This window comes from Neoarius graeffei, chromosome 10, assembly GCF_027579695.1.
Source record: "Neoarius graeffei isolate fNeoGra1 chromosome 10, fNeoGra1.pri, whole genome shotgun sequence".
Taxonomy (NCBI): domain Eukaryota; kingdom Metazoa; phylum Chordata; class Actinopteri; order Siluriformes; family Ariidae; genus Neoarius; species Neoarius graeffei.
Window position 1 is genome coordinate 4,983,150 of NC_083578.1, and position 72,089 is coordinate 5,055,238.

The following is a 72,089-nucleotide window of genomic DNA, read 5'->3' on the forward strand; positions in this document are numbered from 1 at the left end:
TCCTGAGCGTTGTCCATTGTTCTCCAGGATTTGATAACTGTTGCTGTTGCAATACATGTCATGCATTAGGCGTGTGTGCGTAAAGTTATAGTAAACCGCCCCCCGCCTTTTTTTTTTGAGTCACCGGACCCACCCACCTCCTGCGTTCCGGGACCTCCCACTTCACAAATTAAGCACTGTATACAAGTGTTATGCGAGTAGCACTGGACTAACACTCAATCACATATCTCATAAATAATGTAGTAAACAACACATTTCCTGATTATTTAGCATTCTTTGCATGAGTTTCAAGCCATCAACTTATTTTTTTGATTATTCTTTTTTTTTTGCAAAAAAATGCACTTATGCTTGGTGCTAACTTGTTCCTGGATACACTATTGTTCTGCATTTGTGTAGCACTTTTACAACTATTTTTGGTAAAGGTAATTTGCGGGAGTATTTCCTTAAAACTGGCGCCCTCATGTCACGAAAATACGCTCGACAAATATTCACCCGACTGAAGCACCTCACTATATTGTGTCCCAGGATGTTCACAATACTTATGAACCACCTCCTTGTTTAAAGTAGTTCATGCCATAAACATATGCATGACATATCGGTGGGCCATGCCACCCACCCCAGGGGGGAGGGGCCAACCGCAGGGGATTAATGATACAGCTGATTACATCCAGCCTCATCCTCGAACTCACCATTCGCGTTGTTCTTGCATGGTGCAGCAGTATTCTTGTACAGCGGAAAAGTGTGCTTGCATAGTGCAGCAGTGTTCTTGAAGAGCACTAAAGTGTGCTTGCAGTAGGACGGATCGCCACATAGGGCCAAGCCTAAGCTGGAAATCATCGTTAGGCCTAGGGCCTACACTTCTTGAGGTAAGTAGACCCATTTACATCCATTTTAATTGTAAAGCAGATTAAAGTGAAATTCTCACCCTTAGGCCCTTAGAGGAATAGGTCAGGTGTTTATATCAGTTTGAATTAATTAATGATTTTTAAAAATTAATATCACTTTGAGTTACATTGGGGTTATGCCTTTGGCTTTGCTTTGAAGCATTTGCAAATATGATACTAGGTGGCTGAAATCAGTGATGACCAAGGACTAAAGGATGAGATAGACGATTTAATGTGCAACAAGTCTGGACAATCTTTTTTTTTTTTTCCAGAATACCCTAATACCTATTACTTTATTTTTATTATGGCATAAGTCATATGGTTATGGGACAGAAACAGCTGGGCCTGTGAGCCGAATTTACTGGCAGTACTGCCACCTCATGGCGTAATATCACAAGAGACCAGAGAACAGAGGCATAGGTTCAAATTTATTTTATTTAGTTACTATAATCAAATTAAATTTCATGCAAGTCTAAGGAAAACCAGATTCATACAAAAGTCAATGTGTTGTAGATTTTGTTCTGCACCCATTTAAGGCACTACTGACTCCAGAAATGCATCCAATCAGAGAGGAGCTTGCAAGCTTGTTCGAATCGAAAACAAAATGGCGATGGCATGCAAATGTCACATGTTTTATTCTCGGTGGTATTTCAAGGATTTTACATACTTAACAATGAGGCAATGATCTGCAACTAACCAAAATAAAGGTAATACAGATCTTAGAATAGTCCTAGAATTTGAGATGGGAAAACATAAGGTTGTATCAGCCTGTTAAATTTTCATTTTTGGGTAAATCCATTACCGAATGAAGACTTGGTAATTTAACTTTGATAATACAGGCGAGTGTAAAAAAAAGGTCTCATTCATCAATGTTTAATGTTATCAGACCTTATTTTTCATATATTCCTCGTTTAATGCACAAAAATGTTTCATTAGTGAAAAAAAACACATACAATGATGCACAGTTTCTTCAGCTCCCATACATTTATTCAAAATTCTTACGTGCAGATATCACGGGCAAGAGAAAGGGAGCTGCTTCCATGAGGGAATATCGGAAAAGAAGAGCGGAATCCTTACGTGCTTGTCAAAACACGGCCAATAGTCTTGGAGACAAAGATGATTCCTCAACATCGGATCATACTGAGAACTTTACCCATGGTGCTGATGTTAATGATGACGTGGAAACAAACTCTGTAATTCATGATGCTAATTATGATGGTCTGCAGGTAGAAAGTACTGATGAAGAAGATAATGAATCAGTACGGGTGGACTGTGGTAACGATGTTTACGAGATCAACTGGTTGGATGCCTTGAAGGATCCAGAGAATCAGAACATTTTGAAAGATGACTTATCTCAGTGGTCAATAGATGAGAAGATCCTGACATGTAGTCTGAGTGGACTACGGCTGTTTGACAGATTCTTATCTTAAGAAGTGCAACATTCATACAGTGGAAGTGGCGAACCCATTATTTTTGAATATTTCTATGTTCGGACTGAACACTAATGACAAGGAGCGTATATAACTTCAACAGGGATAATTATTTTCTTTCTACAGGTGATAGGGTGCCAGCCATACCCGATGTATTTGAGGATATAAACAAAGAAACAACAAGGAAGAGGGCCATAGATGCCAAACCAGAGAGCGTGTGCCGTTCAATGATAGATGATAATGACAGAGAAAAGGTGGTGGAACTCTCAGGCATGGAGGAAGCAGAGAGGCTCAAACAACTTGAGGGGGACATCTCATCCTCTGATTCAGAGACTGACCAGCCAACAAAAAGGCGCAAAATGAACAAAGGAGGAGATTGGGACAGACCTGCACTAAAGAAAACGACCAAGCAGACATGTGTCAGATGTCAGACGTCAGATGTGCCTATGAGGAAAGTCCCGACAAGCTATACCACTCCTCAGCCCAAACCCAGTAGTGTGGGTCCGACCCACACAACACCAAAGTCTGGGATGTCCAGGAGGATAGAATACAAAACAACAGTGAAGATGTCAGCATGGTCACAGGACCAAACACCACAAAGAGAGATGGATATTGCCAGTAAGTAAAAAAGAATGGTTAAATTAAGGTGTGATATAATATTTATTGTTTGTATATTACATTATATTTAATTTGTATCATACAGGTTTTGAATTTAAGAATTTTAACTTTGGATCTGGTCATTTCTGTTAGGACTGGGACTGTTTTGGCCTCTAGAGGCCGCTGTTATGTTTATCTTGTCATGTTTGTTTTGGCCTCTAGAGGCCGCCACTGTGTTTTGTGTGTGTCTTGATTGCCTGTTTCCTGCCCCGCCCTGTTCCTTAATTAGTTTGTGTATAAATACCCCTCTGTTTGTTCCCTTGTCATGGAGTCTTTATGCTATGTTGTCTAGTGCTAGTTTCCTCTGTCCCACGGTTCTTGCCTTTGCCCTTGTGTTTTTGATATTTTTGCTTTCTTTGGACTTTGTACTTTTTGATCTTCTGAGCGTTCAGCATTTTTGCCTTTCCTTTTGTTTTTGGACTTTGCACCTTTGGATATTTTTATTTTTGTTATCTTCTGAGCTTTTGGATTTTCTTTTTGTTTTTTCCATCGGATTGTAAATATTGTATATAGTGTAAATAAACTGTTTTTTGATACTCTACTTTCGCCTCATGCCTCTGCACTTGAGTCATCCCCCTGGTGGCCTAGTGGGGGTTTGCTGGATTATCACACCAGCGATCCGGGTTGGAATCCCAGCAAAACCCTAACAGAAAGACTCCATCATGACTGACTCAGCAGAGGCTTCTTCAACTGTCTACCCGGCTAACTTTCAGGGAATTATGGCTGCTTTAACACGCTTCGGAGCTACCATGGATGAACTCTTGCAAGCCAACGTGAGACCCTTACTTGCCACGAGGTACTGCTTCAGCAGATTGGGAAAACCCTGGCACAGCTGACTTCTCTACCCCCATCTCCGCTGCCTCCTTCACCTCGTGAACCCAGCCTTCCTGCACCACAGAGGTATGACGGCAAGCACAGTGAGTGCCGGGAGTTCCTTACCCAGTGCCAACTTACCTTTGAGCTCCAGCCTACCACCTACACTACAGATCGCCGCAAGATTGCCTTTGTGATAACCTTGTTAGCTGGTAAGGTGTGAGCCTGGGCCATAGCTATCTGGCAGAGACAGGGACCCGAGTGCTCTGATTTCCAGCTGTTTACGGAGGAGATGCTTCATGTCTTTGATCAAGCTGACATCAGTAAAGACGCAGCCAGAAAGCTCATGTCCATCCGGCAAGAAGGAAGCGTCGTGGACTACACCATCGCGTTCCGGACGCTCGCAGCAGTCAGCGGATGGAACGAAACAGCCCTGGTTTCAGCCTTTCACCATGGTTTGTCTGACCCCATCAAAGATGGCCTGGCCTCTATCGGATGCCCAAGTGACCTCGAAACTCTGATCTCACATTCTACTCATCTTGACAACAGGATTAGAGAGCGCTGCCGAGTCCTGAGCTTCCCCGGCCTCACTGCCTCGACCTGGAGCCCGTCTACCTCCTCCAGTGACTGTCCAGAGCCCATGCAAGTTGGCTGTACTCGTCTCTCCGCAGCTGAGAGGGAGTGCAGAAGGAGGGACAAGTGCTGCATCTACTGTGGCAAGCCTGGCCATTTCCGAGCATCATGTCCCGAGCTCTCGGGAAAAGGACCGCCCTGTCCAGCCGAGGGAGGGTTGTGACGGGGCCTACCCTCTCTCCTGAACTCCCTGGCCAAGGAGTCTACATCCCGGTCTCCATCTCCTGGGGTGAGTCTGTCCACTCTTGTCAGGCCTTGTTAGACTCCGGGGCGGCTGGAAACTTTATGGATGTCAACTTCGCCCAAAGTATCAATGTCCCGACTGCACCTCTTGAAGTCCCACTGTCCGTGTCTGCCCTGGATGGCCAAGCCTTAGGTGACGGAAGAGTCACCCAAGTAACTTCTCCAGTCTTCCTCCAGTTTCAAGGTCACAAGGAAGAAATATCCCTGCACCTTATTCCTTCACCAGAGTTCCCAGTTATTCTAGGTCTTCCCTGGCTTACCCGCCACAACCCTCGTATAGACTGGGTCACTAGCCAGGTTGTGGAGTGGGGTCCTGCTTGCTATGCCTCTTGTCTGCTCTCTAGCTCTCCTGTGTCTCCTGCCGAGCCTCCTGATCTCACCGAATTATCTCAAGTTCCCACAGAGTACTGGGATCTCAAGGAAGTTTTCAGCAAGAGCAGGGCCACCGTTCTTCCTCCGCACCGTGCCTACGACTGTGCCATCGACTTGCTCCCTGGGACTACCCCTCCTCGTGGCAGACTGTTTTCCCTCTCTCAGCCAGAACGCAAGGCCATGGAGGAGTACATCAAGGATGCCTTGGCCTCTGGGATCATTCGACCCTCCACCTCACCTGCTGGTGCCGGCTTCTTCTTTGTCGGCAAGAAAGATGGGGGGCTCTGGCCATGTATTGATTACAGGGGTCTGAACAAGATCACTGTACGCAACCGCTATCCCCTTCCGCTGATGTCCACAGCGTTCGATCTGCTCCAAGGCGCCAGTGTCTTCACCAAATTGGACTTACGGAACGCATACCACCTCATCCGTATCCGACAGGGAGATGAGTGGAAGACTGCCTTTAACACCCCGTCTGGGCATTACAAGTACCAGGTGATGCCCTTCGGACTCACCAACGCACCAGCTGTTTTTCAGGCCCTAATCAACGACGTCTTGAGGGACATGATTAACCAGTACATTTTTGTCTTCCTCGACGACATCCTAATCTTCTCCAAGACCGTGCAGGAGCACCGCCACCATGTCCGCCAGGTTCTCCAGAGGCTGCTACAGAACAATCTGTTCGCTAAGGCCCAGAAATGCGAATTTCATGTTCCCGAGGTCTCCTTTCTGGGTTTTATTGTACGGATGGGCCAACTCCAGATGGATCCAGCCAAGACCCTGGCCGTCCAGGACTGGCCCACCCCCAAGTCCGTCAAAGAGGTTCAGCGGTTCTTAGGATTTGCTAACTTCGACCGCAAGTTTATCAGGAACTTCAGTTCCGTAGCAGCGCCCATATCGGACCTCACCAAAGGGACAGGTGGATCGTATGTCTGGTCTCCTCAGGCGGAAAAGGCGTTCAAAGACCTCAAGCACCGCTTCTGCACGGCACCCATTCTGGTCCTCCCGGACCCTTCGCAACCCTTCATCGTCGAGGTGGATGCCTCGGACAGCGGTGTCGGCGCGGTCCTCTCTCAACGCTCGTAAGGAAGGTTGCACCCCTGCGCATACTTCTCCCACCGCCTGAGTTCTGCAGAGTGCCGGTATGACATGGGGGATCGAGAACTGCTAGCAGTTAAACTGGCCCTTGAGGAGTGGAGGCACTGGCTGGAGGGAGCGCAACATCCATTTTTGTTCTGGACAGACCACAAGAACCTGGAGTACCTCCAGCAAGCAAAGAGACTCAATCCATGACAGGCTAGGTGGGCCTTGTTTTTCAGTCGGTTTGACTTTACCCTATCATACCGCCCTGGCTCCAAAAACACCAAACCTGATGCGCTTTCCAGGCTGTTCGCTCCCACCAACAGGGAGAGCGAAGTTGGGCCTATTATCCCTGTGTCCCGGATTGTCGCCCCTGTCCACTGGGGTATTGAGGAGGCCGTCCGACGAGCCCAACGCCAGGACCCCGGTCCTGGGACGGGGCCACCGGGCCTCTTGTATGTCCCACATCAAGCCCGGGCCAAGGTTCTCCAGTGGGGTCACTCGTCCCCTCTCACCGGCCACCCGGGAGCTCGAAGGACCCTGGACTTCCTGAGAAGACGCTTCTGGTGTCCAAGCATGGAGAAGGAAGTGAGGTCATTCGTCCTTTCCTGCGAGGTGTGCACCAGAAGCAAGAACCCACGACAGCATCCCCAGGGCCTCCTGCATCCTCTGCCCATTCCCCGGCATCCCTGGTCTCACGTGGCAGTCGACTTCATCACGGGTCTCCCTGAGTCTCAAGGTAACACTGTCATTTTGGTCATAGTGGACAGATTCTCCAAGGCCTGCCACTTTATACCACTGTGCAAGCTCCCTTCTGCCCTTGAAACTGCTAAACTTATGTTCAATCACGTCTTCCGCGTCTTTGGTCTCCCACAGGATATCGTCTCTGACCGGGGGCCCCAGTTCTCCTCCCGAGTGTGGCACGGGTTTTGCAAGCTCATCGGAGCCACTGCCAGCCTCTCCTCTGGGTTCCACCCACAGTCCAATGGCCAGACGGAGAGCCTCAACCAGGACCAGGAAACCACCCTGCGAGGCCTGGCTATGGATAACCCGACTTCGTGGAGCACCTGGCTGCCATGGGCAGAGTACGCCCACAACACCCTGCAGTCATCGGCTACCAAGCTGTCGCCGTTCCAGTGCCAATTCGGGTTCCAGCCACCTCTCTTCCCGGACCAGGAGGAGGACGCGGGGGTGCCCTCGGTCAACCAATATGTGAGACGGTGTCGCAAGACCTGGAGCAAGGTCAGGAGGACCCTCATCCAGACCTCCAGAACCAACCAGACTCAGGCCAACCGCCATAGAAGACCTGCCCACGCTTTCCGCCCTGGGCAGCGGGTTTGGCTGTCCACCAAGGACCTTCCACTGTGGGTGGAGAACCGCAAGCTTGCTCCTCACTACATTGGCCCCTTCAAGGTGGTGCGCAGGGTGAACCCTGTCGCTTACCGGCTCCAGTTGCCCCGGACTCTGAGGATCAACCCCACATTCCATGTTTCCCTGTTGCGACCCGTACTGACGTCCACGTATGCCCCTGCCCCTAGAAACCCCCCCGCATCTTCCAGGGTCAGACTGTGTTCACTGTGCATCACCTGCTTGACTCCCGCCGGGTCCCCGGCGGGCTTCAATATCTGGTAGACTGGGAGGGCTATGGCCCTGAGGAACGCTGTTGGGTCCCTGCCCGGGATATTTTAGATAAAGGACTTTGTCGGGACTTCCATTCAGCCCACCCTGGGAAGGTCAGGAGACGCTCCTAGAGGGGGGGATCCTGTTAGGACTGGGACTGTTTTGGCCTCTAGAGGCCGCTGTTATGTTTATCTTGTCATGTTTGTTTTGGCCTCTAGAGGCCGCCACTGTGTTTTGTGTGTGTCTTGATTGCCTGTTTCCTGCCCCGCCCTGTTCCTTAATTAGTTTGTGTATAAATACCCCTCTGTTTGTTCCCTTGTCACGGAGTCTTTATGCTATGTTGTCTAGTGCTAGTTTCCTCTGTCCCACGTTTCTTGCCTTAGCCTTTGTCTCATCTCATCTCATTATCTGTAGCTGCTTTATCCTGTTCTACAGGGTCGCAGGCAAGCTGGACTACGGGCGAAAGGCGGGGTACACCCTGGACAAGTCGCCAGGTCATCACAGGGCTGACACATAGACACAGACAACCATTCACACTCACGTTCACACCTACGGTCAATTTAGAGTCACCAGTTAACCTAGCCTGCATGTCTTTGGACTGTGGGGGAAACCGGAGCACCCGGAGGAAACCCACGCAGACATGGGGAGAACATGCAAACTCCGCACAGAAAGGCCCTCGCCGGCCACAGGGCTCGAACCCGGACCTTCTTGCTGTGAGGTGACAGCGCTAACCACTACACCACCGTGCCGCCCCGCCTTTGCCTTTGTGTTTTTGATATTTTTGCTTTCTTTGGACTTTGTACTTTTTGATCTTCTGAGCGTTCAGCATTTTTGCCTTTCCTTTTGTTTTTGGACTTTGCACCTTTTGGATATTTTTATTTTTGTTATCTTCTGAGCTTTTGGATTTTCTTTTTGCTTTTTCCATCGGATTGTAAATATTGTATATAGTGTAAATCAGGGGTGCCCAAATTGATCCATAAAGGGCCATGTGGCTGCAGGTTTTCATTCCAGCCATGCAGCAGCACACCTGATTTGGCTCATTCAATCAACTGAACTGTCTTCACACAGTCAAATACTTGCAGCCACACCCACCCTTGATTAAAGGGTGGGTGTGTCAGTTGATTGAATAAGCCAAATCAGGTGTGCTGCTGCATGGCTGGAATGAAAACCTGCAGCCACATGGCCCTTTATGGATCAATTTGGGCACCCCTGGTGTAAATAAACTGTTTTTGATACTCTACTTTCGCCTCACGCCTCTGTACTTCAGTCATCCAGCTAGTGGCCTAGTGGGGGTTTGCTGGATTATCACACCAGCGATCTGGGTTTGAATCCCAGCAAAACCCTAACAATTTCTCTCTCAGATTATGCTAAAGTACTTTGGATATGTTCATAACATTTTGGATCAATCTCAGAATATATAATCCTTTGAAGCTATAAGATATGTAAAAGAAAATATTTGACACATTCCTGACTTGATCAGTGTATGAGGATACTTTGTATACAACCATATATTATAATAAATATTTATGTTTATTTATTTATGGATGGGCAGCACAGTGGTGTAGTGGTTAGCACTGTCACCTCACAGCAAGAAGGTCTTGGGTTTGAGTCCAGTGGCTGATGAGGGCCTTTCTGTGTGGAGTTTGCATGCTGTCTGCGTGGGTTTCCTCCGGGTGCTCCAATTTCCCCCACAGTCCAAAGACATGCAGGTTAGGATAATTGGTGGCTCTAAATTGACTATAGGTGTGAGTGTGAATGGTTGTGTGTCTATGTGTCAGCCCTGTGATGACCAGGCGACTTGTCCAGGGTGTACCCTGCCTCTCGCCCATAGTCAGCTGGGATAGGCTCCAGCTTGCCTGTGACCCTGTAGAACAGGATAAGCGGCTACAGATAATGGATGGATGGAGTTATTTATGGTATTCTTTATATTTCTTTCAGCATTGGGAAGGACACTTGTTGGACAAATGTCAGAGATCAAAGATATGTTACGGTCACTATCAACGCACTTGTCCAATTTGGAGAAGAAAGGGAAGGGTACTAGCATATCTGATGCTTTGAGAATTCTGCCGCAACCACTGGAAACAAAGGAGGAGATTGACGCATTGGAAGAGATTGTCTCCAACAGCAAGGCAAGCCGGAGTGCAGTGGTGTGTAATTTCTATTTTTATTATTCAGGAAAGAGGCATGTGAAATCTCATGAGAATATGAATTTAATGGACACTTTAAACACATTGGAAGAGACAGAAACATGCCACTGTCCTGTGGTTTGTAATTATATCACTATTCAGGGAAGGGTCATCACATATTGCACTCATAATGTAGCATTTAGAGTAAGAGTAAATAAAAGAACATGACAACCATACATAAAAGAATTATAGTGGGGTGGATATTATGTTTCAGGTTGATATGCTGTCCCAGGTTGGCGGACCAACTCCTGCCCACCTGGCTGTCAACATCATGAACTGAATAATGAAATGTATAGCACAACTGCATTTCAACATTAGAGGGACAGGCCAGAAGGTGACATTTAAGAGTTACCGGCTCTACACAATGATCTTTGATGAGTTGGCGCTAAACCCTTATTCAAATATTTTATCATATAATATCTCATCTCATATAATATATTACATTTATTTCTGTTTTAGCACACACTGCAATAATATAGTATCATAATATATATTATAATGGGTGTAAGGCATTTACATGAGTTCACACAAGAAGAACAGGTTGATCTATTCAGACTACAATGAAGAATATGATTTGATGACTTTTTATATAAGTGTTAAAGATTTATAAGATGGCAATATTAATCATGGGCATTACTTTTCAGAAGCAGTCAAATTGGCCTTCTCAACGGAGAGGGCCAATTTAGATGAAGTTGTCCACATGGCCATCGTGGACACATTACATTCAGCTGGAGCAAAAGTGAAGAGGCTCAAGACGGTGGTTCCTCAGAATGCAACTGCAAAGGCTGATGGCCACATAGAGACAATAAATGATGATGATGATGGTAATGATGATCAGTGACACTGAAGTTTCCTTTTCAGCCATACTGCTCAGCCTTTGGAGGATATCTGCATACTTGATATTTATTTTGGAAATTGATGTGTTTATCCCAAGATATTCAGTATAAACCCCAAAAATTGACGATGCTGTTTTATGAATGGAATGAAAGTTTGGTATGTTTTCCTTTATGTTGTTAAGAAATAAAATATTTATAAATTTATTCCATGCCTTTGAGTTCTATTTCATTAAAAGCAGATGCAATGAAGGATGTATAAATGCCATATATAATAGTATATAAGCACTACATAAGTGAGATATAAGAGCTATATAAGTGCTATAAAATAGCTACATAAGTGCAATAGAAATGCTATAGAAGTGCTACAGAAGTGCTATATTTACTGTGATGAAAGCGCTATATCTGACTGCTACAAAAGCGCTACAGAAGTGCAACGTTTGAGCGCTGACAGTGGTTACACCTATTCTATAGCGCTATAAAAGCACTCATGAAAAGCGCTTTTATCTTGAGTTGTAAGTGCTGTTGTGTACATAGGGTAGAGATGGTTTTGTAACCTTTTCCAGTCTGATGAGCATCAACAATGCTTTTTCTGAGGTCCTCAGAAATCTCCTTTGTTCGTGCCATGATACACTTCCACAAACGTGTTGTGAAGATCAGACTTTGATAGATTCCTGTTCTTTAAATAAAACAGGGTGCCCACTCACACCTGATTGTCATCCCATTGATTGAAAACACCTGACTCTAATTTCACCTTCAAATTAACTGCTAATGCTAGAGGTTCACATACTTTTGCCACTCACAGATATGTAATACTGGATCATTTTCCTCAATAAATAAATGACCAAGTATAATATTTTTGTCTCATTTGTTTAACTGGGTTCTCTTTATCTAATTTTAGGACTTGTGTGAAAATCTGATGACGTTTTAGGTCATATTTATGCAGAAATATAGAAAATTCTAAAGGGTTCACAAACTTTCAAGCACCACTGTAAATACTGAACACTTTAGATACTGAACCTGCTTGGTCACTTGTATACTGCTCTTTATCATGTCTTTTTGCACTAGATGCACATGTGGACACTGTAAACGCCTGAACCTGTTTTGCTCATTTGTTTATTGCTCACTGTCTTATCTTTTCCACGACGTTTTTGATGGCAGTCCCAGAAAGCCACCGCCAAAGCTGCAAACTGCTCCTCACACAACTGCTCCCATAGTGCTGAAGGAACAATGCCGATTGGTTTTGGACAGCCAAAAGCAGCATGGCCACGGGGTAATGCCCACTGATCACACTCACTGGAATGGCATAATTGGCGCCTTAATTCACCCTCCTCAAGCAGCCAGGGGAGTATTTTTATACTCCCCTGGCTGCTTGAGGAGGGTGAATTAAGCTGCACTCTCCCTACACTCGCTCTTTCCTTATTTTTCATTAAACCACGCCATTTTTTTTGCACTGACTATAGAGATCTTGCATGTGACGTCACAGCCAATCCAGATTGTAACAAATGCCATCTTGTCGGTCAAACGCCATATTTCCGTCTTCTACTTCTGGTTCTACTTCTGCTTCTACCTTTTCTTCTGGAAAACCCTACTATATACAATTCTACTACAATGGCTGCAGCTACAAGCTCTCCCTACCAGTGCACGTTTATGTTTTTTGTGTGTATTTTTGCGTGTTGGTCGTCTGTACCGGACTTCAATATCCACTACAACCGTATGGACTTACTAGACATTGGTTTCCAGCAGAAAGTGACGGTTTGTAGCGATTTCCATCGCATGCACAACATTCCGGACGAGATTGTGAGACCAGCGGGCAGGGCTCGAAATTAACTTTTTTCTTTGTGTCCCCCAGTGGTCCCGAATTCTGTGTTGTATTGTCCCGAATGGAAGCAATAGTGTCCCCATTTTTTTTTCCTCTCTGAAATAACCAGTGGTTAATATTATCATATGAAGTTACTATTATATTTGTAACTATGCGATTTTGAACCCTTTAAATCATTTTTACAATAAGTCACAAAACACAAGCGACACATGTCCTATACATCATCTACTTCAAAATTACAGTTATTGCATTTTCAGTTTATTGAACTTTGGCGATCTCACTGTATGAATAGATACCCATTTATTTAATGGGGCCAATTAACTCATTCAGAAAATGTTTCAACTCACTACATCTGCAGTACACTTTAGTTGAAAATAAGACCCCTTTTATGTTCATTTCATCTACTTATACCTTGAATATCTGTTGGCATATATAAGGCCAACTTATCATTTTCACCATTACCGTTATCCATTTTTATGTAATATACCTGTTGCCCCATTCAGAGATGTTTTGAAAGCCATCAGCCATACCATCAATGGATGAAATGCCCTTGAGCAAGGCACCTACCCCAACATTGCTACAGGGACTGTAACACTGTAAAAAACTGTAAAGTCACTTTGGATAAAAGTGTCATATCATATAAGTGCAAACAAAGCAATGTAATGCAAGTTTTTTTTATTGTAACCTTTAGTCATAGAAATCATTTACATTATTTACAGTGACTTTTCTGATTTTGCAGTCACAGCGCAGCCACGTTTATAATGGCAGTCTATGGGGCTGAGCGCCTGTCCTCTCCTCACTTTCAGCCTTCTCATGCAAAAACTCGTTTTTAAGGCAAGGCAAGTTTATTTATACAGCACATTTCATACACAATGGCAGTTCAATGTGCTTTACAGAAGTAAAAACAAAAACAGTAAACAATAGAGAAATAAAATTACATAAAATAATTTTATTTTTATTCTAAAACAATTAATTAAAAGAATTTAAATAAAATAATAAGAATTAAACAATAGTAGAAATAAAATAATAAAATAAAGTAGAAATAGGAGGAGGGGAAAAAAAAGAAACCAGCAGAATAGAATAAAGAATAAAATAGAATAAAGTTAAAATTAAAGTAAATTTAAAACATGCAGAGAAAGTAAAAATTATAAAAAAAGAAGACAATATTAATTATTTAACAGAAAGCACCTGAAAACAGCTTGGTCTTTAGTCTAGATTTAAAACTGCCAACAGCAGGAGCATTTTTAATGTCCTCTGGCAGTTGGTTCAATAGCTGTACTGCATAGTAGCTAAAAGCTGCTTCACCATACTTTGTTTTAACAACTGGTTTTAATAGTAAATTTTTCTGTTTTGATCTGGTAGATCTGATTGGGTTAGGCCGCTGCAACATATCAGAGAGGTAATTGGGCCCTGTACCATTTAGAGATTTGTACACCAGCAGCAATGCTTTAAAGTCAATTCTGTAGCTTACTGGAAGCCAGTGAAGGGACCTTAGAATTGGAGTAATGTGCTCTGTTCTTTTTGTTTGTGTGAGAACCCTCGCCGCTGCATTTTGAACCAGCTGAAGTCGTTTGATGGTCTTTTTTGGCAGGCCTGTGAAAAGGCCATTGCAGTAATCAACCCTACTAGAGATGAAGGCATGTATTAGTTTTTCCAGATCATTTTTTGACATAAGTCCTCTTAGTTTGGAAATGTTTTTTAGGTGATAAAATGCCGTTTTAGTGATTGCTTTCATGTGACTGTCAAAGTTTAGCTCACTGTCAATGAAAACACCAAGATTTTTAACCATTTCTTTAGTTTTCATCCCTTTTGTGTCAAGAATAGTGGTAATCCTGAGTCTTTCATCTTTTTTTCCAAATAGAATTACTTCTGTTTTATCTGTGTTCAGCTGAAGAAAATTTTGTGACATCCAGCTATTGATTTGATCGATACACTGGTAGAGACATTCAAGGGGGGCATAATCATTAGTTGATAGAGCGAAATAAATTTGGTGTCATCTGCATAGCAGTGATACAAAATTGAATTTTTATTGATAATTTCCCAAGTGGGAGCATATAAAGGTTGAAAAGTAATGGTCCAAGAATCGACCCCTGGGGGACACCACAGGTCAAGGACATTGACGTTGAGGAACAATTTCCCAGGGTAACAGAGAAGCTTCTATCTTTTAAGTATGAATTTAACCAATTGATAACTTTATCAGTCAATCCAACCCAGTGTTCAAGTCGATATAGCAGTATGTTGTGATCAATAGTATCAAAAGCTGCACTGAGGTCCAGTAATACCAGGACTGATGTTTTGCCTGCATCAGTATTAAGACGTATGTCATTTATAACTTTAATCAGCACTGTTTCAGTGCTATGATTGGCACAAAATCCTGACTGAAAATTATCAAAACGGCTGTTTGCTATCAAGAAGGCAGTTAATTGATTGAAGACAATTTTTTCAAGGATTTTTCCAATGAATGGTAAATTTGATATTGGCCTGTAGTTATTTAATACTGAAGGATCCAGATTATTTTTTTAAGAAGGGGCTTTACAACGGCTTTTTTTAGCGACACAGGAACAACGCCAGTCTCCAGGGATGTATTTATAATTTGAAGCACATCTGTAATTATAAGATGAAGAACAGACTTAAAAAAGTTGGTGGGCAGAATGTCCAATTCAGATGTTGAGGAACTGAGATTTTGTACAGTTTTTTCAAGAGTCTCATAATCAATTAAACAAAATTCTGACATTGTGTTGAAGTTATCTATCTGTGTCATTGGTGATTGCAGTTTTTCAATTTTTTGCAACTGAGATATATTATGAGCAATATTCTGCTGTATTTTATCAATTTTACCTTTGAAAAAGGATGCAAACTCATTGCATTTATTAACTGAGAGAAGTTCAGGTGCTAATTGTGGTGGGGGATTAGTTAGCTTCTCTACTGTTGAAAATAGCACAGTTTTTAATTCGCTCTAGTGACCTCAATTTTTACACTACAGACAAAAAAAAATTACATCGTGTTCAGGAGAGCCTTGTGGCACTCAATGTGAAAGAATTTTGTGACTATCTCCTTCCGTTTTCATGTAAATCCCCGTTGTTTGGAGGGAGCGCTCTGAACAATTATTGCCCTTTCTGTGTCTCTCAGCGCAGCGTGCAGGTGGTGGAGGGGTTGCTTGCTCTCTCACACACACACAGCGCGCTGCTCCCTCTCAGAGACACACAGGCTTGTCGCCTCAACGCAAATCATTCATTCACAGAGTGCAGCTCAGGCCCTGCAATTGTGACTGCTACGCGCACTGCATCACTCTCACAATTTCCCCCATGTAGAACTTTTTTTCTAGATCTATTTTTTTCCATTGTCCTGGGATTGTCCCAGATATGATAATTTTGTGTCCCGATGACATTTTTTATGGTCCCCGGGACGTCGGGACACCGTTAGTTTCGAGCGCTGCCAGCGGGGTCTCCGTAGATTGTTATCAGGTCTGGCAGGCGAAGGAGGCGAGAGGAAGCAAAAGCGAGGCTGCAGAGCCGGCCTGTTGACTAAGCTCAGAAAACAGCCACTCAAATCTCCACTGCCAAGCCTCTACCTCTCCAACGCTAGATCCATGGTAAACAAGACGGACGATTTAGAATTAGAGCTGGAATTACCTTATTCTATTCTATAATCGGCTGGTCAGTGCTACTAGATACTACTGATATATCTAGTATTAGTACTCAATACTTAAGTGACTTACCCGTCCAATGAGGATTGTTATTTTCTTGTTTACAAGATGCCGCGGCTGACAAATCCTGAATTTCTGTAAAAATAACTGTCCAGAGATTTATAAGCACGCAGTGCTTCACCACTGAACAGCGAGGGAAAGTTAATGAGGTAATTATACACATCTGGGTATTCCGCTGGCAGTTCAATATCCACTGACACGGTCGTGAAAACTACGTCCAGTAAGCAATAAGGGTCACTAATCTGTAGGTCGTTTATTTTAGACATATATCTAATTATCTGTTCATTAGAAAAATGAGCCGTGTAGTCCGTCGGTTGAAATTGATCCATTTTGTATACGAGTGCAGCAGTATTCATCTCATCTCATTATCTCTAGCCGCTTTATCCTGTTCTACAGGGTCGCAGGCAAGCTGGAGCCTATCCCAGCTGACTACGGGTGAAAGGCGGGGTACACCCTGGACAAGTCGCCAGGTCATCAAAGGGCTGACACATAGACACAGACAACCATTCACACTCACATTCACACCTACGCTCAATTTAGAGTCACCAGTTAACCTAACCTGCATGTCTTTGGACTGTGGGGGAAACCGGAGCACCCGGAGGAAACCCACGCGGACACGGGGAGAACATGCAAACTCCGCACAGAAAGGCCCGCGCCGGCCCTGGGGCTCGAACCCAGGACCTTCTTGCTGTGAGGCGACAGCGCTAACCACTACACCACCGTGCCGCCTGCAGCAGTATTCAGCTGTGTTTTTTACCGACAAGATGGCGGCTGTTAACTTTCCGGTCACGTGACTGCAAGATCTCTATTGGGTTCTGTGTCTGTGTTTCACCCCCTTTCACAGTGCAAGTGTCACAATGTGCAGTTGTTTGCACATTTGTTGCCCTTTTAATTGCTTATTACTATATTATACATTACAGTATTTTTATACTTTTGTGTGTATTTTCATACTGTATATACTTCTTCACCTGTCCTTCTGTCCATTAACCCCCACATTTCCCCACCTGGAGATCAATAAAGTGTTATCTCTATCTCTCTACAATATAAAAAAAAATCTTTCTTGTGTAAAACGTTAATTGAAATGAAACTGTATTGATCCTATATTACCCTTACATTTTATGATAGATCTTTCCAAATTTATTTCCCCAGATACTGATTATGTAATAATATTCCTCCCTCATGATTGGCTCACATGGTGAAATTGGGTTCAACAATAGGGACTTTCCAGTCTGGTGTCATGGTTATGGTTTCGTTTACTTCTTGCCAGCGTTTCAGAACTAGAGCCATTGTTTGGTGTCATGTTTGGTATATATGCTTGGAACTTTAGTCACACACACTGTTCCCAAATGACTGCACAATCACTTTTTAATCTGTTTATGATCATAATGTTTCACAGATATCTGCTATGTACGGAACTGCTTTGCTGCAATGCAAGAAAAAATATCCCCATCAGCATTTCATTAGTATGAGACAAGCATCTTGTTATTAGCGTCTTGCAAAAAGATGCTTTTCTTGTAATAACAAGAACTTTTTCTCCAAATCAAATGATGTTCATCTCATAATATGAGACGCTTTTCTCATCATTTTTTTTAGTAATAACAATGTTTTTCATGTAATAATGTGACGCTTTTCTAATAAAAACATAAAGCTTTTCTTGCAGTAATATTATGCTTTTCTCTTAAGAACATTATGCTTTTCCCATATCCTATGCTTTTCTCATAAGATGTTATGCTTTTCTTGTAAGAATTTATGCTTTTCTCGTAAGAACACTGAACTTTTCTCATAAGTACATTATGCCTTCTCATAAGAATATGCTGCTTTTCTTGTAAGTGCCTTTCTTATTAGTTCACTGAGTGTCATTTATCAATCTAACATAGAAAACAGCACAGATAGTATAATACAGTATTTTAATATATTTTTAAGTGATGAGTATGTCACTGAATATGCTTAGATGCCAGTCAGAATATATGGCCTAATAACAAATTCTCCACTCAACCAGATTTGATGTGCTGCACCGCATGTCCGTGCTGACTTGAAAACATATGTACACAAGATGAGACTTGATGTGAGATTTGATTGTAGCCTCCCGTCAGGTCCACATTGATAAATGGAATTTACATTCCAGGCATTTAGCAGACACTCTTATCCAGAGTGACGTACAACATACCCAGAGCAGCCTGGAGAGCAGTTGGGGGTTAGGTGCTCAAGGGCACTTGATCCAGGGAATCAAACCAGTGACCTTTTGGTCCCAAAGCTGGTTCTCTAACCATTAGGCCATGACTTCCATACACAAATGACCATATGTACAGTTTTCTGCTGTGCATTAATTTTGAGGGCCATTATGCTTTTCTTGTAAGTTCATTATGGTTTCTTCTTAAGAAGTTGTAGTTTTGTAATAAGAATCTTGTCTTTTCTTGTAAGTATGTAATGCTTTTCTTGTAAGAACCCTATGTTTTTCTCATAAACATGAGATACTTCTTTGTTCCACAGGAATCATCCAACCATTATTTATACCACTTATTTGTTAGGGTTATGGGGTAGCTGGAACCAATCCCAGATGACTTTGGCGAGGTACACCCTGGACAAGTCACCAAACTATTGTCAGGCTAACACAGAGATACACAATTATTCACACCTATGGATATCCAGTCAAACTAATCCACATGTATTTGGACTGTGGGAGGAAACCCATAGAGGCACAACACACAAACTCAGGCATAGAGAAAGCACACAAACTCCACACAGAAAGGCCCCAGTCAGCTGCAAGGTTCTAACCCAGAACCTTCTTGCTTGAAGGCAAGAGTGCTAACCACTGCACCACCATGCCACCCAGGCTGGAACTGATCTGAGGGAAACGTCAAATGATCAGGTGTTTGCCTGTAAACAGGGCTCGAAATTAACTTTTTTTCTTTGTGTCCCCCAGTGGTCCCGAATGGAAGCAATAGTGTCCCCATTTTTTTCCTCTCTGAAATAACCAGTGGTTAATATTATCATATGAAGTTACTATTATATTTGTAAATATGCGATTTTGAACGCTTTATATCATGTTTACAATAAGTCACAAGACACAAGCGACACATGTCCTATACATCATCTACTTCAAAATTACAGTTATTGCATTTTCAGTTTATTAAACTTTGGCGATCTCACTGTATGAATAGATACCCGTTTATTTATAGGGGCCAACTAGCTCATTCAGAAAATGTTTCAACTCCCTACATCTGCAGTACACTTTAGTTGAAAATAAGACCCCTTTTATGTTCATTTCATCTACTTATACCTTGAATATCTGTTGGCACTTATAAGGCCAACTTATAATTTTCACCATTACCGTTATCCATTTTTATGAACTTTCCGTTACCCATTTTATGAACTTTCGCTGCCGAAACGTGGGTGCAAATGTTAGCAACATCAACATAGTGCCAGGTCCGAGCCTAGTTGTGCTGCTGACTGACTAAACTTTCTGAACTAGAAAGACACCAAGAAAACTCACTTATTCTGTTGAACGGTATCTTCCGTCAATATCATCCACATCATTCCTGTTGTATTTTATAACGTGTCTAACAGTGTTCATTAAGTTCATTCAGTTGCTAGCGTTGCCTGCAGACCAGGCGATGACACTTTGGATCCTGAAGGTCCCGGAGACGTTATGTCTGGGCTTTCAGTTTCTTCCCCGCGGTCGGTCCACTTCAACCACTTAAGCATTTTTGTTCTGGCAAGAGTCGGCGCAGCGTGTGCGGTATCAATTCCATTCCAAGTCCATATAATGCGGACTCCGGCCGAAGATTCTAGCACAGAATGCGCTGCTCTGTAGCCTACGGATGCAGGTGCATCGAAAGTGTAGCTACTATGTATTTTTCGCTGTTAACATTTTAAAATTAAAATTGACAAATTACGTGAATGTCTACGTATGTGTTACGGCTTTGTAAATAATATTAATGTAGAACTTTTTTTTCTAGATCTATTTTTTTCCATTGTCCCAGGATTGTCCCAGATATGATAATTTTGTGTCCCGATGACATTTTTTATGGTCCCCGGGACGTCGGGACACCGTTAGTTTCGAGCGCTGCCTGTAAATAATTATTCTGAAATGAACACAGTAGGATGACATTTTAAATAAACCAAATGAAACATAAAAAAAGGAAATGTGTTGTTACCAATTTTAAAAAAAGGCTTAATTTGTCATATTTTCTATAAAGGAAAAAAGTGAACTTCCCTTTTGAAAGCAGAAACAAAGCTGCTCCTGAGCCTGGGTGACCAAGGTGACCTTGATTTTAACGCTCCCCAGGCTTTTGTGTGGCTTCAGTCAAAGATACAAAAGGGTAGTATAAAGTTCTTCATCATCTATAATGTTTTTGGGGAATTTATGAACAGTACAGCAATGTTTATTTCCTCATTCCTCAAGTAAAGCACGAATGTTTGGTATGTTGTGTGTCCCCATGGTGGAGCTCTGGGGATTTTTTTTTTTTTCTGAACTGGTATTACCCAGTTTACCACACAGGTACCTTATATATAACAGCTACATTTTTCCAACACAGAATTTCCACATTATTTGAGTTTTCTTGTTCTATCAGTACTCAAAAGAGATTGTATGATTATTAGCTAATTATCCTACCTATCTTTTGACTGCTGAGCTCTCTGTGTGTTTGTAGGGCACATAATACTAAAGTATTTTAGAATTAGAATCACTTTATTCACTTTGTATACAGGAATGTACAGAAGTTTGGCAGATCATTGTTAGCACAATCAGACCTTCAGACCTACAAGAAAAGCAGACTTTATACACAATGCACTTCATTAGAACATCTGTAAATCTGCTCATTCATGCAGTTATCCAGTCAGCCAATCATGTAGCAGTAATGTACAGTAATACATAAAATCATGTAGATACAGTGACTTTTGTTGTGGCATGGCTGTTGGTGAGTATTTCAGAAACTGTTGATCACATCCAAGTCTCTAGGGTTTACACAGAATAGTGGAGAAAAAAAAGCATACAAACAGAGTGAAAATAGCAGTTCTGAGGGTGGAGATGCTTTGTTTATGAGAGAGGTTAGAAGAGAATGGCCAGATGGGTTCGAGCTAACAGGAAGTCTATGGTAACCGAAATAGAGCAGACAAGCTCACCCAAACTTGACAGGCGAGGATGGAGTCTGTGGTGTATGTGTATATACTGCCGTCTAGTGTTTCCTAAATGGGCAATGCACTTCCGAAATGGTGAAAAACTGCAGCTCCATACAGGAACAGAGATTCTGCTGCTCAGCAGAGGTGGGGACTTGAGACTTGGATTCGAGTCGACTCGAGTCACTGTTTTCATGACTTGACTTGACAAAACATGAAAATACTTGAGACTTGACTCGGACTTGGAAGTTTAAGACTCGGGACTTGACTTGACTTGACACATGATGACTTGAGTGACTTGAGTGTTATTTCCATCGTGTTTTTATTGTGAAAATAAAATGTAATATGCACATACTTCAGTAATTTTGATTGCACTGCCGTTGCATTGTCACCGCCCTGTCCATCAGGCACGCTCTCAGCGTGGGCTATATACCGGCACGCCCCATGCCATGATGTGTTCACAGATTTCACATCATATCATCATGTCAGCCATCCCAAGAGTAATCACTTTCAGCTTCAAGGGCTACTGCCTAGAAGGTAAACGATGAACGGCGCAGTGCAAGATTTGCAACGTGACGATTTCTGACAGCCAGACCACGACCTCCAATTTCGTCCGGCATTTGAAGATCCATTCTGCCCAGTAAATTTATTAATGTGCTGTTATTTGGTGATAGCAGCTAAACTCCTCGTTAGCCAATGTTAGCCACGAGAGTGAGCGATAGGAGGATTTTAGCCGTTGCAGATGTAGCTAGGGATTCAGTTTATTATTGTGAAATTCTTATGTGAATGCTGGTAAGCAATGTAGTTACGTCAAGTTTAATGATATTGTATATCAGTAGTAGTAAGTTGATTGTGCACTTTGCAGTCGTGATGCTGAATAACATAAGCAGCTTCCTACCCTGTTGTTCTGTTTCAGGGTTAAGCTAATGGTCAGCTTGTGAACATGTACACGTTCATGAGCAGTACAAATTTGTGTAAGTGTGTTCGTGTACATTAGCCAGACTGTCCATAGGGCATTGAGGCAGGGGAGTTTATCATAGCCGTTTGAAATAGCAGTGCAGCAACCTGCACGTTTTTTTCGTCACACTACCCAATCAAAAAAGAAAAGAAAACTCCGTCCCACTGCCTATCATGCACTATTGAAAAAAGCGCCACGATTTGGATTCCCCGGCATGCCACTCGCTGTTTGAATACAGGCTAGCAGCAATACTGAACTCTGCAAAATAGGCTGACTGTGCGCGGGAGTCTCGGTTCCCGCTGTAACAGTGTTACGAAAATAAATTGTGCAGTCATTGAAACCATGAATTTACATTTAGTATATCAGGCTACCAGGCGGGCGGCACGGTGGTGTAGTGGTTTGCGCTGTCGCCTCACAGCAAGAAGGTCCTGGGTTCGAGCCCCGGGGCCGGCGAGGGCCTTTCTGTGTGGAGTTTGCATGTTCTCCCCGTGTCTGCGTGGGTTTCCTCCGGGTGCTCCGGTTTCCCCCACAGTCCAAAGACATGCAGGTTAGGTTAACTGGTGACTCTAAATTGACCGTTGGTGTGAATGTGAGTGTGAATAGTTGTCTGTGTCTATGTGTCAGCCCTGTGATGACCTGGCGACTTGTCCAGGGTGTACCCCGCCTTTCGCCCGTAGTCAGCTGGGATAGGCTCCAGCTTGCCTACGACCCTGTAGAAGGATAAAGCGGCTAGAGATAATGAGATGAGATGAGGCTACCAGGCCGCCAAAACAATGGTTTGAATGACTACAATTTAGAGAGCACAACTCTGTAACTGAACAGGTGCATTGGATATTTCCCAGTGAGGTAATTTAAAAAGTCTCTGGGTAATTGTTCAAGGAAAGATGAATCCTGCGCACTGTCCCTTCCGTATTGTTCCCGAAACGTTGCGCTTGTGGTAAGGAGGACAGTACGTTAGCCACGACCGAAACGTTGTGAGCAAAGTTCCTGTGGAAAGGAATGCGCGGGATGCATATTTCATTTAACATTTATTTTCGTAACAATGTATTATAGCGGGAACCAAGACTCCCACGCCAAAGTCGTTCTATATGTCCCTGCTCCGCACAGGCTGAGGCAGCCTCGGAGAGGGAGAGAGCGAGAGAGCGCTTTTGCACACACCTCTGTAGCTTGTGATATGGGGTAAGATGATGTCACTTTTGCACGGGCGAACAGGTCTTCTTTTTGAGACCTAAATCATGTCTGACACATTTCTCTATCCTTTTTTTTTTTTTTTTTACTGGCGCAAACATACATCGAAGTCACTTCAGGTTTCTCCATGTGTATCTTATTAATAATAATCATCTCATCTGACGTGATTAGAGATTGGAGGAGCTCATGCCCCTGTTAACCCAAGGTGTCATCCTACCCTCTTTTAACTACGCACATAACAGAATGCCAATTCTCTGTTTATTTTTCTTGTTGGCTGATGACAATGTGAGAAACTTAGTTGGCTTTCAATCTTGCAATCAATTTTGCCATCAATAAATAACTTTGACATTATTACTGTTTTGTTTTATTCCATGATGTATTTTACAGAACATGAGTATTTAAAATGCAAATATTTAACAGGTTGGGCACATGTGCCAGGGATGTTTACTGACATTTACTTATGTATTGCCTTTTCAATGTATTAAATTCATATTCTGCTGCTAAAATTACGCCAATACGCCTAAGGTGACTTGACTTGACTTATTATGGGACTTGACTTGACATAGCCTGTGACTTGACTTGCCCAAGACAAAAAAGACTTGAGACTTACTTGAGACTTGCACATGTGTGACTTGGTCCCATCTCTGCGATCAGAAACACAAGTATAACATCAAGAGTAAATAGTGATGTAGCAAGTCTTCAATGAGTATAGACCTAACACCATCTGGTAAAAAAATAATAATAATAAAATAATATATATATTAGAGAGAGACAGAGAGAGAGAGAGAGAGAGTGTGTGAGTGTTAAGGATCTCTCTCACACACACACACACACACACACACACACACACGCAACATAAACACACAATTGTTCTTAATATCTTGGCATTTAAGGCCATGTGTGTGAATTGTAACATGCTATGGAGAGAAACAGGATGTGTGGAGGCTCAGAGTGATGTTTACTGTGGGAGATCCAACAGCTATAGCCCTACTTCACTGCAGGGGTCAACACATAGGACGGCAGCAAACAGAGCGGCAAACAGTCTCAAAAGCAGGAAACACAGTATATGGAATTTACAAACTCAAAAAAGGGAACTGAGACTAAAAGCCAATTTACACTAAAGATCTGCAACATGACAAAACCATTTCACAATGTCACAGAGACAAGCTGCAGTGGTCTAAATTGATGATAAGCCAATGAGAGAACAGTGGTGCCCCCTTTCCACCACAGACTTCCCAAATGACCCACATCTGGCAGGTCAGACCCGAAAAATTATATCCAAACCAACTGGCCTGCCAAGATATGAAAAAACCCTGGAACTCCCCACTAGTCAGACAGAACTGAAGAAGCCTTTCGGATGAGAGGTGAAACGTCTTCAAGAATTTCAAGCAAGTTCAGTTGCCTTCTTTTGCACCTATGGTTTACTCTGACCTGGATGATTGAGAACATTCACAGACATATGGCTGATATTGAAAAATCCTACCAGTGCCTGGATAAAGCTGGACTGAAAGACAGCACAGAGGCATTAATCATAGCTGTAGAATGATTGATAGAGGCCAGGGTCTACAACATGATTACAAATGATCGATAGAGGCCAGGGTCTACAACGTGAGGCAGGACCCCAGGTGCAGACTGTGCAAAGATGCCCCTAAGACAATCCAGGACAACAACACAAGGGTGTAAGATGCTCGCAAGAAGAGTGTACATGGAATGCCATAACCAAGTGATTGGCATAGTGTACAGAAACATCTGTGCTGAGTATGGACTGGAAGTCCCAAAGTCAAAATGGGACACACCTCTGAAGGTGGTTGAGAATGAACAAGCTAAGATCCTGTGAGACTTTCAGATACAGACAAACTGGTAATGGCTAACCAACTGGACATGGTAGTGGTGGACAAATGGGAGAACAAGGCTGTAGTGATAGATGTGGAAATACCAAGTGACAATAACATCAGGAAAAAGGAACTTGAGATGCTTGAGAAGTATCAAGGTGCAACTCTGCCTACCTAGGTAGGCTCTGGTATCTAATAAATCTTCGAATAAATCAGGTCTGCTTGTCCTATCCTTAGGTTCGTACAGGAGGACTGCGGTAGTGAATACTTATTACTGTATTAAGCCATTCCAACCCACAATAACACATGCACACCAATCAGGTTATAGGGAAAGGGTCTGTATTATAGAAAATATGATGCAAGTCAATGCATGTCAATTCAGTGTATATAAAACAAAATAAAAATGTGTTGTGTGGTGTAAAACTAAACTGAAATCATGCTTATCATCAAGTGTGTGTATTATGTACCTTCAATACTATCCTTTTGTAGCGCGTATCGAGTGTGGGTGGAGCACAGAGGACGGCAGGACAACGTTTGGAGGCAGACAAGGCGATTTATTTTTATAACTTTTCAGTAATCATCTTCCTTCATTCATTCATTCACACGCACACACTTGTCTGGTCCCGGGTTGCGCTCCCTCTCCTCTCTCTCTGCCTCCTTAAATAGGGAGTGGTTACTGGGAAAACACACACACAAACACAGGTTAATTATCCTCAGGTGTCGCGATTCTGCCACTCACCTTCCCCGGCTCCACCCTCCTTCCCCTACCCCCACCGCCCGACTCAGGCCGGGTGCTCGTCCGGCCCGCAGCTGACTCCCCCCCCCCCCTTGACGGGAGAGAAAGTCCGCCATGACCATCTGCGCCCCCGGCCTGTGGACCACCTTGAAGTTGAAGGGTTGGAGTGCCAGATACCAACAGGTGATCCGCGCGTTGGCATCCTTCATGCGGTGGAGCCACTGGAGGGGCGCGTGGTCCGAACAGAGAGTGAAAGAGCGCCCCAGCAGGTAGTACCAGAGGGTGAGGACCGCCCACTTAATTGCCAGGCACTCTTTTTCAATTGTGCTGTAGCGCCCCTCACGCACTGACAGCTTCCGGCTGATGTACAGGACCGGGCGGTCCTCCCCCTCCACCTGCTGGGACAAAACGGCCCCCAGCCCTCTGTCCGACGCATCGGTCTGCAACACAAAAGGGAGAGAGAAGTCAGGGGAGTGTAAAAGTGGCCCCCCACACAGTGCAGCCTTTACCTCAGAGAAAGCCCGCTGGCACTGCTCCGTCCACTGGACCGGATCTGGCGCCCCCTTTTTAGTGAGGTCAGTCAGCGGGCTGGTGACGTCCGAATAATTAGGTATAAACCTACGATAGTAGCCAGCCAGCCCCAGGAACTGCCTCACCCCCTTTTTGGTCTTGGGCCTCGGGCAGGCCGCAATCGCTGCTGTCTTATTAATTTGGGGACGCACCTGCCCGTTGCCCAAGTGGAAGCCCAGATACCGTACTTCCACCCGCCCAATCGCACACTTCTTCGGGTTGGCAGTGAGTCCCGCCCGCCTCAGCGACCTAAGGACGGCCCTCAGGTGTTGTAGGTGCCACTGCCAATCATTACTATAAATGATGATATCATCTAGGTAAGCGGCTGCATAGGTGGCGTGGGGCCGGAGGACCCGGTCCATCAGCCGCTGAAACGTAGCAGGCGCCCCAAACAGCCCAAAAGGAAGTGTGACGAACTGGTGCAAGCCGAACGGTGTGGAAAAGGCCGTTTTTTCCGGGGATAATGGAGTCAAGGGGATCTGCCAATATCCCTTCGTCAAATCCAGTGTCGAGTAAAAGCGAGCCGTGCCTAGTCGATCGAGCAGCTCATCAATACGAGGCATTGGGTACGCATCAAATTTAGACACCGCGTTGACTTTTCTATAGTCCACACAGAACCGGACCGAGCCGTCGGCCTTGGGAACCAAGACCACCGGGCTGCTCCAGTCACTGTGGGACTCCTCGACGATGCCCATTTCAAGCATGGCCTGAAGTTCTTCCCGAACCACCTTTTTTTTGTGTTCAGGTAATCTATAAGGACGGCTCCGCACTACCACCCCCGGGGGCGTCTCTATGTGGTGTTCTATGAGGTTAGCGCGACCGGGCAGGGGCGAGAACACATCCGAAAACTCGGCCTGCAACTGGGCGACCTCCGTGAGTTGGGTCGGGGAGTGGTGGTCTCCACAGGGGACCGGAGAGGTACGTGATGCCAATGACCCTTTTTGGACCTCCGGCCCCAGCTCTGCCTTCTCCGGAACTACCAACACCAACGCCACGGGGACCTCCTCGTTCCAGAGTTTCAGCAGATTGAGGTGGTAGATCTGTAGCGCCCCCTCCCTGTCCGTTCGCCTAACCTCATAGTCGACGTCCCCGACTCGCCGTGTGACCTCAAAGGGTCCTTGCCACTTGGCGATTAATTTGGAGCTCGACGTGGGCAACAGGACGAGTACCTTATCTCCCGGAGTGAACTCTCTAAGGCGCGTGCCCTTGTTGTACAGGCGGGCTTGCCGTTCCTGGGCCTGCCGCGAATTCTCCTGAGTTAGGTGGGTGAGCGTGTGGAGTTTTGCGCGCAGATCCCATTGGCTAACTTGTGTTTGACTGACAGCTACGCTCAGCCATTCCCTACTCGGATTTTGGCGGACTGTTTGACGAGTGACCGATCCACTGACGGTACACAAGGATCGAGTGGACTTCAGTGGCGACTATGATATTGAATTTACACTTTGTTGAATTAATTCAATATCATAGTCGCCACTGAAGTCCACTCGATCCTTGTTTACCGTCAATGGATCGGTCACTCATCAAACAGTCCGCCAAAATCCGAGTAGGGAATGGCTGAGCGTAGCCGTCAGTCAAACACAAGTTAGCCAATGGGAATGCATTCCTGGACAGCCCGCCCACATGTCAAGTTTGTGCCAAAACTACAAGCAAAAAGTCAGGGAGCGCAAACGAGAAAGCTGGAATTGCAACCAAAATAAATGACGTCAAGCAAAACTGAGAAAGACGCGGAACAAAAATAAAAGGTTTCTGAAGAGTAATAGACTGATATTTTGCACGATTACACGAATAATTTGTTTGCCAGTCTAAAAAAATTGACTTTGTTCTTTTTTTGTATTTTGATTTTTTGTTTTCGTTTGATATTTCAAAAGTATTGTATGAACATTTTGGCACAAAATTGCTTCCATAACCTTCTGCCTTACTTCCGTGTCTACGTTCAAGAGAAGCAGCATGTGCGCAGTGTTGCCAGATTGGGCGTTTTCCCGCTCAATTGGACAGTTTTAAGTGCATTTTGGCGGGTTTTGAACATATTTTGGGCTGGATAACATCAGGAGTATCTGGCAACACTGCATGTGTGAGTCAGTGTTTATATAGGCTTAAATTCTGCTATTGAAAAAGTGTGTTATGTTTACAGCAGGGGTGTCCAAACTGATCCATAAAGGGCCATGTGGCTGCAGGTTTTCATTCCAGCCATGCAGCAGCACACCTGATTTGGCTTATTCAATCAACTGACACACCCACCCTTTAATCAAGGGTGGGTGTGGCTGCAAGTATTTGACTGTGTGAAGACAGTTCAGTTGATTGAATGAGCCAAGTTAGGTGTGCTGCTGCATGGCTGGAATGAAAACCTGCAGCCACACGGCCCTTTATGGATCAGTTTGGACGCCCCTGGTTTACAGTGAAGGACTGTGCGCACTTTACATTATTTTTTTTTACTTAATACAAGAAATTAATGGATGCCAACATTTTTGCCAAAATGGTATTTTATTTTCCATTGTTTAGGCAGCTTCAGCATCATACTGTGAGATTCTGTTCAAATTGTTTTTTTTTCTTCTATGAAGTCTGAGCCATTTATTTTATTAGGTTATAATTATTGTTTAATTTAGTCTTCAGGAGAGACTGCCTGCACACAGTACTAGTATTAATAGTTTTTTTTTCTTACATGGAAGCTGAGGCATTTATATTATATTTTAAGGTAACTTCATGTTGTGCTGTGAGGTTCTCTGCACTTTAACTTTTGAACCAACAGGTGCATTTGGATAAGTAAAGCCTATTTTTCTGCATTTTTGTAGTCCTGGTAATCTTTTATATTGGTAAAGTTATTTATAGGACCATTTCTCAGTGTCTTTGTTTTTTTAATCAATAGTTTTTCAGTAATAACTTTAATATTTAACATATCACTCAATTTTAATCACAAAAAGAGAAAATCGCAATTTTCACTTCCTCCAGCAATGTAATCGCAACAAAAACCTAAAAAACACCGCAACTTTCATCGCAATTTTTTGGAAAAACCCGCAACATCAGACATTTTAGCCCGCAACAATCACAAAAAAGGCCCGCGGAATCCTGGGGGGACTGAATAATGTGGCAGCGACGGCAGTGGAATCCACAGCACAGCGATGCACAGCATTCGAACGGGGTGGAAAAACCCAGCCTGCACACACGCGTGCAAAGCGATTAGCAAGACTAGATTACAAAACTACGCAGTTCATCGGTACTTTCGGCTAAATATCATATTTTCCATGTCGTTACTTCCTAACATGAACATACAACAACTGTGTGCACTGAAAGGTGTTTACATTGAATATTTTTTTATCGAATAAGTCTGCTAGCTTATCCAGCCAGAAAAACTAGCCATGCGGCTAACATAGCTAACCCAGTATCTCACAGTCAGGCACATTACATCATAATAACATGATGCTTTCGACTTCATGCCAAATTATGCATACCAAAACAAAAACATATTCTGACTGGTTCATTTTCCATTTCCTATGCATTCTGAATAAGATAGTTACGCGTTCACATAGTATAGTTGATTAGCTTACAACTCACCAGGATCTCTTCAAATCAAGAACAACTCTTCAAAAGAAATCACAACTTCTCAGGATCAAAAACTTTAGTTGTGTCAGTGTATAGGGTCGTGGAGTGGTATTCTGTGTATGATCTAAAATTATCTATCTTATCTAAGATCGTCTTATCTCCTCATCTCCGTGTTGCAGTGGATGGAGTGTGTGAGAAAAAAAGCATCATTCTCCTTATGGGGGGGTGTCTTAGGGAGTATCTGCCAATATCCCAACTACCACTAACATGAATGTAACATTCGGGGACTATCCACTACGGGTGAATGAATGAAAGTAGTCAGTGTGTGAATGCAATGCAGTAAAAACCAGTGTGTGAGTGTAGTGAAATAAGAATCAGTGTGTGAGTGTGATGCAGTGATTTATAAGGGTTACACTCTCCCCCTCTAGATCGCATGAGTCTCTGCATGCGAGTAAGGCTTAACAGAGATCTGCAGCGACTGAAGAAGTGCAGTTTCTAAATTCTCAAAGAAGGAGCTAATGGCTAAAATCAGGGGTTTCCCTAACTCGTCATAAATCAGTTTACGGGGCTGATGCTTTGGCCTGCTTGAGCGTCTGACTTCAGGCTGTTCTTCTTGCATGACTGCATCTTCAATCAGGGATGTGATTTGGGGCTGGTGAAATTATCTGAAAATTTTAGCCGGGAGTCTGGGGTTTTCTGACTTAAAAATTGTACTAAAATGGCAAGCAAACACACAAGAAAAAACTTGTCATGATTAACAAATTCAAGCCAATTTAATGGTCAACATGCAACTCTGAGCCCCTATAGTAAATTCAATGATTCTTAACTGACAAAAAGCCAAAACATGAAACCTAAAAATGTCATTCTAAATTAAATCATCTGCATTAGAATAAATAGAAAATTGTACAAGGAAAAACAAAATTTATACTTTCAATTACTGTAGAAGTTGAACATACCTAAATGTGCCTTTTCAAACAAATATGGTGCAACATAAGAATTCATCCACAAGTCTTCAGGAACTCTCAAAGAAAAAAGATGCTAGCATCCATGTCCAGTTCCAGCATATCAGTCACTTTTTTTCTGCAGTTTCTACTCTAGCAATGTCAACTTCATATACATAACTCTATAGTGTTCACTCACCAAAGGATAATCATAACTCCACAGTGTTCATTCACTTAAGGATATTCAGAACCCCAGTGTTCACTCACTTAAGGATATTCAAAACTACTGTGTTCAGAACGAAATCGCTGAACAAATGTCTCACAGTCTTATGTCCAACATCTCTAGCAACCTCTTTCTCCAACCATTCCCAGCGGAACTTGTTTTTCACTATTCTGTCTATTTCTTTAACTCGATTTGCATCTTTACGCTCGATCACGGAGGCTGCCATCTTTCAACTCTTTGTTTGACGCGAGCTTACGTACAGCTATCTAACAAGTGCATTCATTGGTTGTTACAGAGCGATGGGCCAATCACGTACCTCGTTTGAAACGAGGTACGTGATTGGCCCTTTGCTCTGTAACAGATTGGGCGGTTGCCAGATTGGGCGGTTTCCCGCCTAATTGGGCAGTTTTAAGTGCATTTCGGCAGGTTTTGAACATATTTTGGGCTGGAAAACGTCAGCAGTATCTGGCAACACTGCTTGTTTCATCTCAATGACGGAAAAAAAAAAATTTTTCAAGTTTCGAGATGAAAAAAGCAGAATTCCGCGAATTCGCGGAAAAATCACATCCCTGTTCAATGTTTTCAGGCTTTGAATTAGGGAGAGGTGCAGGTTCTGGTTCATGGATGTCAATTATGACATAGTCTGGGCTCTGAGCTCTGCTTGGTGAGGCAACAGTTTCAATCTCTGGAGAGGCTACTTGAGGCTCAGGCTGGGCTTCATTACCAGGTGGTTCAGAGGTGGCTTCAGATCTGTGTGTGACATTGGTAGGCACCTCAGCAGGTGATCTGACAGTTAGCTCCTGTGTATGGTCTTCCCTCAGTATGCAAGGTTTACTAGTGATGAATTCTGGCACTTGTGTAACTGGATACAACTCGTCCATACCTTCAGATGTTTCACCTTCTAGATCATCTGGACATCCTGGCTGGTCTTTAGTTCTTTGGGCTCTAGATCTCAGTCTCAGAGTCAAGTGGGGTGACACATTGAGCTGCTGATATCTGTGCAAGGACACTCTGTTGGTGCAGTGTAACGTCACGATCACTCATGTTATGCAGGACGATGGGGACTTTACAGCTGGCTTCACATGGGACATTCACTAGAGCAGACTCAAGGAGTACTCCACCTGGCAATGGACAGTGTTCATGTGGCTCAAGCACAAAGTCTGTGGGATGAGTAGTCTTCCCTACCCTCACAATGCCAGTGGTGCATAGTTTCTGCTGAGCAGGTATGGTGAGGGCTCTCCGTCCTTGCAATTTAACAGTGTGTGGGTGGTTTGTGGTCTCATGGGCCTGGGCAATATGCTGGAGGAGTTGTGCATAGCCAACATCAGAGTGAGCACAGAAAAGGGATCTGAGGCCATCATGTCCAATGCCATGTTGGTAAAGTCGGTCAAGGACGTTGGTCCCAATCAAGAGGGGAATCTTGCTGTTCAAGTGGTGTTCTGGAACTACAAGCGCTAGAGCCATCAGATCTTCCTTCTTAGCAGTTATGGTCTGGGGGAAAGAGATGCTCACTCCAATATAACCCAGATAGGGGACATTCTGGCCACCTGCACCCTCAACTTCAAGAAGAGCATGGATGGGTTGGATGGCAAGAGATGACAGAAAGTTCTTGTGAAAAGACTCAAAAATGGTTGTAACTTGCGAACCAGTGTCCAGTATGGATTTACATGGCACACCTTCAATGAAAACTGATGCTGCACATCGAGGGCCTATAAGTCCTGAGGGTAAGGGTGGAATGATGTGGTAGCTTGCTCCAGTGTTTTTCTGTGTGGTAACCTTACAGTTTGCTGTGGTGGGACTTAAGTAACTTGAACTCTCAGCTCCTGGGTGTCCCTTAACAGGCGCTGTCAGCAGTTTAAAGGGGGGTGAAAGGGGTTCTGCTGCTGTCTGAAACTGTCTTGTCTCTCCCTCAGTTCAGCTTTTTTCTTCTGAACCAGCCCTGGGTTTGCATCGTGTGAGCACTTAGCAGCAATGTGCCCATCTCCACCATGCCAAAAGCAAAACCATGCCCTTGGCATTCCAGGGGACACTGTAGTCTTCTGGTGAGTGGCGCTGACTGCGAGACACCCACTGCATTCAATGTTACCACCTCCTCTTGAGTCTTTGGTGTGTTGCGACAGCTTTTCCACTTGCTTCGTTAATGCTTCAATTTTCTTTTCCAGTTCACTGGTGTCATTTTGGCTTTCCACCTGTTCGTTCAGCTTAATCGGTTTCTTTTCCTGCTTTGAGTTCTCACCTTGGTTGTGCTGAGGCATCAGGACAGGGTCAGCATCATAAGCGGGTGTAGCAGTTTGTAGGAGTGGGAGGAGCACAGAAGACGGCAGGCCAGAACTGAGTTTCATAACTCTTTTTATTTTGACACTTTTCAGTTGTCTCTTGCACACACTCGTACACACACAGACACGTGCACACACATCAGGTCTCTGGTTGGGGAGAGAGCTCCTCCTCTGCTCTCACTCTCTCCTTAGATAGGGCGCGGTCACTGGGGAAGACACACAAACACACATTAATCAACATCAGGTGCAGTGATTCTGCCACTTACCTTCCCTGACTCCGCCCTCCGGTCACAGACCGCCGCTTGACCACGCCCCCACTGCCACATACCCCCACTGCCCGACTCAGGCTGTCCGGCCTGCAGCCGACTCCCCCCCCCCCGATGGGAGAGGAAGTCCGCCACGACCATCTGTGCCCCCAGCCTGTGGATCACCTTGAAGTTAAAGGGTTGGAGTGCCAGATACCAACGGGTGATCCACGCGTTGGCATCCTTCATGCGGTGGAGCCACTGGAGGGTCGCATGGTCCGAACAGAGGGTGAAAGGGCATCCCAGCAGGTAGTAACGGAGGGCGAGGACCACCCACTTGATCGCCAGGCACTCTTTTTCAATGGTGTTGTAGCGCCCCTCACGCACTGACAGCTTCCTACTGATGTACAGCCCTGGGCGATCCTCCCCCTCCCCCTCCTGGGACAAAACAGCCCCCAACCCTCTGTCCGACGCATCGGTCTGCAACACAAAAGGGAGAGAGAAGTCAGGGGAGTGTAAAAGTGGCCCCCCACACAGTGCAGCCTTTACCTCAGAGAAAGCCCGCTGGCACTGCTCCGTCCACTGGACCGGATCTGGCGCCCCCTTTTTAGTGAGGTCAGTCAGCGGGCTGGTGACGTCCAAATAATTAGGTATAAACCTACGATAGTAGCCAGCCAGCCCCAGGAACTGCCTCACCCCCTTTTTGGTCTTGGGCCTCGGGCAGGCTGCAGTTGCTGCTGTCTTGTTAATTTGGGGACGCACCTGCCCGTTGCCCAAGTGGAAGCCCAGATACCGTACTTCCACCCGCCAAATCGCACACTTCTTCGGGTTGGCTGTGAGACCCACTCGCCTCAGTGACCTAAGGACGGCCCTCAGATGTTGTAGGTGCCGCGGACAGTCATTACTATAGATAATGATGTCATCTAAGTATGCGGCCACGTAGGTGGCGTGGGGGCAGAGGACCCTATCCATCAGCCGCTGGAACATAGCGAGCGCCCCAAACAGCCCAAAAGGAAGTGTGACAAACTGGTGTAAGCCAAACGGTGTGGAAAAGGCCGTTTTTTCTCGGGATAATGGAGTCAAGGGGATCTGCCAATAACCCTTTGTCAAATCCAGTGTCGACTAAAAGCGAGCCGTGCCTAGTCGATCGAGCAACTCATCAATACGAGGCATTGGGTACGCGTCGAATTTAGACACCGCGTTGATTTTTCTATAGTCTACTGTGGGTGCAATCACAGTTACTATTAATATTAAGTGATCAATCTCATTAAATCAGTCTCATTAAATTTGAAGGTTAATAATTAAAATGAATCAATCCCATTGAATCGTTTAATTTGACTCATTTGAATTGAATCATACCATAGAATCAGTCCCATTGAATCGTTTGAACTGAATCATTCAGGTGAATCATTCAAATGAATCATTCAGTGAATCATTTAGTGAATCGTTTCATTAATCCTGGATAAATTACCAAACAGCTAAATTATGGTATATTTCCAAATTGTTATTGATCACTTACCATATTACATAAATCATCTGCACCTATTAAAGGAGTTCTGTCTAATACGGAACTACTGAGGTGTCAATGACGATGGGTAGCGGCTAGGCTGACGTGCTAGATGTTACCTGGATATTAATTGCTATGCTACTCTGACTTGACTTACTGTGATCTAAAACAAAATGCCTGTAAACAGTCTTCTTGTCGAATCAAGGTGATCCATTTATTCCACGCAAGTCCAATACATTAGTTAGGCACAGTATCCACACACAAAGTCCCCAGGAGTATAGCAAGCTTAGCGGTCAAAACCCTTCGCCCTTCCGGGTCAAACACCTGACAAGCAACATAGACTTCCTGCCTAAATACCTGAACAGGTTAATTACCATGTGCCACCCCGTGGACAAAAAAAATGAATTGCACCCAAAACAAACCCATGTATTTTGGCTCCTACAGCACCTTTTTGAATTCTATGAGAGATTGGGGACTTCAGATATTGGAACACAAATAAATCACAGTTTGTTTGATAAATGAATTTATTAAACAAAGATAAAATTGGATAATCAGTTGGAATATATACAGTGAGGTGTGTGTGTGTGTGTGTGTGTGTGTGTGTGTGTGTGTGTGTGTGTGAATATTTGTGTGGGTGTGGGTGTGTGTGGTAGGCCCTAGACTAGGCCCGTGTGTATGAGGGGGTTGTGAAGTTTGGAATGTTGTTATCTGATGTGTTGGTATGTGTGAGTGTGGGGGAAGGGCTACCACATGTAGAGGCTCATGGAACAAAGGACTTAGCTTTGGACACTAATGAGCCAAAAGAAATTAACCATAGGCTAATTTCACTAACTTATAACAGTGCTGAATCCACTGAAACCTTGATAAGGTCAAAATGTGTGTTAAGGAGATTGAGGATATTAGTAAAGCATGCACAGCCTATCTAATTGAGATATTAAAACAAAACAGATCACTTCAACACGCTGCGTGTTTAACAGTGTAACAGATAAACCTGGGTTTAAATTCACACTTTCAATAAAGCAACTTATTAAGACTAGCTTAATTATATTATTTTGCCCAAATGCCAAAGTCTTACTCAATACTGCCTGTAGCAAGATAAGAAGAGATGATGTCTGAGACCTTTGAGCTTCGCCATTGTAGAGCTTCGCTGTTCATGAAGCACGTGAGCCGCCCGTGTAGAGAGCTTCTTGGGTCCGAACTTCAGCGTTCGTGAGGAAAAGTCTCTGATCAGAATAATATGCACAGCGCTTTTTAGTCAGAAGGAATCTGGTCGCTTCCAACTTTTGATTAAAACTGCGTTTGAGCGGCAGTCGTGATGTCACTTCTAATACGAATAAACCGGTTGTAACTCACTGAGTTTAGAATCGCGCTATTCTGGATTTTTACCTTGGCCAGTGGTAAACAGAAATCGCGCTAACTCGTGGATCTTGCAAGAAAGAGAGAAAAAGACATCTTTTGGTGAAGAGCATCTCTTTATGCGTGTCTAAATCCCTTGAAATCTAGACACCAGAGACAAAAAGCTGAGGAATTCCAGGCGGTTTATGCCCTCCTGGAGGATGACGTAGATGATCCCGCCCCGGCGTGATGTAGGTCACGCGGAAGTTGGCTGGGAGTTGTAGTTCTTAGACACAAAATGGCGGACTGTACCTACACTACACAGAACCATACCGACCCGTCGGCCTTGGGTACCAAGACCACTGGGCTGCTCCAGTCACTGTGGGACTCCTCAACGATGCCCATTTCGAGCATGGCCTCGAGTTCTTCCCGAACCACTTTTTTCTTGTGTTTGAGTAGCCTGTAAGGGCGGCTGCGCACTACCACCCCCGGGGGCGTCTCAATGTGGTGCTCTATGAGGTCGGTGCGGCTGGGCAGGGGTGAGAACACATCCGAAAATCCGGTCTGCAACTGGGCAACCTCCGCAAGTTGGGTCGGGGAGAGGTGGTCTCCACAGGGGACCGGAGAGGTACGCGATGGCAATGTTCCCTTTTGAACCTCCAGCCCCAGCTCCGCCTTCTCCAGAACCACCGACACCAACGCCACGGGGACCTACTTGTTCCAGAGTTTGAGTAGATTGAGGTGGTAAATCTGTAGCACCCCACCCCTGTCCGTTCGCCTCACCTCATAGTTGACGTCCCCGACTCGCCGTGTGACCTCAAAGGGTCCTTGCCACTTGGCGATTAATTTGGAGCTCGATGTGGGCAACAGTACAAGTACTTTATCTCCCAGTGCGAACTCCCTAAGGTGCGTACCCTTGTCGCACAGGCGGGTTAGCCATTCTTGAACCTGCCACAAATTCTCTTGGGTTAGGTGGGTGAAAGTGTGGAGTTTTGCACGCAGGTCAATAACGTATTGAATCTCATTTTTACTTGGTGAAGGTCCCTCCTCCCAATTTTCTCGCAACACGTCTAAAATGCCGCGCGGCTTACGCCCATATAACAATTCGAACAGGGAGAACCCCGTGGAGGCTTGTGGGACCTTTCGCACTGCAAATAACAAGGGTTTGAGCCATTTATCCCAATTATGTGCGTCCTCACGAATTTCTTAATTATATTTTTGAGGGTGCGATTGAATCGTTCGACTAAACCATCCGTTTGTGGGTGATAAACACTGGTACGGATCAGCTTAATTCCTAATAACCCATACAGTTTGTTCAGTGTTCGTGACATAAATGAGGTGCCTTGATCAGTCAGAATCTCTTTGGGGATTCCAACTCGGGAGATGACGCCGAAGAGAGCTTCCGCAATACTGCGTGCTGAGATATCGTGAAGAGGCACTGCTTCCGGGTATCGCGTTGCATAATCCACTAGAACTAATATAAAGCAATACCCTCGTGTTGACCGATCTAATGGCCCGACGAGATCCATCCCAATCCTTTAGAACGGGGTCTCGATTAATGGGAGAGGGCGCAAAGGCGCTTTTGGAATGGCCGCTGGATTTACTAACTGGGATTCGCGGCACGCCGTACACCACTTACGGACATCACTGCGAATTCCTGGCCAATAGAACCGGGCCATTATTCAGGCTAGTGTTTTATCCTGCCCTAAGTGTCCAGCCATGGGATTAAAGTGAGCTGCCTGGAATACCAATTCCCGGCAGCTTTTTGGAATCAAAAGCTGCATGATTTGTTCTTTAGTCTGAGTGTCCTGTGTCACTCGGTATAATCTATCCTTCATAACTGAGAAGTAGGGGAAGGACGGGGTGGTGTTTGGCTGGAGCGTTTGACCATCGATTACTCTCACTTGGTCAAACGCATGCCACAGAGTCTCGTCTTGCGACTACTCTAATGGAAAATCCACAAGGGATTCCCCAATAGAAGGAGGAGGAGCCAGCGGCTCCTCATTCTGACGCGGAGATGATGTAGACGGCTCTGTGACAGCTGCTCCCACCAATGTGACAACAGGACCTCCTCCTGCGGAACTACGGCAGGACCCACTCTTCACTAAATGACTCATTAATTCCCCAAATCCCGGCCAATCAGTCCCCAAAATTATCGAGTGGGTAAGGCGAGGATTAACCGCCACCTTTACTCTAAATTTTTCCCCCCGAAAAAGAATGTGGACCGACACTAAAGGGTAGTTGTGAACATCCCCGTGCACACACAACACCTTCACCAACTGTGCTCCCTCCAATGCCTTGTTTTGCACCAGGCTTTGGTGGATTGAGGTCTGATTACAGCCAGAGTCCACCAATGCCTGATATGTATCCCCTTGGACACTCACCGGTATGCGATATGCTCCAGCCCGATCGAGGGCTGCTCCTGGCGCATCAGGGATCCGAACCACCGCGCCCACCTCCATTGCCGAGCACTGCTGTTGGAGGTGGCCCGGCTCCCCGCAGCGCCAGCAAACCGGCCCAGGCTTCCTCTCTGCACTGGCACTCTGGGGCTCACTCACCTGGGGGGGGGGGAGACAGACACAGAAGGGAGAAATGGGAGGGCACCACGGGTGCGGTGGGCCGGCTGGTGTGGCGCTGGCCCCCGCCTCCGCGGTGGGGGAACAGGGTGAGGATGAGACATTGGAGGGGGGAGAGAGAGAGAGAGAGAGAGAAAAAGAGGTTGTCTGCTGTCCTGCCGTCAGGACAGCTGCCAAATGGTCCTCCACCAGCTCAATGGCCTGATCCAGCGACTCTGGGCGGTGGCACTGGACCCACTCTGCAGTTCTTGCTGGTAGGCGAGCGATGAACTGCTCCAGTACCACCTGATCGATGATTCCCTCAGCGTCGCAGTTGTTGGCCCTCAACCACCGCCAGCAGGCATCCCGGAGTTGCTGGCCAAACGCAAACGGCTAGCCGACTTCCTCCAAGCGCAGAGCGCGGAAGCGCTGTCGCTTCTGTTCAGGGGTGCACCCCACATGCTGGAGGACGGCCTGGTGGAGGTCCGCATAGGCCAGCCGGCGGTCGGCGGGGAGCTGTAGCTAGTGGTATAGTTTTCACCCAGTAGAAGAGTCATAGCAGAAGTGTGCCTCTGAAGTGCAGCTCCCTGGACTTGCACATCATCTCCAGTGGTGGCTTCATCATCTCTTGATGTGCAGCTCACATGTTCTGCCATAGCCAGTTCAAGCAGCTTGGAATGAGCTGAGATCCTGCTTGCTGGCACCAGAAATCAATGAAGTCAAATCAGTCTTAGTCGAGCGAGTCGGTAATGGTAGCTGAGATCCTGCTTGCTGGCACCAGAAATCCCAGGTGCTTATGCCGTGGGTCCAGCATCGTTGCTATCATTGGCATTGTTGATGTGAAGTCTTCAGACTCAACCTGTTAAAAATGAAATAAATGAGAAAGCTTGCATCAGTTTTATTTAATAAGGTTTGACATGACAAGGGTACTGTAACAACTGCATAAAAACGCAGTTTATACTGTGACAATGTGTCAGTGATAAGTATTAAGTTATGCACCCCACAATCTGTTAATATAGAGCTCAAATGTGATGTTGATTGAGAATTTAATTAATTATTGGCCATAGCTTACCTTCATCCGTTCAACCAACGAAGTGCGCACTTTAGATTTGAATTCCGCCACTCTGCTGCCGTCTTGAGTTGCGTGTTGATCAGACTGAATTTGATTGGGTATGTGTTGGATATGGATACCTCAGTATCTGCAGACATTACAGTAGTTGCACATTTGAGAGCCTCCAGTGCCGGCGCCATGTCTTCCATAAGTCGTCTCTCAACTCCAGCGTCCTCGCATCTGTAAGCTTGGTCACTGAGCGGTCTGATAGTACAGCACACACGACCCATTGCTGTTCTACGAGTCTGCCAAACATTTCACATACAGAGCTGCACCTGGTTTTGCAGGACTGAATGAGCCGATGAGCTGGTAGCTGCATTTGTTTTTGTTTTGCTTCTCGCACTTTCATTGCTGGAGTGCTGTAGTGGAAGTGTTTCACCAACCTGCCAGCAGCTGCAATTACTCGGTTGACACCAGCAGCAGCGAATCCATCGTTGATGGCCAGATTTAAAGTATGTGCAAAGCACGAAACTGATTTCCAACTGACATGTGTGGGGTTGTTTGCCGAGACAATGTTCCGAGCGTTGTCATGAACACAGGCTATTACACGCCCGGTGAGTCCCCATGACTCCACAGCCTGGTTCAGTTTGTCAGCTAAATTATCAGCTGTATATCTCTCGGAGAAGCTCTCGGTGAGAAGGACTGCTGACTTTACCTGCCAGTCGTTTTCAATGTAGTGGCAAGTCACTGTAATGTAGCTTTCTGTAGTCAATGCCGTCCAACAATCCGTCATCAAAGCCACATTAGCCGCGGCTAGCTGTGTTTTTAGCTCAACCTTCTTGTTTTTGTAGCGTGCTTCCAGGCGGGTAGTTATGGTCGCTCGAGAAGGGATATTATAACCTGGCTTCATGAAGTGTATTAACTCCCGAAATCCCTCGCCGTCAGTGGTGCTAATTGGCATCATATCTTTTTCGATCATGCCGCAAATCCTCTGAGTAATGCCCTCAGCTTTCCTGTCATCGCATACTCGCCTTCCCATCAATGTGGCGATAGTCGGTTGTGAAGGCGATGGACTTCCTTCCTGCAACACGGCTGCATGCAGGTTTTGAAGGTGGTATCTTGGCGAACTCGTAGAGCTGCTGAACTTAAACGTAGTACCGCAGAGTTTACATTGAGCGTCTTTGTCATCGTTAATTAGTTTGAAATGCTCCCATACTCCACTCCGTTTTGACCGCCTCATGTTTGTGTGCCGGTGTTCTGATAAACGGTCCTACATCCGTGAAGCGTCCTACGGTAGGAGGGGACGTCAGATATGTCTGTCGAGCAGTCCTACATTGCAGGAAATCCTACAGTGTGATTCAACTAACTTTTAGTCATAGTTCACGTTTTTTTTTTTCCCTCTGCAAAGAACATGCTTCTACATTGATACAACGTTCACCAACCCTGTTAGAATTCATATGAATGTAGGACGTTCTGACAATTCAAACGACTCCATCAGAATATGCTTTTACATTCATATGAATCTAGGACGCTCTGACTCTTCAATTGACCCTGTCAGAATATGTAGAATTAATAGTTTGTCACTATTCACAAGTACCATTTGCTCTATTAAAATGAGTGTAGGACGTTATTACAATTCAAATGACGCCGCAGGACGTTCTCACAACTCATATGACCCCTTCAGAATATGCTTCTGCATTAATAAATGAATGTAGGATGTTCTGACAATTCAAAAGACTCCTTCAGAATATACTTCTACATTAAAATATGAGTGTAGGACGTTCTTACAATTCAAATGACACCGCAGGACGTTCTGACAACTCATATGACCACGTCAGAATATGCTTCTACAGTAAGTAGGACGTTCTGACTATTCAAATGACCATCGGAATATGTTTTTACAATATATGAATGTAGGGTGTTCTGACATATGCTTATACATTAAAATAGAAGTGTAGGACGTTCTGACAGTTCAAACGACCTCGTCAGAATATTCTTTTACTTTAATATATGAATGCAGGACTTTCTGACAAGGTCGCAAGTCACAAACTGCTGGTAATTTGTGTTACATGGTGAAAAATGGCTATTTTTTGATATTTTGGGTATGTCAACAGGCTACTCAAGGGCTTTCAGAAAATGTCTTCCTTTCTCATCAATTATCATCTATTAATGAGAAAATGCTAATTAAGCATTAGGAAATAATAGGAAAATGAGTTAAAAGATAGAAACGTTTTCTTTATTTTCTCAAAATGGAACACCGTCAGAAGATTGTTTGTAAAAACCTTAATATTTTACCTAACTAAGTTCTGTTTGTTGCATATTGGAGAGGAGAGTCTGCTCTATCAAATGCACTAAGTCACTTTTCCCTATCTTAAAGGGAAAGGGTTGATGTGGCAAGGGGAACATGAGTAAGAAAACACGCAACCCTGTTTTCCTGAAAACGTAAGGTTTCTAATAATGACTCAAACAATGTCACCAGGCAAGTTCAACCAGTCAATTTTGCCTCTTTTCTGATGTGTGTGCCTACTTTAAACAGTTAAAACAAGTTTACAGAGTAAAGATTCCACACATGATGTCTTCATGGTCTACATTTTCAAGAATGTAATTCTGATCCTTATCTTGTGTCATTTCTATGCCAACATATATAACACAACCAGCTGGAATGACAGCAAGATGGCTTCCTGGGCTTTATGGCTTCACTAACAGTGACATCTGGTGTCAGAAGAATGAACTACACTGAAATGCTGCTGACAGAAACAGTGAAAACAGCTATCACCAAACCACCACCTCCACCTGCTCCCCCACTGACTTATTTTCTTTTTCATCAGCCAGTACCATTACTATTAAGTGTGTTGCTTTGAATTTGGTGTCATTTGAAAGCTAACAAAACAAGCTTCAAAATGATATCTATCTCCCCTCCATAGCTTTCCTACTTCAAGAAAATTGCACTTGAATGACGAAAAAACATCATGAATGTAACAAATCCACCTTTTTCAATACAGCATTATGTGACTCACGACCACAACTCAATGACCATCAGAATATGCCTTTACATTAACAATGGTTAGAAATCAGCATTATGTTAGATTAAGTAGTAAAGATTGAATGCATGCCTTTAATCTGCACCGTTTATTCTGCACCGTTTATAGCACAGCTGATGTAGGACAAAAATCTGTTCAAATGCCAAGAAATGACGTTTTGTGCTCTGCGCATGCGCAGTGGGGCTTTGTAGGACTCATTGACGTGTAGGACAGTTTATCAGAACACCGGGTCTCTCGGCGCCCACGAGAATCCCGCGTTACGTTCAAGTACATTCGGTGTGGCCTAGATTAAGCAACGACACCCTCAACTGGCGACACCATGACATTTCCCTGAAAAAAACTCCTGTGGAAAATGGCCCTAGATTCAGTTAACCTACAATTAATTTAATTTAATCAATTAAATTCTTTTCGACAATTAAGCGATAGTCGATTAACTGTTTACATCCCCAGGCTTTCGTCTAAACCAGGGAACAGGGGCGCTGCGCCCTCTTACTCTCAGCGTGCGCCCTCTTACCGAAATGCCGATTGAACCCCAAGTCACACTTAGGCCATGCACTTATATGCAACTGCACAACATGCAATCTTTCTCAAAACGATCTTTTCTCTGTGAAAACATCCCAGCAACACCACATGACAATGTGTCTGATCATCAAATACGTTATAATTACTCCAAAAATATTCCAATCATAGTAGATACACCGCCAGACGGTGCAAAAACAATCCGAATTGACGTTTTCCAGACTGAGGCGCCATGTTGTTTACTTGTCGCGGCAGCTCTCGCGAGATTTGACATGGGTTACATACAAGGTCAGCTGACTTGTAGAGCGAGATTTCTCGAGACTGAATGACCTTTCACCCACCGGCGCGGGAGCTTTTGACAGAAGTAGTTCGAGAGTTGTTTTTGTTGACACTTGGGCATTTAAAGATGTCCTGCGGCACGAAACAGAAGAAAGCCAAAGACTGTCCGGGGCAGAAGAAGATTACTTCTTTCTTTTTCAATGTTGACAAACAATTTGTTACAATTTCCCTCTCAGCCTCAGAATGTCCCATTGTAGCCTCAATTTTCAAAGGCTTCGCACGGCGGGGGGGACGGACAACCCCCCCGCACCATCTCCCCCCCCGGTCGCTTCGCTCCCTCGCCATGGTGAGCGCCCTCATACTAAATTTTTCTAGGAAAAACCCTGCATCCCTAATTGTAGATGATGATATGTTCAAACTCTTTGCAATTCTACACTGTTGAACTCCTTTCTGATATTGCGCCACTATTTGTCGGCGCAGAATTAGGGGGATTGGTGATCCTCTTCCCATCTTTACTTCTGAGAGCCGCTGCCACTCCAAGATGCTCTTTTTATACCCAGTCATGTTAATGACCTATTGCCAATTGACCTAATGAGTTGCAATTTGGTCCTCCGGCTGTTCCTTTTTTGTACCTTTAACTTTTCCAGCCTCTTATTGCCCCTGTCCCAACTTTTTTGAGATGTGTTGCTGTCATGAAATTTCAAATGAGACAATATCTGGCATGAAATTTCAAAATGTCTCACGTTCGACATTTGATATGTTGTCTATGTTCTATTGTGAATACAATATCAGTTTTTGAGATTTGTAAATTATTGCATTCCGTTTTTATTTACAATTTGTACTTTGTCCCAACTTTTTTGGAATCAGGGTTTTGTAAGAGCCAAGACACTGTATTAGATAGTGACACTGTATTAGACAGTGACACTGTATAATTGCCATTATTGTTGCAGTACAATAATCCATATACATGCACAAACATGAATGCAGCCAATCTTTCTGTTTCTATCGGCAAACCAAAGCGCAAACAGTGTAACGTTACAGCGTCACAGACAGTTTAATCACCACAGCGGTCAGAAACACCTGGGCCTTCCGGGGAAACATTCACAACAACCGTGGTTTCCTCACCCAACTTCCCCACCCGAGCCCCGCAGCAGGGCGAACTCTTACAACACTGAGAAAAGTTATTTCTTACCTTTAAATTCTTGTAGAAAGCCGAACTGCAATAGTGGCCAAAAAGATTTTCTGAATATGAGTGTCCGAACAAAACAAAGAAAATACTCCAATATTTCTGCTCATATGTGCGATCTTCTTCGTATGATTAACATTAATGGGCATGTGCGAGCCAAAGTTAAATCTCGTGGTTAACCACGACCTTAATGTTATTCTGCTACTTGTAGTTCTTTCCGAAAGCTGTCTCGTTTGTGCCATGGCTTTTAGATATGCTAAAAACTACTACTCTGCATGCATTGCGCCACTCAAGGCCCCAATCACGGCTTAGCAACGCGACCACTCCTCCAGCTCTCAAGGGCTGCACCTGTATAGACCCATTTACTGTTTGTAAATGAAGACGGCTGCGTGCGCAGCTTCTTGATGACGTAGACTGTAAATTGGTCTATAGCTTAGGTGGTCAATCCCTGCTAAAAATAATACTGCTCTTTTGCTTTATTATTTTAAAATAGAGAGCCTTGGGGAAATAAAGAGAGAGGAGAGACAATGGCTGGAGAGACACAAAATGTCAAAGCCAAAGTTATGTTGTTTCACTATTATTGAGATATATGGCCCTGAAAATAGTCAAATCTGATAGGTCTGTTTAATCTACATATAAACTAGTAATGACAGCTATTGCAATATGAGTTAGATCAGGTATTGACGTAATTGTCATTGAAAATGCATGAAATTAAAATGATGTGATTTTCCTCTATTTTGTAATATGCAAACATGTTCCTGAGCACCTAGAGAATATGATGTGTAGACTGGGCATCACTGTAGCACTACAGTGCTTAATTTACAATTGTATGTTGTTGTCTCCCGGTCCTTCTGCTCTGCAGTAAACAGAAAAGAAATTTGTGAGGTTCTCTCTCCTGATTGGCTGATCAAGAGGGAATGGGATACCAGAAAATGTTTTTTTCTGTTTATGGCAGAGTGGAGGATCCATGCTTCTGACAAAACACTCTAAGCCAGTGATGGCTGTAAACACTTATTTATATATATTTTTTAACTTTAAAAGCATTTTGATTTCAAAAAGTGTGCAGCAACCCTCCATAAATTCTGACCGTTTACACCCTTCCACTCATACTTGTTTTTCAGATAGTGGAGGATGATCTACAAAAGACATCAAAGCAGGCAAAGGTATTATTATTTTTTAAAGATTATTGGCATCTCAGCTTTATGTGGCAGTGATTAAGTAGAAAGAGTCAGGAAAGGCAGGGGAGAGAGAGGCGATGATATGCAGCAAATGGTCCTGGGCTGGATTCAAACCCTGATCCGCTTTAGTAAGGACTTGTTATGACACATTTCACCTTCATCAAAACATTGCAGCTCCTGAATATTGCAATTTGCCATTTTGTGATATCTATAATATTTCGTAGAATTATTAGACATAAGAAAATTCTACGTCTTGTTCTGTTTGTGTGTGTGTGTACTGTACAACCGCGGGGAGGTCACTGCCCGAGCGATATGTCCCATCTCGTTATGTCCTGGGTTTTAGCAACAACCCTCGGCTCACTCCGGGAGGACTGGTGCAACTGAAATAACATTCCATTTAAAAAAATTAATAAATAAAATAAATTATTCCTTTTCTTGTAGTTTTCTTTTTCTTTAATTGTTGGTACTGCACCCTCTTTCAATACGGGGTTATAGCCAACGCTCCTCCGGGTGGCACGGTGGTGTAGTGGTTAGCATGGTCGCCTCACAGCAAGAAGGTTCTGGGTTCGAACCCAGCAGCCGGCGAGGGCCTTTCTGTGTGGGGTTTGCATGTTCTCTCCGTGTCTGCGTGGGTTTCCTCCAGGTGCTCCGGTTTCCCCCACAGTCCAAAGACATGCGGTTAGGTTAATATGGGACGGCCTTGCACTGAGGTGCTCTTGAGCGAGGCGCCGAACTCCCAACTGCTCCCCGGGCGCTGTTAGCATGGCCGCCTACTGCTCTGGGTATGTGTGTGTGCTCTTTGCTCACTTGTGTGTGTGTGCTCATGTGAGAGGAAATTTCACAAGTGTGTGATGAATAAAGTTGTGCTTTCTTTCTTCCTTTTCAACAGATCAGAGGTCTCGTACGAGTCTTCAGTAAAATGTGCAGAGCAGAGGAGAGACCACTTTGTAGGCGCCCAATGTGCCTGTGAACAACTTGCAAAACGCGTCCAAATCTTTGCAGTTTGAACATTCGTGGGCCATGAATGCAACATAAATCCACCTTCTGTCGTGTTGATGCACCGGCCAAAAACACATCTACGTGGCATGGCAATAAATTAGCTCAAAATGGAGGATCGGAGTTGCAGTTAGCTCTGTGTTTTAGTATAGCGGAAATGATGATGAGACCGATAGACTTCCTGCTGTGACGTTATGGACGTCAAGGTCATTCACTCAGACCGCTACCTATATGAATCACTTTAATCATAAAAATTACTATATTAGATTTATTGTTAACGCTTAAAACTATTCCTGTGCCATTCTTGAGGTCTCAAAGCAAGATTTCTGAGCATCGGCACAGATTCTTGGAGGCTTTCCCTCAGGAAAGACTTACCCCTAAGCATCATTTTCTAGAGCATTACCCACAGCTGATAAAGGCTTATGGTCCACTTGTCTTTTTGTGGACTATGCACTTTCAAGCTAAACACAGCTTTGTTTAAGCATGAGGTTAAGCATACCCACAGCTTCCGGAACATTCTATTGTCTCTCACGTTGAAACACCAGTTAATGGTTACATACCATCTACATGGCAGTAAAATTGTTCAACCATCTCTACAGGTAACAAAACTGTCAACGGTGGATTTGACTGTGCTGAGGAAAGACATTCGGGAAGCACTGGAAACAAAATTTCCTGGTGAGCCATGTGTCCAGATGGCAAACGCAGTGTACTACAGTGGCACCAGTTACACCACTGGAATGATTTTGGCACATGGTTCACCAGGTGGTCTGCCAGATTTTGTGGAGTTGATTCAGATAGTTGTTGTGAATGGGAAGGTTGGCTTCCTTGTGAAATGTTTAAATGCATGGTATATTGAACGTCTTAGAAGCTATGGGCTTAAACACAAGAAGTGTTAAAGTGATTGAGCCAAATGAGTTGTCTGACATCTTCTTCCCAATGGCAGCATACACAATTGCAGGAAAGTACATAGTGACCCTAAAGCGCTACATTTATGTACCATAGATGGCAAATTGCTCATTACACCATGTCATTTGTTTGACTTTACCCACAAAACCTCATAAAATGCATAATCAAAAATAGCCTCATCCTCTCCATATATGGGGTTATGGTTTCATGAGGAAAACAGAGTTTTTAAATTGGCGTACTTGCCCCAGACTTGAGCACAAATACTCAAAAGCCTGTTAAAAAAGGCAAGAAATTGCTTCAAAGGACAACTGATGTGTTTAATTTTTGCTGGCTAGTTTGTTGACTTTGTATTGTGTTAATATTTTTTACAGTTCAAAAAGTGACAATGTTAAATCTATAATCCGACATTTGCCAATACTAGTATTTTGCTTCGATACAAGCCCAAGATGCCTTTAAACCCAGATCATGTTGATTTTCACTACAAGAGGAGTTTGTCGTTTGTTACCTCCGGCAAGGAGGTTATGTTTTCGGTAGCGTTGGTTTGTTTGTTGGTTTGTCTGTTAGCAACATTATGGAAAAAGTTATGAACGGATTGCTCTGAAATTTTTTCCAGAGGTGTGACTGGGCACAAGTAACAATCCATAAACTTTTGGCGGTGATCCGGATCACCTTCTGGATCCCGGATTTTTTTAAAGGATTCTTGACAGAGGTCTGTGCTCTCCGAGTGCTTTTCTAGTTGATTAAGATATGTCATAGTGTAATGTGAAAGCAAATTTATTGGCTACATAATCAACACAGAACACTTTCTGCATGATAGTTAATGTTGCAAAGGTGAGAAAGTCCAAAGCTTACATCTCGGGTAATTCTGTGTTAATATTCTTCACCCATACTGAATGTTTAGGGGAAGTGACTGGATGTACTGTATAACTCAAACTGAAGCAATGTGGTTTCTCTTACAGATGCTTCAATGTCTCATCAGGTCAAACTTCCGATCATTATTCAGGACCATGACATTCGGAAACTGGACTTGCCTCATGGAATCTCTGGGACTGTGGGTGAACTTGAGTCTATTGTGAGAGAGACATTTGGGCTTGATGGAAGCTTTACTTTGCATTATAAAGATGCTGATTTTGGAGAAGAATAGTTTTCTCTTTCCTCAACAAGTGACATCAAGGACACAATTAAGGTGATTCACATTGTTGAACCTCCCACAATTACTCTGAACTTAACTGATCTGGATAGTTCCATTGAAAGTACATCAGAGACCTCCATCCATAGCGCATCAGCCTTGGCCCATACTTCAGTGACCTCCATCCATCCTTCCATCAGCAGTTGCTCCTCTGGATCACAGGACACACTGATTCTTTCATCACCTGAACATGTTACCCAGCGTTGGCCTACTGAATTTCCAGTACCTCGCTTTGCTTATGACACAGAGCTTGTGCTTGCCTCGGGAGACAAAGCTTTCAAGAAGGATGGAATTCAACTCAACTTTACCACAATCCTTCCTGACATCCTTGAGAAACTGGCTGAAAGCATTTTTCAGTATGTTGCCTACCCAATTTGTGCACAGTTGTCTGATGTTGCTGAGGCGCTGATTCAGAAGCATCCTTGCCTTAAAGAACCTGGATCATATAAGGGAGGCTATGGATGGCAACAAAGACTAAAATATAAAATGGGGAACTATAGATCTAAATTGAGAGGGCTTGGATGCCCTGAGCTTGATGTGAACTCTCTCAAAAAGAAGCGAGCAAATGAGAAAGCACCCACAAAGAATATTAAAAAGCCAAGAAAGGCAGAGGTGAACTATTTACCCCCCTCACCCACAAGGAGAAACAGAAAGAAGATTGGAACAAGAAAGAGTGGAGCTCCTTAATGAAGTTAAGAAGAGGAACAACTGTCAGATTATCAATGGTAAAATGGCAAAGACATTCTCCCTTCGCAGACAGGAAGTTGTCAATCAAGCACCACCAGTCAGTGACCTAAAAGACGGATGGCCTGCTCTTTTTGATGCAGCTCAGGTAAATATTTTTTTCATAAAGTAGTTCACAGTATGTGCTATGTTAGTTGTTTCAGTTGTTTACAGTCAGTTGTTAACTTTAACAAATTGTGCCTTTTTTTAATTTGTGTCTTATTTTTGTACAGATAAATGAAGAATTCTGAAGGCTCACCACTGTTCACCTGGAGACAACATTCATGGCAAAACTGGACCAGTACACCCCGAAAATAATGTCCTTGGTGTTCTCAAGAGGAGGAGCTGCAAAAGTGAAGATTCAGCACATAAGAAACATGCTGCTAGAGGTATGAGTAAATGTAACGTAGTTCATTTAAAAAAGGAAAATACACTTTTTTTCTAGTATGTGATAGTGGGTTGGTTTCCAGCTGTACTGTTCAGTGTCACCAGGTAAAATTTGACAGGTGGCCAGAAATACATACGGTTTCAAATGCACACTAAGGGGAGTATCTCACTGGGCTGCGACAGCCTGTGACTAGTTGGAGACACGACAATTGTGATAAAATATGCGAATTAATGACAATTTTCACTTGGAATCACACTGAATTGATATTCGCATATTTTACCGCAATTGTTGTGTCTCCAACTAGTCACAGGCTGTCGTAGCCCGGCTTTCCCTCGGCAGGCAGGGAAGTAGAGGAAGCCTCATGGAAACTGATTTGAGAAGGGTTCACAACGGCTTTGTGATACCAGTGACACATTTGTGGCTATTTTGAGAGAAATTTTGTCGCATTAATTTCTTGAACATGTTCAAAATTTCAGCAACGAAGGAGCGACACTTTGCAACTCATGCGAGGAAATTGAGAAGCCCCGCGAATGTTTCAAGACACTTTTGAAACTCTCTCGCGAATGACGTTTGCAATTTGTCGCAAGCTGTCGCAACCCAGTGAGATACTGGCTTAACAATGCTCACTGACTGCCTGATGTGTTAAAAGGCAACAGTTTGCAACACTAAATGGATAATATATCATATGATGTTTACAGCTCAGTTGGTGCCCAAGTTGCTCAGAAAAAAATCAATTAAAACCAAAACTATTAATACTGAAGCAAAAAACAAATTGTGAGATGGTACAAGATAGGCAGTAAATGTAATTACAGTTAAATTTAAAAGCCTTCTTAAAATCAATGTACTATTTGCATTTTTTTAAAACCTTGAGTTTAAATGCACAGCTGAAATTGAAAATTCTGACAATCAAGTTATAACTGCTTTCTTTACAGTGATCAATTTATAATTTGATTTTAATTAAACACAGAGATTGGTAATTGATGAAGTCTGGGTCTTAACATCATCCTTCAGTCTTTTTCCCCAGAGATGTCATTATTAAAACACCCATCCTCAAAGGGGAGCAGGTTCACTTTTTTTCATATTCACAGGAGTCTGTTGAAAGAAAGAGAGCGGTTGCTATCCGTGGCTTGATGGTGTATCTCAGAGAAAAGGAGGAGGATCTCCTCAAAGAGCATTTGGTAGGTAAATCGGACACTTAAGTTCACAAACACTGTGCTTTGTGTTACTCTTGTTCTTAAATATGTTTTAAAACACTGGTATTGATTCTGACCTACTGATGCCAGGATGGTGGAGAGATTGCCAATGAGGTGATGAGGATTGTTGTATCCAGAGGTGCCACAATGTCTGATCCAGCCAGTGCAAAGATCGTGATGGAGGGAGTAGAAGTCCTGGAAGACCTGGATGGACCCAGAGCCTGTGCTTTGCTAATGGGGCTGATATATGCACTCAACCTCAGCTATCCAAAAGAATTGAAAAACACTTTTGAGGTGTTTCAGAAGGTATTCCTTGAGCTGGATGGTCTGAAAGCCAGTCCGAAGGTAATGTCTCTAAAAAACAAACTGCTGTGCTAAAACTGAAGAATTTGGCTGTTCATAAGTTCAACAGTATACTGTATGTTGTTGTACTGTTCACAAATTTTTGTTCTGCAACATACAGCACGTCTACTGTTGACAGTTGATAGTTAATTAGGTGCAACTAGCTAAAATGAATGCAGTTTAATACAACAGCATTGCAATAAATCATATCGGCATGAATGTCACACTGGTCACTGTTCTTAAAGCAGATACGCAGAACCACGGCCTCACTTTTTGTTTATAAATGCCTGAGACCTCAAGAATGGCACAGGAATAGTTTTAAGCGTTAATAATAAATCTAATATAGTAATTTTTACGATTAAAGTGATTCATATAGGTAGCAGTCTGAGTGAATGACCTTGAGATCCGTAACGTCACAGCAGGAAGTCTATCGGTCTCATCGCCATTTCCGCTAGACTAAAACACAGAGCTGACTGCAACTCCGATCCTCCATTTTGAGCTAATTTATCACCATGCCACATAGATGTGTTGCTGGCCAGTGCAGCAACATGACAGAAGGTGGATTTATGTTGCGTTCATGGCCCAAGAATGTTCAAACTGCAAAGATTTGGACGCGTTTTGTGAGAAATTCATGATCACATTGGGCGCCTATGAAGTGGTCTCTCCTCTGCTCTGCACATTTTACTGAGGACTTGTACGAGACCTCTGATCTGTTGAGGAGCAGGCCTAGAAATTCATATATTTTTTCACCAGCCAGCCAGACTAGTTACCTTCCAAAGTAACTCGCCAAACAGAAAATCAACTAGCCAAAATTTGTTCATGTATGAATTTTACTTTTGCCTAAATAACACAAAAGAGAGTAGTTACCATTGTTCATGACTAATGTGCATTTATTTCAAGACCCGAGTATTTTGATACTGTTGTTAAATACATAAATGAGAACAACACAGAGCACCATAATATAATATCAACAAATAATAATATATTGGAAAACTTGACAACTTGGTGTATAAGTATTGAAAACAAATATACTTACTATCATGACTATAGCACCCAAAATATGTCCAACATGCTTTCTGTATTTAACCATTTATGAGAGAGAAAGCATTAGGAGCTTCATATTGACAAGGAATCAACTTGAAAAAAAATTAATTATTCCATAAAAATCGTATCGCAGCCGAGGCCTACCCTGCTCCCACGTTTGCTTATAAGTCCTTTGTCGTTTCTCCTTCTCATACGCTTTATCGGCGGCCTTTTTCTCCTCTTCAGACCGAGGTCGCTTTGTCCCTGTCTCTGGCGGTTTCTGTACACCTTTCAGAAAATTCCACATCGCAATGTAGCTTTGACAGATGTAGATGTAAACAACAACAAAAACACGTGTTTAAATGGGCGATAATGTGGCCACATCTATTGAATTTGATAACGTGATTACCGCGATATTCAACGAGATGCGTTATATACAGGCGTAGTAGTGAAAAAAACGACAGCCTGACTTGTACACGATATGATTCGGAATTCTTCGGTATTTTCCGTCCTGCCGATAAACACATCGATTAACACAGACACGGCACACACTTAATATGTGGCGGCTTTAGTTGACGGTGTGTCTGAATCTTCGCTTCATATATATTTTTTATTTTCAACTAGCCAGCCGGGCTGCCTAGTGACAGGAATTACCTGCCAAATGACAAATTAATTCGCCTCGGGTGACCGGACCACCGTGAATTTCGAGCCGTGAGGAGTGTTGGCTATAAGCCCGTATTGAAAGAGGGAGCAGTACCAACAATGAAGGAGAATAAAACTATAAGAAAAGTAAAGTCAGACCAGTTCTCCCGGAGTGAGCCGAGGGTTGTTGCTAAAGCCCGGGACGGAATGGGACATATCGCTTGGACAGTGACCTCCCCGCGGTTGTTGCTAAAACCGGTGATGTCCCGTCCCGGGTTTTAGTAATTGCCTGAGCCGAGCAGTAATGGTGGAGTACTCAGTATGGAGAAAATGGAGAATGGGTGGAGCAGCCGTCTGATTTCTCTGCTGGATATGCTCACCTCAGCAGCAATATCTCGCCCTTACAGTACGTGGAAGAAGCAAATGAACGGCAAACTGAATGAACAACTGAAAGTCAGATTGTTTCAAAACAATCGGCCACAAGATCGGCCTTCAAGAAGCGAGAACACAGACGGGTAAGCTCCGACTCTCATTTGGATAAAAAAAAACAACAACACTCGTTGTTTACCTGCATTTAGATTAATATGTGTGACTTGTATTGTGCGTTTAAGTTAGCGGTATAAGATTATTTAATTTGCTTCAGAATGTGATTGTCTCAGTTCATCTGATTATTTAATGAGTCTTTTACGTTTTATCAGTGAAAATGCATGCATGTACATGTATGTTGCATAAGTTATAACACCCATCCTGTTTTAATGAGAGTCAACCCGCAATCAATGAAGTCAAATCAGTCTTAGTTGAGCAAGTCAGTAACGCTATTTCTTACTTTCACCATAAATGTTTATTTATATGACTTTGGTCTATAGCTGTAAAAGGCCTCAGCCTTAAAACCGGTTACCGCAGTGACGTTACGCACTCAGGGCTGGCTGGCTCAGCAGGGCAGCTTGAACGCTGACTTTGCGGTCGATTTTAACTCTCAAAAATATATATTTTTATTCCCATTTATGCAGCATACAAGAGTCAAGGATGGAGATACTATCCACTCAGAAATTTATTTAAAAATAAAGGTTCTGCATTTTTCCTTTAAGACAGTTTTACAGGTTTATTTTAACTTTATGGTCATCTGTAATTTGATGTTGAACTGTATTGTGTGCTACTGAGGTGTTACTGATATTTAATCTGCTCTCACTGAAATCCATGTAAATGGGGTGGACTGAACAAAGCAGATCAGTATAAAGGTTTTCAAAACCATTTTGATGATAAAACTGGAATTGCATGTAATTTATCGTGACTGAAGAGCAATAAGTTACACTCACTAAAAAAAAATACACTGGCTTAACTTAAAAAATTAAGGTAACAATTTGCATGGACATTTGCTAAACCCTTTGTACCATCAAAAGCACCAACAATGGGCACGCAAATATCAGAACTGAACCTTGGAGCAATGGAAGAAGATCACCTGGTCAGATCATCATGTTATTATATCTTAACATCATGCTAAAATGATGGACAGCTCATTTAAAACCAATGGGACTGATTTCAGCTTTTCAGCTGTCTAAAGCGCATCATTTTACAGCATCATCATTTTCATGCTCCACTGGGATTTAATCAGAGTTTCCTGCCCTGTTCCATCTTCTTCAAACCAACATTATATTATTACGCCTCTTATTCAACAGAACATCACTATAATATATTTAAAGAATAAGTGTTTCTTTATTCTTTAGACTTTCATGGCAGGCTGTTCAACATATTTTTTTCCAAGAAACTGATGATGTAATAATATCCCTGCCCTGTGATTGGCTCACATTTGGAAATGGTTTCAGTGAAGTAGGAACTTCTCCAAAGTGGGGCTTTTTTTGGCATAAAGTCGTCTGTCTCTCTCAGAAAAAAAAAAAAGTACTTAACTGTACCGTTCCTTATTGCTGGAGGGGTACCTTTTGTACCTTTATTATGTATCTTTCAAATGGAAATGTAGAAATAGCATCCTTTCATGGAAGGTACATAATTAGACTGGAATTACCTTTAAAGCTGTAAAGGCACAACATTTGCACCTTTCAGTGCATATAAATAATGTTAAATTGGATTTAATGTGTACAATTACTGGAAATTTTAAATATTAATAAAAAAAACTACATACACCAACAAATAGCCACAGTGTCATTGTACACATTTAAATGACAAGTCTAATATTTCAATAGTTTGAATAGGATTATGTTAAGCGGTACAATAAATATTGTACTATGTGATTCCTCTCTCCTTAATATTTATGGAGAAAATAGCAAACCAATCAGCCATCTGTCAACTTAATGTAACCTTTACATGAGCTAAAGGAGTCAGAGGTTCAGTTCCTCCATGTTTTGTGATTCCCTCTTTCTTCATCTGACCTCATGCATACATATGAACACATACAGCACAAACACAGTGACGTCTAGTGGAGATACTGAGGCATCAGTGTTCATTTCAAATACATAATAGTACAGTACAGAGTTCATACAGTTTGAAAAACAGCCTTTCAGTCCAATTCAAGGTTACAGATATGTTCTTTATTTATCTTTTAGAGAGGCCGTGAACATAAGAGAAAGGAACGGAGATGACAAAGTGTGACCTTTGAAAGTGTTGGTGGATTTGATTGAGGGGAAAGTCCTGACATATTCAGACTGTGTATTATTTTGTTTTACCGGTTGAGTTGTTGTGAGCATTCTGAAAAGTGCCTGTTGGAGAAATAAAGCAAGACCCAAAGCTAAGTCAAAATCTGCTGGTCTCCTGAGTCCTCCTTCCCATCCACCTGCACACATACCAGGTTCGACAGTCTTTATATACAGGAAATTATTGCATAAAATATCTCTTCCTTATCTGACAAAGTTCATAAATAAAGAGCTACATATCACTAAACCAAGCACTCCCAAACTTTTTGCAGTCAGAGACAACTTTAACTGTAGAATAAATTTCACAGATTCCCACCAAACATATCATTATTGGAATGTGAACAATAATCTCATCTCATCCCATTATTTCTAGCCGCTTTATCCTGTTCTACAGGGTTGCAGACAAGCTGGAGCCTATCCCAGCTGACTACAGGCGAAAGGCGGGGTACACCCTGGACAAGTCGCCAGGTCAGTGAACAATAATATTTTGGATATTTATTTTTTTTTCAGTATCATAAACCCTGGTTGTGCAGTGGTTGGCACTGTTGCCTCACGGCAAGAAGGTTCTGGGTTCGACCTTGTGGCCAGCTGGGGTCTTTCTGTGTGGCGTTTCATCCAGGTTTTCCGATTTCCTCCCACAGTCCAAAGACATGCAGATTAGGGCAACTGGCTCCTCTAAATTTCCCACTGGTGTGAGTGTGAGTGTGATGGCTGTTCATCTCTGTGTTAGTCCTGCAATAGACTGGTGAGCTGCCCAGGGTGAACTCCGACTCTCACCTGAAATCATCTGGGATTGGCTTCAGGAACCCCCTCAACCCTGATAGATAAACAATATACATAATGGATGGATAGTTTAATTATTACTGATTATGCTTCACAGACCCCCAGGGTGTCCTCAGATAACATTTTGAGAAGCATTGCATTAAACCAGTAAAGCCCCTGAGAATTTTATTAAAATTATTTGATGGTATAATATACACTCAGACTATCAGACCTCTGGTTTGAACCTAAGCTTGGTTTATTGTTTGTGTGGAATTTTGCATGTTCTCCCTGAGTTCCAGAGATTCCCCCAGGATTTATTTTATATTTTTTTTCATGTTATTGCAATGGGGTAAATCACAACCCACAATTATCCATGTTATTATATTTTATGTTGTGGTGATGATGATGATGATGATGATCACTATTGAGGATGAAAAGGAAAAAGAGAAGACAATTTTACCAGAAGCAGCTTTAACAGAAATGTACAAATCAATGTGAGTGCGCTAGCCAGTTAGCCGACATGCTATAAAATGAGTGTAGCTTCTTCAGGAGTGATTTCCACTCCAGGAGCAAAACTGAACAGAACATTTGTTCACATTGTGTCTGAAATGTGAGTTACTACGACCAGGCCCGCCGACAGGGGGGGACATACGGGTATGTTGTCCCGGGCCCAGGAATGGAGGGGGCCCAGAACTGGGCTCTCATGAAGTTGCGATTATTTTATTTCATTTCAAAATGTGCTGATTTGGGGGAGAAATGTGCTATATTTGCATTCAATACATTATTTCTAGATCTTTTGCCTTTATTGTCTTTGAAAAACACGTCAAGAACCCCCTACCACCCCTAATGCAAAAATGGTTTGGTCTGACTCTTTCAGCCCGTCCCTTCTGTGTGTGTGAGAGAGAGAGAGAGAGAGAGAGAGAGAGAAAGCAGCCAACCCGCGCGCTGCGAGCAGAGTGTCACAGGATTTTCTCAGAGCGCTCCCTCCAAACAACGGGGATTTACACGAAAACAGAAGGAGATATTCAAAAAATCCTTTCACAGTGAGTGCCACAAGGCTCTCCTGAACACAACGATGTAATTTTTTTGTCTGTAGTGTAAAAAATGAGGTCACTAGAGCGAGTTAAAACGAGTGACTTTTCTGGCAAGTTTATAATGGCAGTCTATGGGGCTGTGCGGCTGTCCTCTCCTCACTTTCAGGCTTCTCATTCAAAAACTGCAAGTCCTATCGTGTAGGTAGACACATTGTGTGAATCAGGACAAGTGTGGCTACTACCTTTGAGAAAATTATGTGTGTGGAGGGAAATTGGGGTTGAAAACACAGTTTAAATGAGAAACTTTGAGCTATTTTTCCAAGCTCTCTACACTCTAACTTAACGAGCTCCACTGGTGTGTAACGCAATAGACACCCATTATAAAGGCTGATTTTCTTAGGCTTTATAAGGGGGAGGGGGGTGGAGATGCGGGGGGTGGGAGCATGGCGAGGGCGGGCGTGTTTCTTTTCAAAATATGGCTTGCGGGAACCGTTATTCCAAAATCTCGTACTCCACCTTAAAGTGCCATTCCACCATTGGATGTATTCTTTGGCATAAAATATATCTCATCTCATCTCATTATCTCTAGCCGCTTTATCCTTCTACAGGGTCGCAGGCAAGCTGGAGCCTATCCCAGCTGACTACGGGCGAAAGGCGGGGTACACCCTGGACAAGTCGCCAGGTCATCACAGGGCTGACACATAGACACAGACAACCATTCACACTCACATTCACACCTACGGTCAATTTAGAGTCACCAGTTAACCTAACCTGCATGTCTTTGGACTGTGGGGGAAACCGGAGCACCCGGAGGAAACCCACGCGGACACGGGGAGAACATGCAAACTCCGCACAGAAAGGCCCTCGCCGGCCACGGGGCTCGAACCCAGGACCTTCTTGCTGTGAGGCGACAGCGCTAACCACTACACCACCGTGCCGCCGCATAAAATATATTTACAATATATTTTATGACAACATGACTAGACAGAGAAATCTTTTAGCTTCAAAATGATATATCAAACATAATTTTTTGACAACGACAAGTATATTAATTTTGCGACCAAAGTCACCTACCCTTTTAATTTCCGCGCGGTAGTGAAACATGATGTCATCGGCAGGTTCCCCTTCTTGTGTACCACGTGTCGGTCTATTTTTAGACCAGGAAACCCCAAAGTGAGAGAGTCATTTCTCCTCGTATATGGGGGCCAAAAAAATTGCGAAAAATTGAGTTAATCTTTCAGTTAGCTAGATTTATTGGTATTATTTTTATCGCGTTCTATCCGCCATTGCTGATAATATGTGCCACGTCACACGTCACGTGGTACACAAGAAGGGGAACCTGCCGATGACATCACGCGCGGAAATTAAAAGGGTAGGTGCCTTTGGTCGCAAAATTAATATACTTGTCATTGTCAAAAAATTATGTTTGATATATCATTTTGAAGCTAAAAGATTTCTCTATCTAGTGATATCATTTATATATGTTGTCAAAATATATTGTATTTTATGCCAAAGAATACATCCAATGGTGGAATGGCACTTTAAGGGAAAAAAAAACACTTCGACAATCAGCGTGCGTGCCATTTGCCAACATGCACAAGTCAGGAGCACAGAAAAGAAAAGAGAAAAAGAGAGGAAGAAACCAAGAGACTCAGGGGCTCACTGCATAAATATTTTAAAAAAGATTGGGATGATGCAGCAGGTACTAGCAAAGGCAGTGGGGCAGCTGAGCCAGGTAAGACACAGCCAACTTTTTCCAGCCCCGTAAAGTAACCCCAACCGCGGCACGCAATTCATGTCACAAACGAGGGGAGAGCAAGTCACACTGAACACCATATCAAACGCACAGGGCATTGAATCATTTCATAACCACAACGGCTTAATAACATTGTGTTTCATATATCTGATTGAAGCTAAGAATATTCACATTAGCCCGCAATCATATCCTGCCGTTTCTCGAGCGGTGTGTTCTTCTCTGCTTTTCACACTGGACAGTACGCACGCACAGTATACTATGTTCGCCCCCAGCCCTGCCCGAAATCCCCCGTCCATCGCTGCTCCTTCAAGAGCACCCCAATCGCGTGAGTAGAGACTGGGATAAGAGAGGTGGGTGTGTGTGTGTGGGTTGGCCCGGGGGGGCCCATTCAGAGCATTTTGTCCCGGGCCCAGCCAAAGCTGTCAGCGGCCCTGACTATGACACTATACAGTTACTTTGTCAGATACGATATTAATTTCTTCTTTACAGTCTTATTGTAAAAAGGAAATTTGGCGGTTGGGATTAGCTACAGCACTCGGCCTGCAGTTTTGTGTCTACAGCTGAATCACAGCCATGTGGATATTTAGTATCACCACGCTCCTGTGAGTTCGTTATTGCTTCATTATCGCCCGTTTGAATGGATCCCAAACGAGTGGCCACTATTTTCCTGGCGTTATAAATAAAAAAACAAACTGATTCAAAACTATGTCCATGTTCGATGTTTTTATAGACTCAAACTAAAGCAACACATTTCATTAAATTCAGAAAAGTATGATTTCAGGAGCCATAAAAACAAAGGCAATTTTTTCTCCTAAAAATCAGAGGACTCTTGATTCTGCAGCTTTCGGTCTTCTTTCTTCTTCGCTCATCTCCTCCTCAGGACAATCATCAGAAAGAGACACGGCCAGATGAGGTGTCATGAACAAACAAATGAATCTTACTGTTCTTGATTATTTATTTTTTCAGACTTATTAGATCATAGATTTGATTATTCACTCCTCAGTATCATGATAACTTTCATATTTCTTGATAAAAATCATGTTAAATTATCTGACTGAGCCCGAGTCAGAAGTCAGTGATAAGTGTACGATCTGTCTGAAAACCACTGAAACTAAACACTATACCTCGGTACAATTAAAATAAAATCCATCCACTGTTCAGTAAATATCTGCTAGCTCATGAGCTGTTAATTAGCAGCAAAAGCTAGCTACATAAATGGAGGTTACCTTTGCAACACACCAATTTCCATATTATATCTGTTGGAGTGACAACTGGTTCTGCCACGTTTGCCAAAATTTCCAGAACTCCAGTCTGGCACACTGAATTATGGGATTGTCTTCTGACTGGGACAGTCCTTTTCTCAGGAGCGCACAGATGCTGCCCCAAGAATGCTGCCTACACAGGATGCCGTCTTCCGACTGGAACGCACCAGTCTACCTGCACCAGCTGTTTGCCGGGAGATCTACCTGCACCAGCGGACCTGGTGCAGGTAGATCTCCTGGCAAACAGCTTTATTGTGCCAATAAGAACTGGTGACATGGGTCCGAAGAAGAATCCGACGGCAGAGGAAGTCGACGATATTAAAAAAATCACTAGACTTCATAACGGAGGAAGTGTCTGCTGTTCGGCTGCAGCAAAAGAGTATACTGAATCTGGTGGAAGAAGTGAAGGCTCTGCAGCTGCTGAATGCTGAAAAAGAAAAGCGCATCAACTACCTGGAAAGCAGAGTGGCGGACCTGGAGCAGTATACGCGGGTCAATGATGTGATCATCACCGGTCTCAAAATAAAGCCCCGGTCATACGCTCGAGCAGTGACCAAGGGCGATGGGGGAGAGCCCGGTGAGCTGCATGCTGACTCCGCAGAGCAACAGGTGACTGACTTCCTACAGTCCAAAAGAATCAAGTTGGACTGTAATTACATCGAGGCATGCCACCCTCTGCACAGGAGGAACGCCAGCAACAGACCAGCCGCAATACTGCGATTCACAAACAGAAAACACAAGAGCGCACTTCTGAAACAAGGAAGAAAGCTAAAGGGAACAGATGTCTTCATAAATGAGCACCTAGCCAAACACAATGCTGATATAGCCAGAAAAGCGCGTCAGCTCAAGAAACAGAGGAAAATACAAAACACCTGGACTTCAAACTGTAAAATATTCATAAAACTAAACGGGAGCCCTGAGGAAGCCAAAGTGATCTGCATCAGGAATATTGCTGAACTGGACAAACTCCAATGACTGTCGTGAACTGGACTACAGCTACTGGAACAATGATCATCATGATCTGGACTGGTCTGGGTGAACTGCACTGGACTCTGGGTAACAACAAAATACAACCATGACAAACAACGACAGAACTCACTCAACATCCGGGGAATATAGGCACATAATACAGAGGATAAGTAAATATCAACAACTGGATCTGGAAGGATGTGAACACTCTGATTACAATATGATGGATTTGGAACAGGATATAGATCCAGACAGCAATTTTTTATCTGCCGTAAAAAACAATTGCTGCTACTACACAGATGATCGATACAACCAGAACATTAATCCTGAGGGCAAATTATCAATCATTCATTTCAACAGTAGAAGCTTATATGCAAATTTCAATAACATTAAGAATTATTTACATACATTTTATAAGCCATTCAATATAATAGCAATATCTGAAACATGGACTGACACTGAAAAAGGTATAGACTTTGAATTAGATGGCTATAAACTCAGGTATATAAACAGACAAAATAAGGGTGGTGGCGGAGTTGCTATGTATATTGATAAATCTTAAGACTTCAGGGTTTTGAATGGAACGACAACTGGGATTGATAATCTACTTGAATGCTTAACAATTGAAATCTGCATGGAGAAGAATAAAAAAAAGTTATTGTTAGCTGTATTTATAGAGCACCAGGGTCAAGCAAAGATACATTCAGTGAGTGGATGGAAAGTGTATTTTCAAAAATAGGTAATAAAACTATTTTTTTGTGTGGGGATTTCAATATTGACATATTAAATCCAAATAAACACAATGCTACAGATGAATTTATCAATACAATATATAGCATGAGCCTATTTTCAAGAATCACTAGACCCAGCAGAATTACATCTCATTCTGCCACTCTCATTGATAATATTTTCACCAATGACGTTGATAATAATACAATAAGCGGATTATTAATCAATGACATCAGCGACCATTTGCCAGTTTTTACAGTTTGTGACATCAGACACAGGAAAAAGTCAAACAAGCAAACAGTATAGACGAGTAAAAACAGAAGAATCCATTAACACACTAAAAAATGAATTATTGGAGTATAATTGGGATATAATATATAAAGAAAAAGATGTTGACCTTATATATAACGAGTTTCTAAGAATATTTTCCTCATTATATGATAAGCATTGTCCAATTAAGAAATATAACAGAAAACTAGCATATACAAATTGCCCATGGATTACAAAAGGTCTACAAAATGCTTGCAAAAAGAAAAATACACTCTACAGAGATTTCATAAGACAGAGAACTAATGAGGCAGAATATAAATATAAAAAATATAAGAACAAGTTAACTGATATTATAAGGGCAAGTAAGAAAGATTACTATAAGAGGATATTAGATGATAATAGAAATAACATTAAAGGAATATGGAAATACTAAACAATATTATAAGAAATGGATCTAAACACAATAATCTGCCAAAGTATTTCACTGATAAGGACATTGAAAATTATAACATAAAAGATGTGGCTACTGTGATGACCTGGCGACTTGTCCAGGGTGTACCCCGCCTTTCGCCCGTAGTCAGCTGGGATAGGCTCCAGCTTGCCTGCGACCCTGTAGAACAGGATAAAGCGGCTAGAGATAATGAGATGAGATGAGAAGATGTGGCTAATAGCTTTAATGAATTCTTTGTCAGAGTTGGATCTGACCTTACAAGAAAAATCCCTGATTCAGGTACATATGATGAACAGTTATTAGAGAGAAATCCTTGATCATTGTTTCTTCAAGCAGTAGATGAAAATGAAATTTTGAATATTGTTAAAAAATGTAAGAACAAACAGTCCACTGACTTTAATTATATCAATATGTCGCTGATAAAAAAGGTCATTGAGGGCATTGCTAAGCCATTAATGTACATCTGTAATTTATCATTTCAAACCGGTTCATTTCCAAATAAAATGAAAATAGCTAAAGTTATACCTCTGTTCAAGACTGGAAACAAACATCATTTCACAAACTATAGACCTGTCTCCTTGCTCCCACAATTCGCAAAAATACTGGAAAAAACTTTTCAACAACAGATTGGACACATTTTTAGAAAAACACAAAATTCTTGCAGAGAATCAGTATGGGTTTAGGTCAAACAGATCAACATCATTGGCAATAATAGAGGCAATAGAAGAAATCACAAATGCTATAGATCGCAAGCAATATGCTATTGGAGTATTTACTGATTTAAAAAAAGCTTTTGACACAATCAACCGTGAAATATTAATCAAGAAACTGGAAAGATAAGGTATCAGGGGAATAGTACTGGATACTTACCGTACAGAAAAACCACATGAACTTCACATGTGATTTTGCACGTGATCACATGTGACTTTTGCACATGTGACTTTAACATGCGATTTTCACGTGTGATTTCTCACATGTGAAATATGTGGAAAAATGTGTTTTGCACATGGGAAACATGTGGTTTTGGCCCAATTTTATGTGAATCACATGTGATCCCACATGAAACCCATGGGATCACAACACCCAGCAAAGGTAGCGTAAAGTATCATATAAAGAGGAGGCGTGTCAGCCAGGTTAAACTCCTGGGTTAACGTTAGCTAACATTAATATCCTGAGCTCCCACAGCCAACTACAACGCTAATGTTAATTGTTACATATTCATTCTTACCTTTGACGGAGATAATTTGTGCTGGAAAGGCTTGCCAGCCACCTTTAGGACGGCTTACACCAAGTGCCCCGTGCTCCACCAGTCCAATTCGTTTTGGGTCAGTTAACATTTTCTTATCTTTGACATAGGGCCATTATTAAAAAATTTTCTGTTTCCGGTCCACCGGCCGGGTGAGTGCCGTTTGTGCGGTTGAAATTTTTTTTTTTAACGTCGGGTTTTTGACATTTTTTTCGGGTTCATAAATCTAAAATCGAACTTGACATTTATGCATTCCCAGGGCTTTCCACTAAGGCTCATACTAGCCAGCCATGACAAATAAGTAGCCAGCCGGGGGGAGTAAACACAAAATAAACTCCTGTGCACGCAGTTCCCAGGATTAAATGTATTTTCCACAGACCATTTATTTATTCACTTTACTCAAATACAAAGTAAAATGGCAGTAAATCTTCTTTCTTTTCTTGCGTATTGCATCATGAGGCGTTCCTGGCTTGTAAATCTCTTATTTTCGGTGCATGACACATTCACACAGCTGAGCATGCTATGAATTAACAACGACAACGGTCTGCAGTGGGGCGACACAATTACACACTCAGCGAACATTTCTCCATTTGTGTATGAAAATACACTCCAACCACTCCGTTTGGTTTCATTTACAACCAACGGTGTCTTCTGATGCCAGCACGTAATTGAACGAGAGAAGACTGGTTTACCGGAGACAAAATAAGCGTCATCTCTGCTTCTGTTCCCTCTGACGGCCCCGACACACTACTGCCTCCGCCGAGCGCGTGCACTCTGAACTGAATCAGCTCTGTGCATGCGCCGTGCGGCACAAAAAAATGGCAGCCACCATGAAGGAAGCAGAGCCAGAGTTTTCAAACATTTGCTTAAGTGTGAAATTGCAAAATGGTATTCTAGCAAACAACAAAATAGTAAAGATTCAGAAAAACAAATCATTCAGTGATCATTTTAATAGTGTAATTTCATCCGAACTAGGCCTAACGCTCGATTTAGAACTACAAAAAGTCCGTGTGTCGGACATTTTAAGTATCTTTGTAAAAGTTTTGCAATTGTTGCAGTCAGCATTTAAAATGCTAACTTAAAGTTTTTGTACAAGTTTCAGTTGATTAAACCATCATATTTTATTAATTGTGTCCTCTTTTGTAATAAAAAAGTACTGAAAGAAAAAGCAAAACACAGCATTGCGATTTCTTATCCATCCATATAGTAAAAAAAAAAAATCCCTCCCTCCCGACTGAAAATTTTTTTGCTCACCCGGTGGACAGGAAACAGATTTTTTTTAAGGATGGCCTAGTTGTCCAACCCTGCACTTATTTTCGTTAATCAACACACATCTTTTTGTCCATGACCGTCTGACTTCTTTCTCTTCCAGTGATGCCAGATACTGCTGACGTTTTCCAGCCCAAAATATGTTCAAAACCCGCCAAAATGCACTTAAAACTGCCCAAAATGTAAAATGTACTTGATGCCTCTCTTGTAAGGTAAGAATATGCAGCTAAAGACCAGTATACTATTTGTAAATCAAACAACAATGCAAACAACTTCTAAATGGCAGCATGAGACCGTCAGTGGGCAACATGGTGGTGTAGTGGTTAGCGCTGTCGCCTCACAGCAAGAAGGTCCTGGGTTCGAGCCCCGTGGCCGGCGAGGGCCTTTCTGTGTGGAGTTTGCATGTTCTCCCCGTGTCCGCGTGGGTTTCCTCCGGGTGCTCCGGTTTCCCCCACAGTCCAAAGACATGCAGGTTAGGTTAACTGGTGACTCTAAATTGACCGTAGGTGTGAATGTGAGTGTGAATGGTTGTCTGTGTCTATGTGTCAGCCCTGTGATGACCTGGCGACTTGTCCAGGGTGTACCCCGCCTTTCGCCCGTAGTCAGTTGGGATAGGCTCCAGCTTGCCTGCGACCCTGTAGAAGGATAAAGCGGCTACAGATAATGAGACGAGATGAGATGAGACCGTCAGTGCTGGAGGTGAAAAATCTGCTGTCTGGTCCTCGGCTCTGTGTGGTTGAATCAGATTACAACTCTGCAATCATCTGCTGTGTTCTGAATCCTACATGCACCAGTAGGTGGCGCACACGCATAATATTATGTAGGCTATGTTAGGCTACGATGCATATCTAACATCTGCATTGCTGAGGTTATTTATTTTTTATTTATTTATCTTTTTATTTATCCTGTTTTATTAATTTTATAGGCCTAGTTATTCTGCTTAATTTATTTTTGTCTACATCCATGTATTTTCTTCATCTGTTATCCTGATTTTTGTGGATTTGTTAGATTGTACCTGTTTTATATACTTCAATTAAAAAAAAAAAAAAGTTAGGCTGCGATGCATGGCTGAATGTAACATGAGAAGAGAAAATGAAGAATGGATTGCATCATTCTTATTTACTAGTTTGAGTTCAGTTTCTGCACTACATTACACACATTCATATTAGTCTTAGTTACATCGACTTTTTTTTTTGTTTAAATAATACTTAATGAGATTAATGTTTATTGTTAATGATTAATTTAGGCCAATGCTTGATTTTGGTTGTTTAAAATATCTAAGGGGTGCTGGGTAAACTAGGTCTCTGACTTGCCTCAGTTGACCAAAGAGAGCTGTTTTTCCTGATTTCCTTCGCATATTCATTCGGCTTAGGTGTTTACATTCTCTCCCATCTCTGCTTTCTAGTGGTAGTGAAACTATATAAACATCTGATTAAAAATCCGCCGAACTAACGTTAAACCCGCCCAATTTTTGTCAACCAGCCCAAGCCATTTTTTGCCCGCAAAGTAGAATTCAAAACCGCCCAATTGGCAACACTGTTCTTCTTGTCTCTCTGTTTCGGTGCCAAGCAGTGGGTGCGCGAGATGAATTTGATTTGATATATGATTGGCCCTGGTTGGCTAGCTTCTGACTTTTGGTTGCTGAGGCATCTAACTCCCCCAGCAACAGACAGACAGATTTGCCACACCAACAAGGCATCCAACCAGGGCCAATCATACGTTAAAGTTATCAAATCAAATACACCTCACGCACTCTGATTCAACTTGGCGTCTAAACAGAAAGAAAATGGATTGCTTCTCTTTGCCACCTGAATGGAAAGAAAAGGGATCAGGGCGTTGAAAATGGAGCCACCTCACAAGAAAAGATGGGTCATGTACCGACGATATTTGCGAGAGGACAAGGAGCCCATACCACGAAGGACAATATACCGTATGGAGAAAATTGGTAATGGTGTCAGTGATATGCACTGAAAAAAGTAACCTATAGAATTTACCCAATAAATCTGAGGTAAAAATTTGCATTGACTTGTTTGGGGTAGATTTAATTCCATATATTGAGTATAAAATAACTGAAATAAAAAGCTATGAAATACTTAAATAAATTGGTTAAATTTACCTCACATTTATGTATCTGTTCAACAGCTACTTTCTCATTGAAATTGGGTAAAATTATCTCTTGTTTGCTAGTAGGTAATACCTGATAATTACTAATCAAAGGTAATTAATATCAGTTAGTAACCATTACTTATTCAGAGAAGGTAAGATGTACCCCCCAAAAAAGACTTTCAGATGGTTCATCATCTCAATGTTTTTAATCCATAAAATAAAAAAAAAAAAACAGAATAAAGTGCAGTACAACAGCTTCACACAACATTTCAAGTAATGAACCTGTTTTATAACTCACTAAACTAACCGCTTCAAATGTTATTTCTGGATAATTGGCTAATGCAAACAACACTTTAAGAGGCCACTTATTCTATTTTAAAAGCCAAAAGCACACACACAAACTCTACAAGGTCGTTCCTGTGCATGTACAGTACCAAACATCTGGATAAGGATAGAACAGATGAACACCAACGTTCTTTAGTTTCTGTGCTTGCTCTCACTCTCAGAGATAGGAGGAGAATAAAAGAAACAAACAAATGGGGAGGGAAAGAGGGTATAGAGGGAGAGATCAAATTTTTTTCAGGCTACACTCAGTGGTATTGACCAGACTGGCCACTTTCTATTGGTTTTCCTTTTCTGTCAATCTGGGGAAATCAGAGAGCGATGGCGTGGGCTGAGAGAGGCTGCAACATACTTATGTATCCATCTGTACATACCGTATATTCATATATTTCTGTGGGTGTGGATGGGTCTGGGTCTGTGTGTGGAGCAGAGGAGGGAAGAGAAGTAAAATAAAAAAAACTACACTCCATCACAACTCCATCGAGCTACGTCCAGACAAAAGATCCTCTTGGAACAAGAAGGGAAATGTGTGTCTATTGCAGGAGCTTATTTTTGAGGCTGTGTGTATGTTTGGAGCTTATGTTCTTCAGTAGTTCTGCCCCATCGAGTTACAAAAAAAGTTTTTGAAAAGCTTCAAACGTGTTCTTCAGCTGCTTCGGATATTCGAGGTTGAGGGCATATATCAGTCCGATCAGCAGTACACATGCCTTTGTTCGGCTTCCACATCCTTCCATCACTTGGTTTCCCTCAATCACAATAGACACATCTGATGGATCCTTCTCAGCCATGATATTGTGCATCACGATCTCCATCATTTTGTCTGTGTAGTCCTCACATTCCTACATGTTAAAAAGAAACAAAAAGCATACACATTTTTAATTTTATTTAAGATGCTGTTTCAATACATTTCAGTTTATCTTGTAAAGGAGAGCAGAGGGGAGTGGACAGAAGACGAAAGGAGAAGGGGAGAAGAGGAGAGCTGAGAAGAGTAGAGTAGAGAAGAAGAGAGGAGAGTAGAGGAAGACATGAGGATCCCTTGAGTTAATCAATCATCTATTATCAATATGACATACCTGGCAGTCATGGAAAAGATCATCTTCTCCTCATCCTCCTCAAGGACAGAGCCACAGTCGTTTTCATCCTCAACAAAATCACTTTCTTCGTCCGGGTTGTTTTGGTGTTGATGAAGAACATTGGTCTGAAATCTTCCAACGAATGTGAGTTGTGTTTTCTACTCTTGTGGCTGTGGAATGTTGTACAGTATATTTGTTGGTCTTGTAATCACAACCCTCAAGAACACATGGCACAGTTTCAAACTTTTTTAGATGGCCACCAAGATGTTCAAAAAATTGCCTCTCATTGTCAAAAGAGCATGAATTACAGACAATGCATGTGAATGAAAGGATGTTGCCTGGCTGGGTTGACTGAGAATGATGCCTTGACAAACGTGTCCTTAATGCACCCCATGTCTTGAAGGTGTAAGGACAATCTGCATAGAGGCAGGGTATGGAGTGGACTCGACCAAAATGCCCATGTATTAGCCTGCTGTGTTTCAGCAGGTCTAATCTTTTTGATGTTGTGAAGTTGCACAACTTGCATTTCCAGTTCATTTTCCCATAACTGAGGGCTTTGGTTAAGGTAACTACACCTTTAAGGTCAATGTGGTTTTTATTTTATTTAGAAAACTTGCATACCTGTACAGGATACACCGGGGGTGGTAGGGTCAGCTCCAGAACTGGTAACAGAGTGGTCTATCAGTGAGTCTCTGCTTGTGGAGGACAGACGAGAGGAACTGAAGACAGGGCAAATAGTGAGTGTCCACATACACAGACTCTGCCTGCAACAGAAATAAGAAAAAATATATATATTACACAAAAGAAATTATCAGACATGTACCTGGGAAGACAACTATACAAGGGTATAAGGTATAATGTATAGGTCAGAGGTTGTTATCTTCATGTTAACCTCATGAACAACCTCATAAACAAGAGATTATGCTTTACAGGGCGTGGACTCGCGGTGCCGCAGAGACGAGAGCTGTTACACAGGGTCCAAGGCTCTGATCATGCAGATTTGGTTTTAAACCATGATGTGGAATCGAGCCTCCACTCTCCCTGTAACAACTAACAAGTTACAAGTCATTTATCTAACATCACAATTAGTCTGAAGCTCTTTAATGAAGGTAGAAATTAAACACAAGGTAAATATCCTGCATAGTTTCTCTGCGCTCCTCTGATCAGAGCGGTCTGTCGGTCTGTTATACTTGACAAGGGTCTGTTATGCAGAAATAACAGACTGTGTACTTACCTCACTAAAATAAAGGCATTGCAACTGCATAGATTAATATTCATGCTTCAGAGAATAAATCTATTACAAAATTATGAAAACATTTATTAAGCACTGACGTTCCAACAATACCCAATATAAAATAAAATCAATTCTAAAATGTTTTACTTGACCCCATAATTCCTTTAAAAACTTAAGTGCAGCCACGGTGGGTGTTTTCACACATGCTGGTGGGATACAGTGGTACTTTTGTTTTCATTTTACAGCATGTTTATTTTCACTCTGGTCCAAACCCAGCACCGCTGGATGAGCGTCATGTTTCCATGACGACTGACCGGAAAAGACGTGCGGTATGTCATGTTTACATGAGTCTATAGAGTCCCGATTGTAAAAATGAAACTCTGAGAAGTAACGCTAAACTTTAACAACAGAGACACACGTACGCAGTACACACGCATGCGGGTAATTTGTAGAGCGGATCATTTTGTTTTTAAACGGACCGCTGCAGAGACCGACTAGCAGCCATGTTAAGGGAGCTAACAGGCAAACAAATACACGTGTGAGTCATTTCAGATGTTGGCGACATGTTGGTGTTTTTTCAGACCAGCTGATGCATTGTAAATTTTTGCTTTATATCGTAGCCTACTCTTGAACTGGTGTATTATTTTGAGACGGGACTTCTCGTGGGTGGCGAAAATACACTGATTAATTGTCCCTCATTGACAACAGTGTAACTGCCTGTGTCTCGGTGCAGCGTGATGGTGTCAGTGCAGTAGCGGAGATTGGGGGGGGCTGCGGTGCGAACAATCCGGGGCCTCACCACTGGGGGGCCCCCCACTGGTCGGGATTTTTTTTTTTTTAAATACAGTTTATTGACCACATGTCCATTCGGAATTATTTACAACAAAATTGTTCAATAAAAATATATTATGTAGGCTGGGTTACGCATAGTTTTTGTTTCTTTTCTTTAAAAAGGATGGAATAGTTGTTGTCCCTTTAACATGTT